General features: G+C 41.8%; 5 protein-coding genes across 6 annotated transcripts in view; 3 read left to right on the forward strand and 2 right to left on the reverse strand.

The window, feature by feature from the left end:
* The first annotated feature begins 1,976 nt into the window (after window positions 1-1,976).
* On the forward strand, window positions 1,977-4,306 carry LOC120027161 (F-box only protein 48-like). The gene is made up of 3 exons (XM_038972035.1): window positions 1,977-2,056; window positions 2,991-3,329; window positions 3,547-4,306. Exons 2-3 carry the CDS (start codon window positions 3,033-3,035, stop codon window positions 3,706-3,708), a joined length of 459 nt encoding a protein of 152 aa, XP_038827963.1. The 5' UTR covers window positions 1,977-2,056; window positions 2,991-3,032; the 3' UTR covers window positions 3,709-4,306.
* A 2,935-nt stretch (window positions 4,307-7,241) lies between these two features.
* On the forward strand, window positions 7,242-9,458 carry LOC120027172 (CB1 cannabinoid receptor-interacting protein 1-like). The gene is made up of 3 exons (XM_038972046.1): window positions 7,242-7,435; window positions 8,035-8,179; window positions 8,502-9,458. The coding sequence occupies exons 1-3, from the start codon at window positions 7,254-7,256 to the stop codon at window positions 8,664-8,666; spliced, it is 492 nt and encodes a 163-aa protein (XP_038827974.1). The 5' UTR covers window positions 7,242-7,253; the 3' UTR covers window positions 8,667-9,458.
* Window positions 9,459-10,081: 623 nt separating this feature from the next.
* LOC120065389 (calcineurin subunit B type 1) lies at window positions 10,082-29,772 on the forward strand. The gene is made up of 6 exons (XM_039016369.1): window positions 10,082-10,284; window positions 16,651-16,690; window positions 26,250-26,426; window positions 26,758-26,817; window positions 27,072-27,256; window positions 27,530-29,772. Exons 1-6 carry the CDS (start codon window positions 10,282-10,284, stop codon window positions 27,575-27,577), a joined length of 513 nt encoding a protein of 170 aa, XP_038872297.1. The 5' UTR covers window positions 10,082-10,281; the 3' UTR covers window positions 27,578-29,772.
* Window positions 29,773-35,510: 5,738 nt separating this feature from the next.
* Window positions 35,511-43,522, reverse strand: LOC120065395 (ewing's tumor-associated antigen 1 homolog). Its single transcript, XM_039016382.1, has 6 exons — window positions 43,273-43,522; window positions 42,743-42,877; window positions 42,550-42,629; window positions 42,195-42,304; window positions 36,502-38,231; window positions 35,511-35,993 (listed from the first exon to the last, which is right to left on the reverse strand). Exons 1-6 carry the CDS (start codon window positions 43,412-43,414, stop codon window positions 35,869-35,871), a joined length of 2,322 nt encoding a protein of 773 aa, XP_038872310.1. The 5' UTR covers window positions 43,415-43,522; the 3' UTR covers window positions 35,511-35,868.
* Window positions 43,523-62,167: 18,645 nt separating this feature from the next.
* The window catches only part of LOC120027182 (homeobox protein Meis1-like), a 34,271-nt gene continuing 24,863 nt past the window's right edge, over window positions 62,168-71,575 (reverse strand). The window contains exons 10-13 of one of the 2 annotated variants that reach the window (XM_038972068.1): window positions 68,116-68,174; window positions 66,575-66,664; window positions 66,086-66,181; window positions 62,168-63,426 (exon numbers count right to left, since the gene is read on the reverse strand). In XM_038972068.1, coding sequence (XP_038827996.1) covers window positions 66,129-66,181; window positions 66,575-66,664; window positions 68,116-68,174 — 202 coding nt within the window. In that variant the 3' untranslated portion in view covers window positions 62,168-63,426; window positions 66,086-66,128. Of the gene's footprint in view, window positions 63,430-66,085; window positions 66,182-66,574; window positions 66,665-68,115; window positions 68,175-71,575 lie in introns of both variants that reach the window. The other variant, XM_038972058.1, reaches the window with a different exon arrangement.

Below are 71,575 nucleotides of genomic sequence, written 5' to 3' on the forward strand. Positions count from 1 at the left end.
CTCCTCCACCTCTGACTGCGTAAACTTCAAACTGTGTTTAAATTCCATTACATCCTTAAACAGATCATCAACCCTTTTGTTGGTACAATCCATAAAGATTTTTATAAAACTGTTTTTGTTGATCGAGTAGTTCATGGAGTGTAGTGTACGTATACCTCTTCTGAATTGAGTTTTGAAAGTATTTGTTTTTAAATATACTTAGGTATCAAAAGTAAATGTAATGGCAAAAATGTACTTAATAAGTATCAAAAGTAAAAGCATAAATCATTTCACATTCCTTATACTAAGCAAACCAGAAGGCATGATTTTCTTGTGATTTTATTTTAAACTCCAACGCTCAGACATCATTTACAAACAAAGCATTTGTGTTTAGAGTGTCTGCCAGATCACAGGCAGTAGGGATGACCAGGGATGTTCTCTTGATAAGTGTGTGAATTGGAAAATGTTCCTGCCCTGCTAAGCATTCAAAATGTAACAAGTACTTTTGGGTGTCAGGTAAAATGTATGGAGTAAAAAGTACATTATTTTCTTTGGTTATGCAGTGGATTAAAAGTAGAAGTTGTCAAAAATATAAATAGTAAAATAAAGTACAGATACCCCAAAAAACTGCTTAAGTAGTACTTTAAAGTTTGTTTACTTAAGTACTATTTGCACTGATTCTCTACATTTCCACACACATTCACGCACGCACACACACCACACACATTTAGTCACACTCACACACACACACACACACACACACACACACACACACACACACACACTCACACACTCATACACCACTGCTGCCTTTATTTATTTACCAGTCTACCTTGTTCCTAACTAGTCACTATTCACTTTACTATTTGTACACTGACATAGTATATTCACAATATATTCTGTACATTTTACAATATAGTTATTGTTTTTTTGTTTTTTAAAAATATTACTTTATTCTCTACTTTTTGTAATACTTTTTTTATTACTGACATAGTATTTATATTTGTGACTGCTATAGTTTTACTGCTCATTTTATTATTTATTGCAATGTTGAGGAAGATCGCAAGTAAGCATTTCATTGCACTGTTTACACTGTATCCTGTGCATATGACAAATAAACTTTGATTTGATTTGAAATGTGTTTTGAATTGGTTCTAGCATGTGTAATGTAGTTGGAGAGGCTTTGATGGCTTTGGGGTCAAAGCAGTTTGTTAGTGCCCTCCAGACCTGGGTTCAAATACAGTGTATTTGAGAATTTGTTATTTAAATTACTTTTTTCTGTGTATTTTCAAATACACAGCCCAAAACAAGTAGTTTTATTTTAGTATATTAATGGTTATTTGTAAAAAACAAATAGTGTTCCAAATTGTATTTGAAAGTATTTTCAAATACTTTATTTTAAATACTATTTTCAAATACCTGGGTTAAATGTATGGGAATTTATTTGAGTCAGTGTATTTGTGTATTTCCAAATACATTCCAATATTCAACTAGTTGTATGTGAAAGTAATTGAGATACTTTAAATCATATTTGAACCCAGGTCTGGTGCCCTCCATTAAAAAGTTGTTTTGCCACTGTTTTTGGTTTATGTGAAAGCACTGTAGCACTGAAGTGAATTATGCAGTTAAAGTAGTAAGAGCATCTTGTGCACTACTTATTGTTAATGTTTTGTATTGTTGTTACCCAGCCCTTACAAGTAAAAGGCCTAAACATGTATCCTTTAATACATTTCCTTGGGACCTTTGTTTTGATTAGCCTTGATGTTACAAAAATGTTATATTCATCTCAAAGATATTCTATTTTATATCGTTTTGCATGGTCCTGTGCCCCAGTTGAGAGAAGTTTGCACATTTGAATTTAGACCATTCCATTGGCCCTAAAGTGAAGTCTCCACTAATCCGCGGAACCGGGGGATGCAAATCGAACTAACCCTAGCTCTCGCTGCTCCTGTTGAGCATGTACGCATGCGCCGGCCTATAAACTTTGACTACGTCATCGTCGTAGGTAAACAAGATTTAACGGAAGGGAGTGATATTTAAACCGTGAGCTGTCAAGGAGGTGTACACATTTGTTGGGGTAGGTAAATGTTTGATTCTTTCATACTCTTTTATCTGAACAGATAATACAAACCGAAATGCACGATTGTTTCCCCATTATTACGCGAGGCTTTGATCAACACAGTGTAACGTTACACTAGTCAATGAGAGAACAATTATTCGTACATTTTCTCGAACTGTAACGGAAAGGCACTACCTAGATTTGAGCCAATGTTTTATGTAGTTGAACATGTTAGTATTCAAACCTCGTGAAAGCGACAAACACGTTTTAATTTTCGTCAATGACATCTGAAAACCCGTCCACAAGGACTGAGGAGTTACCACATTTATTCAATAAACCGTTTCCCATAACGTTATCGAGCGAATTTTTTAAGGAATGTCGACGTAATATTTAACAACATAGGCTAAGATGCAAAATTCGGGTTTCCATCAAAATAAGAATTATTGCGAGTTTAAGAATGTCTCAAGAGAAAATATAAATTAAACTCCAGATAATTTTCCATCAATGGGTTTCGATTTAACTTGTTTTGACTGCTATGATTAAGCAATAAGGGCAGATCTAAGGGCTGTTCTTTGTGGTATATGCCCAATATACCACGGCTGGGGGCAAATGTCCTATGAACAGCCCTTAGCCGTGGTATATTGGCCATATAACACAAAGAAAAGCCCTTAACTGTGGTATATTGGCCATATACCACAACCCCCTAAGGTACCTTATTGCTATTATAAACTGGTTATCAACGTAATTAGAACATTTAAAACCATGGCTAGCAAGCCCCAGAGCTAGTCCATTGCACTGACCCAGACCCATATGGCCCTGTACAGTGACAACCCCGAGCACTAGGCACTTAGACCTGAATTAATTGAACAGGTAGCTAGGTATAGGTATTAAGCCTTTATAATCATTGTTTTTGTTGCACCTTGCCCTTGCTCATTATCAATATTTTTCACAGGGCCACTGTTAAATCAAAGTGTGGGACACTGAACTATGCAGCATGTATGTCTCCAAAAGGATCTCCAATGCCTATTTTGTCTGTGAAAGAAGGCCCACTTTGACCTCTGCCACAGAGACATGCCCACACAACTTTGTCGAAATACTGCCCACGGAAATGAGCTTGAAGATTTTTAGCAAACTGGACATTGACAGCTTATGTAGTGCATTGTTGACCTGCAAACTGTGGCACCACATCATTGAAGACAGCGACCACCTCTGGAGGAATCATTGCCTGACTGTGCGAGCTTTCTGTCAACAGGAGATTGATGGGGACAGACAGTATGGACTGTCATGGAAGGTGGGTCTGTTGGTTTTTAAACAGCTTCACCTCAATTATGCTAGACTACTGGAATGCCTGCCTATAACATCATTGCCAGATCGCAAATATCATAGACGTATCATAGACATCACACCCCCCCCCCCTTACAAAACGTTAATACAATAAATGGCACTCATCCAAAGAGCATTATCTCAATAACAAATGCCTTTGTCTTTCTTTAATTATTTCTTATTAGGTCACCCTGGTGCGGAACTACAGGAGAGGTTTTCTGAAGAGCGAATGGTTAAGGGGACGATACAGCAACATTCATTCTGCTGATGAACTACTGGACAGGAACATGTGCTCATTGGATGTCGAGACTTGGGGCGAGATTCTGGAAGCAGAGCTGGAGAGATAGATGCAAATCCTATAAAGAGCTATGAATGAACCCTTTAGATTTTCTTTTATAATTATGTCTTAAACACTTATTGATTCGTTTTATACCTTTTTATACAGTTTTTATATGTGATTATTGTTAATAATCACAAACATGTATATCTTTTTTTGTTATACGTTAATATATGGTAGGCTATATTCCAGGAAAATAACGATACCCTTTAATGAATTCCTAAATCAGTAATACAATTGGGCCTTCACTACACTGAATAAAGTGGGGTATTAAGATGTTAATTTGCGTTTACAGTATAGCACAAAAGTGTAGAACTTTTGCTACTTGGCAGTATTTATGAGCTATTTAAACTCCTTTGGTTGACAGTGTATATATATGAGTTATACTGTATACAATAATACTCATAATGCACTGTATCAGATATGGGTCTGGAGCTCTATATTTGCTATTTGAATTAATTTTGACACGACTGTTCATGTGTTCACTTTATGTACAACCATGCATATTCATGTTTTACTCACTGTAGGCTATAATCACCATGGATCACCATACATTCATTAAAAGACATCATGATTTTGATACATAAACACATCTGGTGTGGTGCATAATATATTCAATAGTCTAATTCAATTATTGCAGATAGTTTAAATATGGCAATTGACTTTGTCTTTATAATTATGGTACTATCTGCCGCTGTATCAAAAGCCACACCCACAAATTAAACAGCAATGAAACTTTGGGTTCTTTAACAAAGGTCCACTCTTTCAGCAGCCAGGACAGGGTCAATTCAAATCAATTGACAGACTTCCTAACGTTTCTAACAAGATCCAATGTCAGCACTTCGGACAGGGATAGCTAACAATATTAAAATGAATGGATTCAGATATTGCACATTAGGATAGTTCACCTTAGAGTGTTAATTGTTGTTATATAGTTTAATACAGTGTGTGGGCCTACATCCTGCCGGTATGTCCGTGCAAGCATATAGCAACCTAAAAACTAAATATACTGAGTGTACAAAGCTCTTTCCATGACATAGACTGACCAGGTGAATCCAGGTGAAGGCTATGATCTTTTATTGATGTCACCTGTTAAAAACACTTCAGTCAGTGTGGATGAATAATTATTTTTAAGCCTTGAGACAATTGAGACATGGATTGTGTATGTGTGCCATTTAGAGGGTGCATGGGCAAGACAAAGATTTACAGTGCTGTCAGAAAGTATTCATACCCCTTGACTTGTTCCAGCCTGAATTAAAAATGGATAAAACATTTTTTTACCCATCTACACACAATACCCCATAATGACAAAGTGAAAACATATTTTTAGAAAGGTATTAGTAATTATAAAAAAAAAAAAATACATACAGAAATATCTCATTTACGTAAGTATTCACACCCCAATAAATATTATAATCACCTTTGGCAGTGATTACAGCTGTGAGTTTTACTGGGTAAGTCATAAGAGCTTTGCACACATGGATTGTACAATCTAATATTTTTTATTTATTCTTCAAGCTCTGTCAAGTTTGTGGTTGATAATTTCTAGATAGCCAATTTCAAGTCTTGCCATAGATTTTCAAGGAGATTTAAGTCAAGACTGTAACTAGGCCACTCAGGAACATTCAATGTCATCTTTGTAACTCCAGGGTATATTTGTCTCTGAGTGTCTGTTGGAAAGCAGACTAAACCAGGTTTTCCTTTATGATTTTGCCTGTGTTAGCTCTATTCAGTTTATTTTCATCCTAAAAAACTCCTTACTCCTTGCCGATGACAAGCATACCCATAACATGATGCAGCCACCACCATGCTTGGAAATATGAAGAGTGGTACTCAGTGATGTGTTGTATTGGATTTGCCCCAAACATAACTCTTTGCATTCAGGACATAAAATGAATTTCTTTGCCACATGTTTTGCAGTTTTACTTCAGTGCCTTATTGCAAACACAATGCATGCTTTGGAATATGTTTATTGTGTACAGGCTTCCTTTTCACTCTTTAATTTACAGTGCATTTGAAAAGTATTCAGACCCATTGGCTTTTTCCATATTTTGTTACATTACAGCCTTATTCTAAAATTGATTAAATTAATTGTTTTCCTCATCAATCTACACACAATACCCCATAATGACAAAGCGAAAACTGTTTTTTTTTTAAATGTTTGCACATTTTTCAAAAATAAAAGCAGATACCTTATTTAGATTAATATTCAGACCCTTTACTCTGAAACTCGAAATTGAGCTCAAGTGCATCCTGTTTCCATTGGTCATCCTTGAGATGTTTCTACAACTTGATTGGAGTCTACCTAGGGTAAATTGGACATGATTTGGAAAAGCACACACCTGTCTATATAAGGTATTGTGTGTCGAATGAAGAAACAATTTAAACAATTTTAGAATAAGGCTGTAATGTAACAAAATGTAGACAAAGTCAAGGGGTCTGAATAGTTTCCAAATGGAATATTTGTTTCTGTTATTCTGTTCCTTTTTTTCACTCTGTCATTTAAGTTAATATTGAGGAGTAACTACAATGTTGTTGATCCATCCTCAGTTTTCTCCTATCACAGCCATTAAACTCTGTAACTGTTTTAAAGTCACCATTGGCCTCATGGTGAAATCCCTGAGCGGTTTCCTTCATCTCAGGCAACTGAGTTAGGAAGGACGCCTGTATCATTGTAGTGACTGGGTGTATTGATACACTGTCAAAAGCTAATTAAAACTTCACCATGCTCAAAGGGATATTTAATGTCTAATTTAAAAAAAATAGATCTACCAATAGGTGCCCTTCTTTGTAGGCATTGCAAAACCCCCCTGGTCTTTGTGGTTGAATCTGTGTTTGAAATTCACTGCTCGACTGATGGACCTTACAGATAATAGAATGTGTGGGTTAACTGACTTGCCTGGTAAAATAAAGGTAAAATAAAAATGAAGGCTGAAACACAACACTTTTTTTTTTTAAATTCAAGGGGTGTGAATACTTTTTGAAGGCATGGTAAGTGCCTTTGAGCGGGGTATGAACGTAGGCGCCATGCGCACGGGTTTGAGTGTGTCAATAACTTTAACGCTCAAAATGTTTCCGTGTGTATCAAGAATGGTCCACCACCCAAATGACATCCAGCAAATTTGACACAACTGTGGAACGCATTTGAGTCACAATGGGCCAACATCGCTGTAGAACGCTTTCGACGCCCTGTAGTCCATGCCCAGACGAATTGAGGCTGTTCTGAGGGCAAAAGAGGGTGCAACTCAATATTTGGAAGGTGTTCCTAATGGTTTGTACACTCAGTGTATAATTACGTGCATTCAGATCTTTATTTGTAGGACTATATATGGCAGAAGGCTATGGATAATTGTAATCCGTATGGTGAATATCCTTAGTGAGGAACTGTGTCGGGGGGATGCAGCCATCATTGTTAGTGATTTTACCCTTTTCGCCAGCTGTACACGTCACAGCATCCTCTCTGGTGCGTTTGGAAACGCACCATCGCCACATCATTCCGCTTTCTCTTTAATAATTATAGGGGGCCCCGAGACCATAATAGGCTACGTTTCAATCATGGTCGACGATGTTCCACCGATTATAAATATTGCCATCGCTCTAAAAATTCAACCGAATGATGGACCGGTGTTTTTCAAGGTGGATGGGACCAGATTCGGCCAGAGCAGGACAATAAAATTGCTTACAGGATCGAAGTATAAGGTTGAGGTGGTTATGAAGCCGGGAAATGCTGATGCCACGTAAGTACAAAACACTCTATATCAAGAAAACCACTGGAAATGTGCATTAGTAATATTGAATTCGTTTACAATACACTCACCAGTCAGTCTTATTATAGCCTATTACAGTGCGTCTGTGGATGCAGACTTATGCATGCGCTATATCCTTTCCTGAGTGTTTGATCAAATGTTGTTTTTCTGACATTCAGGCCAATGTATCTGCATGGTACTGTATCACCAAATGGGTTAATTACAAAAGCATGTCTGCATACCCTCTATTTTACAGGCTATTTTACAATGCATAGGCTACAGCCTGGATGCAATAGCATAGGCTACAGTAGCCTTCTGGGGGCCTACGGATATTCTGCGTTAATAAATAATGTGTTGTCACGGTGTGTGAATGCATTTTTAATCAAACCAAGGAGGGTGATGACAGAAAGTGTCCTTTGCGTGTTGATTCACATCTCAAAAATTCACTGCCATAGGAAATCAGAACAAACAAGCTAGAATAAAGTTAAAATGGGTCTACCATTAGCCTATAATCAGGTAGACTACAGGCCCATTGGGTGGGGTTGGGAATGATGCCCACTAACTAAAGGGTCTGTTTCATATATTCCCAGCACCATGAACATCGGAGGTATCACCATCCCTCTAGAGCAGCAGTCCAAAGATGAGGAGTCAGTGGTGTACCATGGACAGTACGACACAGAGGGAGTGCCTCACACCAAGAGTGGGGACAGGCAACCTGTCCAAGTCAGCATAGAGGTAATCCAGTAGAATACTTCATCCTAATTGTTTAACTAAGCGGTAACTAACTGAGTTATTGATAATTAAGTGGTGTCTTCTGGCAATATAAATGTAAAATTTCTCATATTTAGACCTAACTCAAAATAGTGATATTATCAGCACTAATAACTCATCAATTATCTTATCAAAACTATTTTCAGACATTTCAAAATGCATTTGTTGTAAGCAATGTGCTATAGACAGTAAATACAGTTTGATTGATTTAAAGTAATCTACAACATCATCTGATTGAGGCCCCTTCCATTAATGTCTTTCTTTTCTCTGTGTATTTTTGTGTCAGTTTGGAAAGGCTGGCCAATTCGAGACAATATGGCAGGTAAAGTACTATAACTACTACAAGCGAGACCAATGCCAGTTTGGGAACAAATTCACCAATATCGAGTATGAATGCAAGCCCAATGAGACGCGCAGCCTGATGTGGATTAACAAAGAGGTGTTCAATTGAGGAGCACCAATCAACTCCTCCTTCCAATGCCCCAGTAACGGAAGAAAAACAAGCAGAGGAGATGAGTTGCACACGATAACTATTTTACCATCAACTTAAGAGGAAAAAGACTTACCGTAGGCATGCGTTTCAAGTCACTGAGCACCATAATTGTCTGTTTTAGAGAGAGGGGGGCAGTTATCTACCAGCTGATCTCGGGGGTTGTTCTTAATTGGTTTTAATCAAGAAACATAGTCAGGTTATTATCAGCAATATCATTGGGAATCACAGCTATACAACATCCGCTGTGTTGACTCTCAGCTCTGGCCACACGAGCTGAAGCTGTGGCCCTCCTGGACCAGGATTGAAGACAGCTGCGGGTGGAAATGTATCTAACCTGACTTATTACCTGTGAAGTGTGTGTGATGTGAGTTGTATGAATAAACTGACATTATATTTGTGTTATCCTATGTGTTAGTTCTAGTGTTGTTTAAGCCTTTGAACATCTGTTTACTTCTGAACAGCACAATTGTGATTAGCCTATAAAGGGGAGAGAGGTTTTTTTTGTTATAACTTCTATATTATTTTATGGAGATATTCATATTCTATAGTCTATTAAGTGCTTCTACTCTTGTTATGTTGTGGGTCACTATCATTGTTTTGTCTCAGTTTTGTCTGTAAATGCATGGCTGAATAATCCTATGCCTAAAGGTTTTGTTCTTCAGATGCAAAATTATATCAGATTGCCTAAACTGTTAAGTTCTGTTATAAATGTAATTGAAAAGTGTGGAAGTAAATAAACCCATACCAGTTACTAGCGTACTTGATTAACATAATTGTGCAATATTTGGAATAAGTAGTTTGTTGTTGCTGTTGTTTAAATTGTCCTATTGAAGACACTAATTACACTGAAAGTGTTTATGATTCATGTCTCATTTCACAAGCCTGCTTATAGACTACAGTTGTGCCATTGCTTCCTTGTCCTCATTAGCAGTGTAAGCTCCCTTATTCACATGCCCACTTGCACATCCTATTCCAATCAGTTAGAAAAATTAGGCCTCATCTTTTAAATCTAGCACAGTATGGCTATTCATGCCTGTGAAAGAGAGAGCTGCAATAGTCAATATTACAACCAAACATCTTTATGGGCAAGTCCGTAGGTGTGGCATTCATATTCATTGGTCGATTTTTCCACATATTTAAACATTACTGCATAGGTCTACGTTTAGAAACTGGATGAGGACATAGGCCTACGTCGAAAAGCATTAAACTCATCGCTTAAAAAATTTATTGATGGATAGGCTACAATTTTATATAAATGTCACAATACATGGTTGGCATACATACATTAAAAGAAATAGACAGAGTACCCGGATGTACTGTATAGTCGCACCTCCCCCTATTCGCCTTTCAACCTCGCTCGCTCTCTACACCAACACAACCTCCTCTGCGGTTCCACCGTAGCTACTGCAGTGAATCCGTCATCCGTAAAGAGAAAAGGCGAGAGCAAGTCAAGCTGGTCTATATTTATTACAACTAGAAATATTTCCCTGAAACATAGTCTTAATTGATTGTGCAACGTCGTCCTTTCAAATTGTTTCCCTTGCTCACCAGGTGAAGACACCCAACCGACAGAATGGTAAGGAAAACTATAGCTTACTATTCTAGTGTTGAACCAAATGTGTACAAAATCTTACACCATACGCATGCATAGCTCTCAAGCCTTTCCTACATTTCGCTTGCACTACGTACTATTCTTCCGACCAAATGAGCTTGAAAGCGTTTGTTGCGTTACATTTTTGCACGCACAATTTCATGTTTACATATATGACAATTTGGCCAACGTTGTGTTTTGGTGATTTATCGCATTCTGGTGAGTTCTGAAAAGCTATATTGAGACTTCTCAAATGTGTGACAAGTAGCTAAATCAACCACCTAGCCAGTTAGCTAAGCTATAGGCACATGAATAATGGCGCGAGCTCGTGGGGGAAACGTGAAACATCGTCTCGTTTCCGAACCCGCGAGCAGGCAACACTAACAATATCGATAGGCTGTCACGCCTTCCATTTGCGCATACATTAGATGCGCTTTTCACTTTGTATCGGCAATATTCCGCTTTATAACGCAAGTCCAACTAGGCTGGACGAGCACTAGTTACAACATAGCCACAGCAAATGGGCACTTTTCCTGGTTGTCACTTACGAGTGCTGCACCGTATGTTAAGGTGGTCCCCAATCAATACAGCTAGCTAACTCCACATGGAAATGTGTTAAAGAACAGGACCGTTATAGTTAGTAAGTCACATTATAAATGTTAAACTACATTTCCAGGAAGAAGCAATTGCTTCCCAAAGATCCACCTTATCTTACATTTTCTATATATTACCTCTCGTTACATTATTTAAATTAAATTTTTACCAGTCCTGGTACAGGGATCTGAAGAAATGGCTTTAAAATGACATGCATTGCAGAAGACCAGATACAGTTTCAGTGCTACCTCAAGTCATATCAATTTGCATCAGTTCCAATAAAAAATATTGACCTATTACCATTTCCTGTTCCTCCCAATTTCCAACAGTCATAGGCCTACATTAATTTGCACTTGCATAGCCCATGTATGGGGGGTTTGTAGGCCACTTGATTATTAAGCATGCATACCGGCCTTTCTGAAACACCTGCGTTTAGCTCAGACCAAGTGTGCATAGTGGTTTCAGGAAAAACACAAATGCATCAACCACAAATACCCTATAGGATCTGAATAATTGCTTCTAACAAATATAAACGCAACATGTAAAGTGTTGGTCCCGTGTTTCATGAGCTGAAATAAAATAACCCCCAAATTTACCAAAAAGCTTATTTCTTTCAAATGTTGTGCGCAAATGTGTTTACATCCCTGTTAGTGAGCATTTCTTCTTTGCGAAGATTAATCCATCCACCTGACAGGTGTGGCATATCATGAAGCTGATTAAACAGCACACTCTTTACACAGGTGCACCTTGTGCTGGGGACAATAAAAGGCCACTCTAAAATGTTCAGTTTTGTCACACAGCACGATGCGGCAGATGTCTTAAGTTTTGAGGGAACGTGCAATTGGCATGCTGACTGCGGGAATGGCCACCAGAGCTGTTGCCAGATAATTTAATGTTAATTTCTCTACTATAAGCCACCTCCAACGTCGTTTTAGAGAAATTGACAGTACGTCCAATCGACCTCACAACCATCAACCATCTGTAACCACGCCAGCCTAGGACCTCCACGTCCGGATTCTTCACCTGCGGGATCGTCTGAGACTGGCCACCGGAGAGTTGATGAAACTGTGGGTTTGCACAACCGAAGAATCTCTGCACAAGCTGTCAGAAACCGTCTCAGGGAAACTCATCTGCGTGCTCGTTGTCCTCACCAGGGTCTTGACATGACTGCAGTTCGGCGTCGTAACCGACTTCAGTGGGCAAATGCTCAACTTCAAATGGCACTGGCACGCTGGAGAACTGTACTCTTCACGGATGAATCCCGGTTTCAACTGTACCAGGCAAATGGCAGACAGCGTGTATAGTGTTGTGTGGGTGAGCAGTTTGCTGATGTCAATGTTGTGAACAGAGTGCCCTATGTCGGCGGTGGGGTTATAGTATGGGCAGGCATAAGCAACGGACTACAAACACAATTGCATTTTATCGATTGCAATTTGAATGCACAGATAACGTTACGAGATCTTGAGGCCCATTGTCGTGCCATTCATCCGCTGCCATCACCTCATGTTTCATCATGATAATGCATGGCCCCATGTCGCAAGGATCAATTCCTGGAAACTGAAAAATGTCAGTTTTTCTATGACCTGCATCTCACCAGATATGTCACCCATTCAGCATGTTTGGAATGCTCTGGATTGACATGTACGACAGTGTTCTAGTTCTCGCCAAGCAGCTTGGCACAGCCATTGAAGAGGAGTGGGACAACATTCCACAGGCCACAATCAACAGCCTGATAAACTCTATGCGAAGTAGATGTGTCACGTACCATGAGGCAAATGACGGTCAAACCAGATACTGACTGGTTTTCAGTATCTGGAAACCACACCCTTACTTTTATTTTTTAAGGTATCTGACCAACAGATGCATATGTGTATTCCCAGTTATGTGAAATCCATAGATTAGTAACTCATGCATTTATTTCAATTGACTGATTTCGTTATTATGAACTGTCACTCAGTAAAATCTTTGAAATTGTTGCATGTTGCGTTTTATATTTTTGTTCAGTGTACTGTATACTCCTATAGGCTGTCGCTGTAGGCAGCCAGGACTCGGGATGACGCTGATTTGGTTTAAATGGATTCTATTGGTAGATGGATTGTACACTCAAGCTGTCTCTTTGAAACCACATTCCTATTGTAGGCCGGATCTCAGTGAAAAGTGCTGAAGTCAAGTGTATTAGGCTATCGCTGCAATATATCACATTTTCATAAAATGTATGAAATTCTTAGCGCTTGACAGATAATGCTGTCATGTTGCTCACAAGCTAAATGTGTAGCCTACTACCAGCCTTGGCATATACTGTAACAGTTTTTCAATACAATGCGTATCAGGAGACTGGCTTGCCTTTTCTTAACCCTTAATACAGATGTTTTAGATAAAACAAAGGGGATGGTTTTGGAAGAAAATACTCCTCACTTTCCAAACCCAGTTGTAGTAATGTGAGTTCTAACTGGTAACAATGTTGAATAGGCCTAGACAACAAAAAAAAATGATTCTTGACATATGAGTTGCCTGAAGGGAAGGATGTTGAAAATAAAGTAACAAGATCATTGTTCTTTTTTTATGTTTGTGGTACAAATTACACAGTTGAGTTAGACCAAAATCCCACCCATCTGCCGTCCCACCATTTTGCAATGTTATAACTACAAAACTAGCTTTACTTCTACAACTCCCACCACACAGACATGACCTTACACCAAGTAAATGGTGTAATCCTAAACCCCTCGATCCACTTTAATTTAATGCTCTGTGTGACCTGAAGTCAGAGGCACAGTACTATTGCAGCATCAACACTACTGTGCCAGTGATTTGAAAACACTGAGTATGGGCTTCTTGGAGTTGCGGTTTGACGATTATAAAATTAAGAAAATGTGAAATTACATTTTGCTATTCGCCAAACCAAAAGTAACGTACACCAGTCGTAGTGACTAGTCACATGCACTGCACGTTTGAGCCTAATTCTAAAATCCTGGTCTTGAAACAAATTGAATGATGCTTTTCTTGACATTTCCTTTTATGACTTCAAATGATGGGATATGGAGCCTATATGCATGCCATATTTTGTTGGTATTGTATCCCAAGCTTAGCTAGATGGAAAGACTCATGGCCATGTCTTTCTGGCTGTCAATGATCAGTCTTGGGTTATGACGGGCTTTGTGGTCGGCAGCAAGTCGAAACAGGTATCCTACTTTTTGCTGTTTTTTATTCATCACAGAGAAAATTAATTTCAGCTTGAAATCCTGATTCAGATCTGCCAAAGAGTCCTCATCAGCACATTCTGGTTGATGTGTGGCTTTACACAATGTAGCCTCGCTAGCCAGTATAACATTTGGCAGACACTTCTATCCAAAGCAACTTAATGTACATAGATTTTTAGTATATAGTGCATTCGGAAAGTATTCAGACTCCTTGGCTTTTTTCACATTTTGTTACATTAGAGCCTTATTCTAAAATTGATTAAATTGTTTGTTTTTTCCTCATCAATCTACACACAATACACCATAATGACAAAGCAAAAACAGGTTTGTAGAAATGTTTGCAAATGTGTTAAAAATAAACTGATATCACATTTACATAAGTATTCACACCCTTTACTCAGTACTTTGTTGAAGCACCTTTAGCAGCGATTACAGCCTCGTCTTCTTAGGTATGATGCTACAAGCTTGGTACACCTGTATTTGGAGTTTCTCCCATTCTTCTCTGCACATCCTCTCAAGCTCTGTCAGGTTCGATGGGAAGCGTCGTTGCACAGCTATTTTCAGGTCTTTCCAGAGATGTTCGATCGGGTTCAAGTCCGGGATCTAGCCGGGCCACTCATGGACATTCAGAGACTTGTCCTGAAGCCACTTCTGCATTTTCTTGGCTGTGTGCTTAGGGTCGTTGGAAGGTGAACCTTCGCCCAAGTCTGAGAACCTGCTTCAGAGCGCTCAGGACTTCATCAAGGATCTCTCTGTACATTACACCATTTATCTTTCCCTTGGTCCTGACTAGTCTCCCAGGCCCTGCTGCTGATAAACATCCCTACAGCATGATGCTGCCATCACCACGCTTCACCGTAGGGATCGTGGCAGGTTTCCTCCAGACGTGACGCTTGGTATTCAGGCCAAATAGTTCAATCATCAGACCAGAGAATCATGTTTCTCATGGTCCGCGAGTCCTTTAGGTGCTTTTGGCAAACTCCAAGCGGGCTGTCATGTGCCTTTTACTGGGGAGTCTGGCCACTCTACCATAAAGGCCTGATTGGTGGAGTGCTGCAGAGATGGTTGTCCTTCTGGAAGGTTTTCCAATCTTCACAGAGGAACTAGAGCTCTGTCAGATTGACCATCAGGTTCTTGGTCACCTCCCTGACCAAGTCCCTTCTCTCCCGATTGCTCAGTTTGGCCGAGCGGCCAGCTCTGGGAAGAGTCTTGGTTGTTCCAAACTTCTTCCATTTAAGAATGATGGAGGTCAGAGTGTTTTTTTGGACCTTCAATGCTGCAGACATGTTTTGGTGCCCTTCCCCAGATCAGTGCCTCGACACAATCCTGTCTCTGAGCTCTATGGACAATTCCTTCAACCTCATGGCTTGGTTTTCACTTTGACACGCACTGTCAATTGTGGGACCTTATATACGTAGACAGGTGTGTGTGGACATGATTTGGATAGAAACAATCAATTGAATTTACCATAAGTGGACTCCAAGTTGTAGAAACATCTAAAGGATGATCAATGGAAAGAGGATGCACCTGAGCTCAATTTCGAGTCTCATAGCAAAGGGTCTGAATACTTATGTAAATAAGGTACATTTGCAAATATGTCTAAACCTGTTTTTGCTTTGTCATTATGGGGTATTGCGTGTAGATTGAATTTTAGAATAAAGCTGTAACGTAACAAAATGTGGAAAAGGTCAAGGGGTCTGAATACGTCCCCAATGCACTGTATATGTGACCCGAGCAGGAACTGAACCCATGACCCTTGCATTGCTAATGCTTCTTACCAACTGAGCCACAGAAGTGCTCTAAGATATTCAGGAGATGATGCGCTAAAATGTTTTAACTTTGATTTAAATGGATAGTTATTTTGAGGCATTTAGGATAGTCTATGCCCCCTTTTGGCTAGATGTTCAGTCAAGGCCCAAGTCTTTATCTAATGAGGAAGTCAAAGCCTTCCTCTCAGCCTTTTTCAATTTGTTTATGACCCACAGAGATGCGGTAAGGCAAAGGCAATAGATTGCCCTAATTTCCAGCTCTGGCGGAATCCAGTTCATTCTGTTGTTCTCATGCATAATGGAGAATGCCACTTCTTAGGGATAAACAGAATGCCTAGAGTGGGATGGACCGAGAACGAGTTTCAAATCTACCTGCCGTTTTAGGGGCAGGTGGCAGGATATTGTACCAGTCTGTTCATTTTGTTTCCCTATTAACGTACAAAGCTCACATCAACATATTAGCATGTCATCACTTTCATGTGTCAATGTTGATATAGTAGTATACAATCGGGTCTTTACATGAGATTGTCACCACTCAACAACCAGTGCCCCGCCCACAACTACCTAGATAGTCACTAAGACAATGGGGAACGCTAAGTTGGTCTGTCCAGGGAGACTTGTTGCAATGGTAAATGGCAATATTTCAGACCCTTGGTGCAAATGCCATCTTATTATAGCAACATAATTCCTATATTTGAAGAAAATACAGATTTTAATGGTAAATGTTATGTTATGGTTTCCTGTCATTAAATTGGAACATCATTCTCACAATTTTTCCTCTTTCTTTCTAGGGAAACGAAGCAAGTTATCCCTTGGAGATGTGTACACACTGTAAGTATTTGAGATTATCGCTGGCAACAATATCAGCTGTGGGCTGCCCTGTATGTAATATTCAGAAATGACTGGCGATTCATCTTAATTTCTGCATGTAAATACATAAAAATGAATGCATGTAAATACATTGACTGAGAACAATTTTGATGTAAAAAAGTTTAGGCTATGGGATTGCATTGTCTCTGGTTTTAAAGAGTGACCGCCCAGTCAACTCAAAGGCCAGAATCTACCATAGACGTTGCAGTTCACATAAGTCTGGGACACTGGTCCGGCCGGGGGAATCAATATGACAGCCAATGTTGAGCAGACCAATATATACATCACCACACGCTATACTGCATTCTTCAGGCCTCAGCCCTTCACAGTGTGACCCAGTCTCAGACGCTGCTGGGAGGCGTGAGCACTTTGCTGCCACATCTAAAAATGCCTCCCCCCTCATAAAGGTCAGTTTCAGGGCTGGTGGGAGAGCCTTATTTATTTTTAGTCTGAGTTATATTCCATTTTTAATTGGTTTGTCGCTCTGCTGCACCATCCCTCCACCCTCATCAATCCCCCCCACCCCTCAAGAGAAAAGGGGGCTAATTAGAGTTTCAGGACTGAACTTTCAGGGTCTTTTTCAGGAACTCCCTCCTGTGGAGGATTGTGGCGTGCAGAGCCGGAGCTCGGACGTCAATGTTGGCCGGTGTCGAGTGTGTTCTGGGGGGGTGGGAAAACGGCGCAGGGGGCCCACCTCTGCACCTCCCTAACGAGCTGTTATGCTAGGTGTCACAGGGGTGGTCGTCGGACCGTGATTTACGACGGCACTTTTTACTTTACTTGCCTTGAAACCCAGAACAATCTCCCTCTCTCTGTTTCTCCCTGCCCAGTCTTTTACAGAATGTGTTTGACTGGAAAAGCAAATGCCAAATGCTCAGTTTTCAGTCATTTTGAGAGAGACCTGACTATAACGTAGAGTACAAGTAGACAGTTAAACTTTCTGGAGTTGATTTAGGGGTCCCATGGACCAGCTGACACAACCTCCATCATTAAAACACACCTGTGTTTACAGAGTCACGTCTGGGTTGCGCACCTGCAGGACAATCAAAAACAAGAGACTTCGACAGGTGTCTCAAACCTCAGCCAGCCGATGGACTTCCCCACAGTGGGGTATTTTGGGGAGTCTCTTCCCCCCTCCCTCCTGGGAGCAGGGCGTGGGGCAGCTGTTCACCGTGTCAAGAAGGCGCACAGCCTTAAATCAGCTGTGCGCTCCGAACTGGCAGGGTCTGAACACTGGTAGGTCACCCAGATCCCTAGTCAGGGCATTCGTTAGTGGACCCCTAGAATGCTGGTCAGTTCAGTCTTTTATCCCGAATGGTGAAGGTTGGATATGGGGAAGCTGATTCTATCAGAGGGGCAACTTCTACTTGGAGGGTTAAGGCTGAACCTGTGGCTTAGCAGACAAAACTCTACTGGCCCTGCATAGACTGTTTTTTGCATCAAGAAAACAACATGGTGACTCCCTGCTTAACACCTTCAATTGAGTTGCAGACTTCTGTTTTTCTGTAGTAGTACCCACTGTTCAACAACGGACCTGCTCAGGTCATTCAGCACCTCAATTAGCCCTTTGAAGTAAATTGTATTGTATCAAAACGATTTGAGATGCATCGAGAGTAAAAAGACTCGTCAGTGTTTATTCACCTCCCATCCCTGAGAGCTATGGTGGTGCAGCATGGGTACACACACACACACAAATATGCATGTATATACACAGACGGCCACCGTGTTCTTTTGAGAAATTCATGATCTGTTCTTCATCAAACTATAAGTGTCTGCATCTATATAGTAGACAGGTTGTGTTTACTTGTTTTTTGTACACATATTCACACAGGCACATTCCAATCACAAAAACATTATGTATATAAAACGAGATAATAAACATCTAAATTGAGCTACAAACCGGCACATCAAGACAAACTAACTTCCCATATATTGTAGAGCAGTGGTTCTCAAACTTTTTATTGTCCCGTACCCCTTCAAACATTCAACCTCCAGCAGCTAGCACCAGGGTCAGCACACTCTCAAATGTTGTTTTTTGCCATCATTGTAAGCCTGCCACACATATACAATACATTTATTAAACATAAGAATGAGTGTGAGTTTTTGTCACAACCCGTCTCGTGGGAAGTGACAAAGAGCTCTTATAGGACCAGGGCACAAACAATAATCAATTTGGCTCTTTATTTAGCCATCTTACATATAAAACCTTATTCACAATTTTGGATTAACAAATAACTCACCACAGGTTAATGAGAAGGGTGTGCTTGAAAGGATGCACATAACTCTGCAATGTTGGGTTGTATTGGAGAGTCTGTCTTAAATCATTTTCCACACACAGTCTGTGCCTGTATTTAGTGTTTGCTAGTGAGGGCCGAGAATCCACTCTCACATAGGTACATGGTTGCAAATGGCATCAGTGTCTTAACAGCGTGATTTGCCAATGCAGGATACTCTGTGCGCAACCCTATCCAGAAATCTGGCAGTGGCTTCTGATTTAAATTACATTTTCACAGAACCGCTTGTTGCAATTTTGATTAGGCTCTCTTGTTCAGATAGGCAGGGCATAAAAGGGATAATGAATCCAGTTGTTTGTGTCGTCCGTTTTGGGAAAGTACCTGCGTAATTGCGCACCCAGCTCACTCATGTGCTTCGCTATATCACATTTGACATTGTCCATAAGCTTGTTCATTTGCACACAAAAAATCATACAATGATGGAAAGACCTGTGTGTTGTCCTTGTTAATGCAGACAGAGAAGAGCTCCAACTTCTTAATCATAGCCTCAATTTTGTCCCGCCCATTGAATATAGTTGCGGAGAGTCCCTGTAATCCTAGATTCAGATCTTTCAGGTGAGAAAAAACTGAGATAGGCCAGTCATCATGCAAGCGGTCAGACAAGTGAAAATGATGGTCAGTAAAAACTTTAAGCTCGTCTCTCAATTTAAAAAAGTGTCAATACTTTGCACCTTGATAACCAGTGCACTTCTGTATGCTGTATAAGCGTTACTTGGTCTCTGCCCATATTATTGCATAGTGCAGAGAATACGAGAGTTCAGGGGCCTTGCTTTAACAAAGTTAACCATTTTCACTGTAGTGTACAAAACGTCTTTCAAGCTGTCAGGCATTCCCTTGGAAGCAAGAGCCTCTCGGTGGATGCTGCAATGTACCCAAGTGGCGTCGGGAGCAACTGCTTGCACGCGCGTTACCACTCCACTATGTCTCCCTGTCATGGCTTTTGCGCCACCAGTACAGATACCAACACATCTTGGCCACAAAAGTCCATTTGATGAAACAAAGCTGTCCAGTACTTTAAAAATATTGTGTCATGTTGTCCTGGTTTCCAATGGTTTGCAGAAGAGGATGTCTTCCTTAATTGACCCCCCCATAAACGTAAGGGACATATACCAGGAGCTGCGCCAGGACCGCCACGTCTGAGTCATCCAGCAGTAACGCATAGAATTCACTGGCTTGTATTCGAAGCAGTAATTGTTTCTAAACATCTCCTGCCATGTCACTGATGCGTCGTGAAACAGTGTTGTTTGATGAAGGCATTGTCTATTGTTTTTTTGGCCTTTTCCCCCAACATTGTCCCAGCCATATCCGCGGCAGCAGGAAGAATTAAGTCCTCCACAATAGTATGGGGCTTGCCTGTCCTAGCCACTCAGTAGCTCACCATATAAGACGCGTTTAGCCCTTTCTTATTAATGGTATCTTTTATACATGTCTTACTACTCGAAAGTCGTCTTAATTCTCGCTCCAAAAAACTCCTGTGGCTTATTTTTCAAACTGGCATGTTTAGTTTCTAAATATCTACGCAAGAGTGAAGGTTTCATCGAGTTGAGATAGCCACGGTTTGTGATATGTGCAAAAGTACTAAGGAAAGGCACTACTTCCAATATAAGTGAACCCCAAATCAATGTAGTTCTCATTATATTTGCGCCTCTTTGATGGTCCAATGTCCCTGTCTGTTGTTGGGTGCTTTCCCGGGTAAGGGGGCAGTAGCTCTTCGGCTGCATCAGATTCACGACTGTCAGTGTCCATGCTAGCTGGGCTAGCTATGTAGGATTACTGATGCCAACATTGGATGTGCTCGTGGAAGCAGAACAACTTGTGTCGTCGACAGGTGCAGGTGTAGCAGTACTACCAGTAGAGCTGGTATGTGTCTCTATGGACGCGGGCCTTATTTAACCACAAATAACCATCCATTTTCGAGCAAACGGAATGAGCAGCAGCTATGTTTGGCTACATACTGACCGTTAGTGGAATTCCCGCGAGAGAGTAACGGTTAATGTGATTGGATGTTAATTATTTTACTAGGCTACCTGTATTTGACACTGTGTTGTTATTTCGCTGAACACTAGATGGTTTAAATTTTTGGCAGTGAAACGAGGCTACTCTGGCGAGAGAGAGAATTTGCACCCAAATATTTAGCCCCGTTGGAAAATCTAAATGGACTGTTTGAAAATGTGAATCACATTTTTATTTGGCCTACCCCCGACGGCATTGCACGTAGTTTGGGAATAGCCGTTGTAGAGAGAGAGAGAGCTGAGAGTATTTATTCGGCTGTTTGGGAGAGCTGCAGTGCTTTGATGCGCCCCAGTGGGTGCTGCTTTTTCAGTAAGATCAGTGGCGTGACTTGCCCACATGTAGGAGGGGTTGTGTTTTCTGCGGCAGTGAATTAAGAGAGATGGCAGCCCATTGAGATGGCACTCATCGTAGGCCCTTCACGTAAATGGCAACGTAGTCACCGCTACTGGCTCATTATCTGCCTCTTTTCAGATGCGTGTTTGGTTCATAGGTGTGATGTTGACTAGCTCGTTGGCTAGCTTGCGTAGCTGTTATATCTCTCTAAGGGGGGACATTATTTGTTTACAGGTCTCTAGAGCAAGCCAGTGTCTAGAATTACTATAAAAGTACTATTTAGACTCTTATGGGGCCAAATCTTGACACCTGCCTGAATGCTAGTAACACTAACATAACAAATTATTGATAAACCCATTTGTGGAGGTAACCCTGTTCCTAAAATATCATAACCGGGGCTTGATTCATGAGGACTCGAAGACAGTCTTCGAACTCTCAAGCGCACACTTGACTGCACTGGCTTCCGCATTAGCTTACTAGCTGTTGTGTATGTGTGGTCATTGGTTGTGAGGGAGATGAGGCCCAGTGAGCCGAATGATGACACCTATGTGAATGCAGCACACCGTCTCCTTCTGCAGCTCAGTTTGTGTTGAAAGCCTCTCCAGCTGGCTGTCTGACTGCAGCCCTCAAAATACCCTCCCCCCTTCTGTATGTTAGCTAGCTGGGTTTCCTTGTTGCTAGGGGTTTCCCGGGGGGAGGGCAGCACCAGCCGTTTAGCTGTGTGTGTGGAGTGAGGGGTGTTTCTCTCTCTCTCTGCTATAAATACTTTTTTCCCTCTATCTATTTGAGCTACACTCGTGGATTGTATACACGGACAGAATGGTACCCAGCGCTGTCTGGTATATGCTGTTGTGCCTGTGTAATTGAATTAATGCAGTGCTGTTGGGGCCTGTATCTCTGCAGCTGCATTTTTTGTGTACCCACTAAAGAGGTTGTGTCAGGGGAGGAGCTATTGAGGTATTTTGAATCTTTTCTCAGTTCGTCTAGCAACTTGTATACAAGAGTTAGTCCATCATCAACGCTGAAATGTATTAAGTTGTACGTTAAATCAGTTTAACTAAAATGGGCTGGCTATATCCAAATGATTTTCAATGGCATCCTTCTTTGTCTCCATGTTGGACTACTACAGAAGGGATTTTGGTGGCTGGAAAAGAGTGCATAAGGATCACTTTCTGGCTTATATTGATTTGTCTTCAATTACTTTTCCATATAGTGAATAAGGTTCTTGGTGTAGATATATGAAATTACCAATGCTTAAGCACCTGTTGCCTGGTAGTCTCACGTAGCCATCCAAAATGTTCTATTAGCCAAAACGCCTAGAATGGGCCGCTTAATTAAGCGGCTACATTTTGATTGGATGTTAGATTTCAAGAACCCTGCCCCCGTATGCCTGTAGAAAGGCGGTGCTTGTTTGTTTTCCAATTTGGTAGGACACATTTTGCAGAGAGTTGTTCCGTATGCTAGTTTGCAACATTGCATAAAATCGAAGAAACCCTAGAGTAAAAACTGAACGATGTTTTGCCAGAAGTGTGCTCTATACACACAATCGAGTCGATGAAGGCATTACTACTTCTCTGCTTGAACGCTGTACAAAAAAAAGGAGAATTTATAAGTGGGCACCTTTTTTGGAGCTCCGCCCAAGCAAGGCATTTGATTGGTTTGACACGACGTCACTGTGTTTCCAACAATTCTTTAGCTACTTTCTACCATTTGACTTCACCAGGTTTTCCGTCTAGGGAAGCCTAGTTCTCCAAGAGGCTATTTGCCGAAAACAAGTGTGGTATAAATTGGACAGGTTCTAGCGTTTTGTAAAAGATAAATGCTTTTGTATCCATCTAGCTGGAAGCAAGCATGAATATTAACCAAGAACCAAGCAAAATTGACAATACTTTTAAAATAAATGTTCTACTTCTCTTTAGCCGGAGTTGAATTGAAGCATTTTGTTTGATTTAGTTTCTATATGTATCATTTTAGAATTAATGCTGACCTTGTAATCAGCGTTTGTAACTGAAGGACCCCCTGGCACTGAGGAATCTGGGGGATTTCCTGTCTTTATTGAGCAATGCCCTGCCCACGTCGTAAGGTGCTGCTAACAGTGTTGTCTACACCCTACAACAGGAATTCAGGGTGACTGGGAAATATCTAATGGCCGCAAACTAAGCTGTCCGTGTCATAAAAGCCAGTTCATTCATATAGGCCAGCCACTTAGCCATGCTTAGCCCAAGAGAATGCTCACATATAGATGTAAAATGGCATCAGTTTTCAGTGTAGTGCTCTATTGGCAGCGCACACACAGCCACCATAGTATTATTGGAGTTCTTGTGACATACCACTCACTTGTTGTGGTACATCTAGTGGTGGGTCTCGGTTATGGCAGCAGTTGGTTCCTACTTGTTAAGCCTGTCATCGTGGTACAACGCTGCTGACTAAGACACAACTGGCATGTTGAGGTGCCCAGAGGAGCGGCTCAGCAAACCCAACCCATATCGGGTCAGAGAGAAACTTGGGATTGTCTGTAACTGTCAAATAAAGCTGACGCAAAAGACTGAGTCTGTAGATATGAATTGTGCCACTAGGACTGATAGAAATAGCTTGTTATTTACAATGAGACTCAGCAGGTGATTTAATACTAGTGCGAGGTTGATCATGTTAACAAACTACTGGAATATTTATCATATACACTACCGTTCAAAAGTTTGGGGTCACTTAGAAATGTCCTTGTTTTCCATGAAAACATACATGAAATGAGTTGCAAAATGTCAAGATGTTGACAAGGTTATAAATAATCATTTTTAATTGAAATAATAAATGTGTCCTTCAAACTTTGCTTTCATCAAAGAATCCTCCATTTGCAGCAATTACAGCCTTGCAGACCTTTGGCATTCTAGTTGTCAATTTGTTGAGGTAATATGAAGAGATTTCACCCCATGCTTCCTGAAGCACCTCCCACAAGTTGGATTGGCTTGATAGGCACTTCTTACGTACCATACGGTCAAGCTGCTCCCACAACAGCTCAATAGGGTTGAGATCCAGTGACTGGCCACTCCATTATAGACACAATACCAGCTGACTGCTTCTTCCCTAAATAGTTTGTGCATAGTTTGGAGCTGTGCTTTTGGTCATTGTCCTGTTGTAGGAGGAAATTGGCTCCAATTTAAGCGCTGTCCAGAGTGTATGGCATAGCGTTGAAAAATGGAGTGATAGTTTTCCTACTTCAAGATCCCTTTTACCCTGTGCAAATCTCCCACTTTACCACCATCAAAGCACACCCAGACCATCACATTGCCTCCACCATGCTTGACAGATGGCGTCAAGCACTCCTCCAGCATTTTTTCATTTCTTTCTGCGTCTTACAAAGGTTCTTTGTGATCAGAACTCCTCAAATTTAGATTAGTCTGTCCATAACACTTTTTTCCAATCTTCCTCTGTCCAATGTCTGTGTTCTTTTGCCCATCTTAATATTTTATTTTTATTGGCCAGTCTGAGATATGGCTCTTTCTTTGCAACTCTGCCTAGAAGGCCAGCATCCCGGAGTCGCCTCTTCACTGTTGACTTTGAGACTGGTGTTTTGCGGGTAATATTTAATGAAGCTACCAGTTGAGGACTTGTGAGGCGTCTGTTTCTCAAACTAGACACTCTAATGTACTTGTCCTCTTGCTCAGTTGTGCACCGGGGCCTCCCACTCCTCTTTCTATTCTGGTTAGAGCCCGTTTGCGCTGTTCTGTGAAGGGAGTAGTACACAGCGTTATACCAGATCTTCAGTTTCTTGGCAATTTTTCACATGGACTAGCCTTCATTTCTCAGAACAAGAATAGACCTGATGAGTTTCAGAAGAAAGTTCTTTTGTTTCTGGCCATTTTGAGCCTGTAATCGAACCCACAAATGCTGACGCTCCAGATACTCAACTAGTCTAAAGAAGGCCAGTTTTATTGCTTCTTTAATTAGCACACAGTTTTCAGCTGTGCTAACATAATTGCAAAGGGGTTTTCTAATGATCAATTAGCCTTTTTAAAATGATAAACTTAGATTAGCTAACACAGCGTGCCATTGGAACATAGGAGTGATGGCTGCTGATAATGGGCCTCTGTACACCTATGTAGATATTCCATTAAAAATCATCTGTTTCCAGCTACAATAGTGATTTACAACATTAACAATGTCTACACTGTATTTCTGATCAATTTTATGTTATTTTAATGGACAAAAAATGTGCTTTTCTTTCAAAAACAAGGACATTTCTAAGTGACCCCGAACTTTTGATCGGTAGTGTATGTCGAATTAAACGTTTTTTAAAAAATGATATGGTGTTTAAACGCTAAACGGAGAACTGGATCAAGCATTGTACACAGAGCAGCACCGGGGAAAGGTTAATTCTGTGAAGTCCCGCCCTCATTACAGCTCACACTTAAGTCCACCTCATGCTGTTGTGTCCACGTTACGATTAATGGATATCAGTCCAGTGATTAGTGTGTAAAGGAGGCGTCACATGACACAGTGAAAGAGCTTAGAGTGGGGAACCGAGAGGTATGCTGCTACTGTAGCTCAAGGTTGGCCACCAGTATCAAACTACACTAGGTGGGCGGTAGCTTGGGACGGCTATGCTATGGCCAGCGCTCGCAAGAAATCGGGTAAGAATCAATCGGGGACAGGTGAATCGATTCTAAAGGCAGCAAAGGACCATAACAGCAGATGTAAGTGGCCGGGCCTGCCCGACCCGTTGTTTTCTTTTCCCCATGTGCTGAAAGTTTGCTTCCGAAACCCAGTGGTGGTGGTAGCTACCCTAGAAAATGGAGTCTGCTGTGTAAGTTTTGTTCCCCCTATATGTGAATAGGACAGTTTTTTAAATTCTGCCCTTCTTGCTCTCTCCTTTTCTATTTCAGTTGATGCTGATGAGATTAAGAGGCTAGGAAAGAGATTTAAGAAACTCGACCTAGATAACTCTGGCTCCTTGAGCGTGGAAGAGTTTATGTCCTTACCGGAACTCCAACAGAATCCCCTTGTACAGCGAGTAATCGATATATTTGACACAGATGGCAATGGGGAAGTCGACTTCAAAGGTAAGACTGATATGGGGTTGTTCACCTTGGATAACGATAGGTGCTGTTTCACCTTGAAATTAAATCATCAACCAAATGCTTAAATGTATAATGTTTTTTTTCTAGTAAGTGTTAGCCTGCAATATGACTTTATGCTGACCTACTTAAATCAGAAAATGCCTTTTAAAAGTTGTGAAAGAGTTTGTCGTGCTGTTGGGCATTTTCCTCGAAAGCACCCTCTAGCTCTTATACAACTGAGGGAATGGAATTACGACCCGATGTGTATTCATGTCCTTGTTACGGTCCTTTTAATTGTTGGTTGACTCAAAATGGCTTCACATTGTTTTGACAGAATTCATTGAGGGTGTCTCCCAGTTCAGTGTCAAAGGTGATAAAGAGATGAAATTGCGCTGTAAGTATAATGCCAACAAATCTCAACTGCTTTCACTGTGAAGTTTCCTCCATTTTAAAATGATTACCCACCTTTTTGTTGATACACCAATGCTGAGCTCATAAAGCAAATGTTTGTGATTTGATTGCCTGTATGAACATGTATCCACCTTCTCAGATGTTCAGAGATTCTTCAAAAACCCTCAATGTGCATATTTTGAAAACCTTTTCAAATAGAGGTCTGACCCAATCTTCCGTCTTTCCCTTGTCGTATAGTTGCCTTCAGGATCTATGACATGGACAAGGATGGCTACATATCCAATGGAGAACTCTTCCAGGTCCTCAAGATGATGGTGGGAAACAACTTAAAGGACACCCAGCTTCAGCAGATTGTTGACAAAACCATCATCAACGCAGACAAAGATGGCGATGGGAGAATATCCTTCGAGGAGTTTTGTGCGGTGAGTCGAAGAAACAACGTTTTACTCTGTGGTAGGGTTGCAAATTTCCTGAAACTTTCCATAAAATGTTCACAAGTTTTTGAGATCTCATTTAGAGGATTTCTGGAACCAGTAGGGAAGGAATCCTCCAACAAGGATTTCTGCAACAAAAAAAACTCCAGACCTTTCTGAAATGTTGCAATCATATTGCCATGATCACAGTACATCACTTCTGTTCAAATTCAAAGGTGTCTGTTGCGTCTGACAGTTTCTTGCCCCTCTGTCTTCCATTAGGTCGTGGGAGGATTAGACATACACAAAAAGATGGTTGTGGACGTGTGACTGACCTCACGGGCCCCCTCAAAACACCTTTTCGCTTTCTTCTCCATTTCTGAGGATCTGCTCAAGGCGTCATCCAGCAACGCTCTCTGTGTATTTTTCAATGGAAGTATTTTTCTCTGTGAAGCCACCTTTTTTTCCAACCCGAGCCCTCTGAAGCCAACCATTTGTAAGTGTTATTGAACATGAATTCTCTCAATAACCCGGTGTAGCACTTTAAGAACCTGAAGGACAGCTTTTTATCTTTGAGTGAGTATTTCAGTTTGGTGGAGGAAGGTTAGTGTGTTTCTCTTTCATTTTGAGGCAGTTGGGATTTTTTTCATATTTATTTTGGTCTTGGATTTTGGGGGGGGGGTGGTGTAGTTAACTGTGATGTACTTGATTTAAACACAACACAAAAATAGAGAATGAAGTGCCAATCAGAACATATTATAAACCGGTTGAATATAATGGTATATATCGTCTATCAAAATTCGGTAGAATTGCTTATTTCAACGTGCACACTGCACGATTCAAACAATCCGATTGACATTTAAGGCTAATGCTTTTCCTTCTACTTTCACTCAATATTTTCAACAGCTAAGTTTAAGATCATGTAAGACAGCTTTTTTAATAAGGGGGATTGTGCACTATACATGTTTATATTGTCAGGGACATCTATCATCTTGCTTTTGAAGATGCAGTGGAGTAGAGAAAATAATATTTACATTTATGCACATACAAGCTTACGGTTTACTTCAAGGACAAGTCTTTTGAGTCACTGGTTGGTTATGTGAATCATTTTCACCTTAGTCTCTTATTCCAACAAAAAGCAAGTCTTCATTCTGGATGGTATGACATCACAGGCCGTTAGAATATTATGTGTTTTGTATTTATTGCTTTAACGTCAGCCATGTTAAGTTAGATATGGATTGGTTACAGACTATCATATAGAAGTAGAGATGCGTGCTTTTGGTTTAAATGTTTGTGATATGGTAAATGTTGCATTTACCAACTTTAACTATAGGCAGAGCTGAGGTAACTTACAGTAAATAGGCTATAGTTGGGACATTGAGGGATGTTAAGTTGGTTAGGCTTATGAGAGGCGTTGATTTCAACGTACACATTTTGCCTTCTCGACAATGTAATTTGCTTATTTCATGAACGTCTTTAATTCGGTTTCTCAAACATTGTATGGACTCTTGCCGTGAGTTGACGTAATAGTGCAAGGTCACAGGTGTGCTGTCCCTCTTCCTCCCTACCTCTGACCATTCTTTTTTTTTCTTGAGAAGATGCAACCAACAAGGGCATTTTATTACAAAGCTACCAATGTTTGTTTGTTTTTTTACACAGAGATAAGGGACAAGACAGAACAGGTTTTATTTGTATCTATACATTTTATGTAATTAAACGTGTTTCAGTTTGAGGCTCTTCTTTTTTTTGCTCAACTGAATGCACCAACGGGCGGGTGATCAAGTGCGTGATCCTGTGCCGCACGCGCCCGCCAACCTCGCGCCGCTGTTTTCTTCGCCGGCGTGCCGCACGACGATGGTTCTTATCAGATCCTAAAAGGCCCCAAAGTCTTGTGATGTGCTTGCATGACAGAGGGCCCTCTCTCCCCCCCCCCCCCCCTTTTTTCCCCCCTTTGTGCATGTAGATCCATTTTTTGAAAAGCTCTGTTTACATATGAATCTTAATGTTAATATATTATAACATGAATGAAAATGACATATATATGGATGTTGCCAAAAAAATGATTGGTAAATGTTGAATTAATATGGAAATGACTAAAAGTAACTCCACTACATGTAACTGTTATTCTAAACAACTATAATCTTTTGGATATCTCTGTCACTTCTATTCTAGCAAAGCTTCACTTATGCCCCAGAGTAGACTACCAACTCTGTTTCAGGTGGAAACCATTCAAGATGTTTTTTCCCTGAAATTTTTTGTATTTTTTTTTTTTTACAGATATTTGTTATACACATGGTATTAGTACTCCCTCCTTAGTTTATTTTTTTTAGGTTTGTGCTAAATATGTCCACTATTGGATGAAAGGGATCTGTGTGTGTGTGTGTGTTTTATTATGGGGTGGTATAGGCTGGAGGCAAAAACGGTTTCAGTCTTAGGTTTGACTTTTCTTCTTATCCATCTCTGCATGCTGCATCTGCTGTGGGAACCATTGAAACTTCATCTATGAAATAAAAGATTTGAAAGTTGTTAGAGGCTGTGAATTGTGTGACAATACATGTACTGTGTGCATTATGGCCGTTGCAAGATGAGGCTTCAGTTAGAATGTATGCAGTTGTGATAGCACGCTGCAGAATAAGTGTGAATGCGCTTTAATAGAATGCCAGCCGATTTGTTAAAAGACCAGCAGCAAAGGGATATTTGTCCTATGAAAGTAGGAGGGGAAATGTGTTTATTGATGATTAGTATCCCCACATGTACAGCACTGTTTTCATAATAGGACAACCTAATTCTATTGTACTGAAAAATGCACTCAACCAAGCAGGAGCAGAATGCACAGATGGTCATGGGTGTGTTATTGTTATACTCTAAACTGACCACTAGATGGCAGCATAAGAACAAAAAAGTTGCTATTGAGTGTGGGCGAATCTCAAAAATAGTTTCCTTGTGTCCTCTCCTTGTCTCCTCACAATGGTTCCTTCTCTCGGGCCTTGATTTTAGGTGGCGAAAAGACGTGTCTTCAGAGTAGTGTTTATTATTAGTTACCGAATGGCTATCACGAGCTTGCCCCGCACTTAATATCTTGACACGAGCCAAATTCCTTAGACTTACTAATGAAAGATTAAACCAGCGTCATCATGAGTGCTGCATCTTCCATTCACATTGCCTTATGTTGCATGCAAGTACTGCACCCTACTGTTTGGTATAAAAATAAACTGGGAAAAGAGGCAGAAAATGTCTCGGAAGCTGGGTTTGATTTCAAGCTAAAGGCCACTGGAAAACCATCGATGTAATAAGATACCCTTTATTTTACACAACAAAAAATACCCATGGATGCGTGCATTCACACACACATTTCACCAGTGAACTAGATTCCCCTTCCCTCATAACATGTCACTGTTTCCTGGACAGTCCAAATTGAGCTCATGCAGAATGTGGCCAGTTGTGCCCGTCACTGCCAATTAAAAGTCCCATTTGTATTCCTCAGCCGAGCCACACATGGACCTCCGAAAGACTGCCATTCTCATGGAACCTGCTCATCTGTTTGTGATTTGAACTTTCAGCAAGTCCAGATTTATTTTTAAACAGCCCAACATGAAAGACCCAACTTCAAAAATGCCATTTTGGCCCCTCCAAATAATCTTGCCAAATGGCTGAACGCTACACAAATACAATTACGACCAATGTGTCGGGGGGAAATTATGGGGGGGCAAATTTCCCTTGATTTCAACAGGTCTTGAGTTTTTTTTGGGACAAGTGTGAAGTCGATTCCATTGCATGGTTCTTTTAGATGACGGATACAAGAAAAATGTACCTGAGACTATGAATAATGCATAGAAAGGTACCATAAATGCAGTTAACAGTTTGTTGGAACGTTTAAACATTTTGCATCTAAAAGCTTTCATTGAACATTCGACAAAGATATGGAGTAGTTAGTAAATCCCAGCAGTACTGACGGCCGTGGATAGATAACCTGTGGAAGAAGCGCCAACTGTTGCACCTTTATTCTCATGAAAGGAACCCGTACTCGATTTGAACCTCTGGTCGATCTTGAGTACCTTTTATACTGTAAGGAAAACCTCTGGGAGGCTTAGTAGCTCAGGTTACTGAAAATGCCCCCGTGTGAAAAGGGACAGCACAAGTTGGAATGAACTCCAGACATCCTACAGTTCCACTAACATAGGGGGAAAATCTGCCTCATTTGTACAGATGTCATAATCAATTTCTCTGAGGTGTGAACGACTAGACCAGAACCTATAGCTCAACCTGAAGCAAACTGTCGAGCAATAGAGAAAGTTAGTGTAGGTTGGCTTTGGAGAATATAGAAAGAGTTGTGAGTTGCTTGACAGGGTTGGGGTGGTCAATTATCATTTAAATGTGAAGTACAAATTGTTGATTGTAATGGAACTACACGTCTTAGCCTTTGAGAAAAGTAGCTTGTCATTCTTGAATCGTGTGATGGAATTCCCTCCCAAAAGAGAATGTATAGCTTTCCAAAAACCCAACTCCCTGTTAATGAAAACCACTCTCTGACCGATCTCCCAGCGGAGCTTCATGTGGTTCTGATTACTCTGGGCTACTTAGTTCCACAAAATTTCATGCAGGCCACTAGTGTTTTCATGATTGTCGGTTTTCCAGCTCTTTTAATGAGGTTCGCTCGTAAGTAGCCTGTGCCCTATGGGTGTTTAAAAGCCATTTTCATCAAATTACCTGTATATTTGTTTGCTGTACAATAAAATAAGTTGGGTAATAAGAATTACTGATTGAGCCTTCAAGATTTTTCACGTCGCATGGGAACCATGGTCGTTAATATCCAAAATGCTCATTTTGGATTAGCTGACTAAATTCAACTCCACGGTGAAGAAAGTTTCTGATGAACTCCAGCACCGTTGTTGAGCAGAGACCAGGTTTTGTGGAATTCAGCTCAGACTATATCGATTTGCCCAAGATCAATTATTTAACGCTTCCCTTGTACCTATGTTTGTCCTTAGGTAGTTGCGTGCCTTTTTGTTTGCTTAAATCCATACTTTTTAAATGAACGTTAATCAAATACAACCACCGACTGTTTGCTAGTTTCTATTTCTCGAAGATGGCAACAGTGCGAATGTGCATGTGCCAGTTGAATCTCCGATTACGCAGGTCTGTCTCCAAATACTCATAAAATCACAATCTACAGATGGTGTAAAATTGCCATCTTCGAGAAACAGCAACGAGCAAAGTCTGTGCTGATTACCTTTTAATAAAAAAGTATGGATTTCAAAACATAGGTAGAAGGGAAGAGTTTCATAATTACATTTTTAAAGTATTGACCTTGGGCGAATCAATATATTCTGAGCTGAATTCCACAAAGTTTGGTCTCTGCTCAACTCCGGTGGTAGAGTTGAGTTTAGTCAGCAAATGTTGTACCAAAAGTCTGTAGTTCCTTAACTATGCAGCGTTAAAGAAACCAAATACATGAATTACCATCTATCAAGAACAAACTTGGTCTCGGCATCCATCCTAATATTAATCCAGTGAGATAATAACGCCGTGTATCAACATCCCATGTCAATAAGATTCGATTTTGCTCAAATGACTTGCAAGCTTTCAGGTTTCCCTGAGATGGGTGAACTGACTGATCAGTTGTTTCAGGCAAAGCAACAAAGAGTTATGTTACGAGGATGTGACTTGACAGAGATTACAGGATATCAAGACAGAGGACCCTAAAGTGAATATTCCCTCTCCTTCCTCGTGCCCGACCGTTGTCTGAGAGGGATATGGCCCCTGGCGGGATGCCCGGTACAATGTGTGTAGGTCTGTCCCAAATGGTAGCCTACTACCTATATACTGCACTACTGTTGACCAGAGCCCTCTGGGCCTTGGTCAAAAGCAGTGCACTATATAGGGTGCCATTTGGGATGAAGGAAGCCTAGAAGTCTCAGTGTCCTGACTGATTGGGATGAGACTAATTAATGGAACACCGTGAGTTGGGGCAAAGAAGGGGTCATTGGGAGTTCAATGCAATTCTCAGCTAACGTAATTTCACCTGAAGCGAGTGTCAGGTGGCTGCAACAGGGAAACATTATCGGCAGTAAACACTTTCGGTCATCTTGTTCTAAGTGTCAGGTGGGCCATAAAACCACAAACTGTTCCCCTTTGGTGTGTCGTATAGATGATATTACAAAACTCCTACCAGTTTTATTTAAAACATTTGCAATAGTGAACTGTGAAATATTATTTACATTTGGCAAGAGTGTCTAGTCAAATCCCTTTACAAACAGATACTTAAAAAAAAATGAAACAATAGCATTGTGAGTAAGTCCAGTAGGTAGGAGATTGGCATCTTGGTGCCACTGATTTGCAGCAACAATGCTGTGTACCCAGACTACCGGTACAGTTACACACCGGTCTGATGATAATGCGACTCTCCTTACATGTGCCCCAGCCGGGGTGGGTAGCAAGCCTCTCTATCAGACAGCTGCCAGCCTACTAATGAAGGGACCTGACGAGTCCGTCCGGATGGGTTGACTGCATAGGCTGGGCTGCTGAGCAAGGTGCCTCGAATGAAACTGAAATGCACTGAGTGGTGTGTGTGCTGGGTTGAATGGTTTGCCAATCTTCATAGACTTAAAGATGCCGTCCCGGATCTTAAGCACTTACAAATTCATAAAATATCATACGAATTGCAAAAAAAATTAAAATGTTTAGCTCGTGAGCGAGCACTACCTTCAAAACTACTATGTGGAATTATACAAAAGCACTGGAGCATCACTTTAACAGTAAGATTCCCTCAAGGTTTTGAGGTGTGTGTGTGTGTGTCTGCGCTGGATTGAAGGGTTTACCATAGACATTACATTAATATTCCTTTGTCTCTAATGTCTATGGTTTGTCCCATCAACATGGTGAGCAGAGCTTGCAGGCAGACCAATACAGCTCCTCGAATAACCGAGTGTAAAGGATCTATGTAATAAAGTGATACATGGTGTGGATGTGATTGAAGTGGGGCCAAATCCAAACGAGCGGACTGTTCAGTCAGGGCCAGATCCTGAGGCTCCCACGGTGCAAACTGATATTCGACTATGGCTGAAGGATTCATAAGATCCCAAGTTACAGGACGCTGAAAGGGTTCAGGTCTCTACTCACACGCTCTACCAGACTGCATGTATGGTGTAGTCGAAGGCTAACCGCTTTCAAACCTTCATAAAGCCCTGTTTATACCTGGTTCTAACAGGTATAATTAGTTATTTTCTTGTCCACATTCTGATTGTGCCCACATTTGTAGACAGGTGTAGACAATTAAGACACATTGTTATCAGATCATCCTGACCAACTCCGGAGGTAGTCGGGGACCCATTGTAGCTGGATATCAATCAAGTGTAAACAGATCTGAATGATGAAGCCATTGAAATCATCATTATACAGGTCTATAAATTAATTGTCTTAAAATTAATAGATTAACATTATTTTGAAAGAATATCTGTCAAAAAAATGTACATACAGGGTACATGTACATACCAGGGTATCTGGTCACCGTGTGGACAGACAAGAGACATTTTACTTGCATGTGTAGATGCAACAGCTATGTGGGCACAATCAAAATGTGGATAAGATCAAGAAAGGATAGATGTTAGCACAAGGTATAAACGAGGCTTAAACCATGTGTGCATCTTAAACGGCACACCACTCACTATTTAGTTCCCTATGGGCCCTGGTCAAAAGTAGTGCACTATACAGGGAATAGGGTGCCATTTGGAACACAGCCCCATCTCTGTTGAAAGCACTACTCATTACTATGTGTGCCGGTCCTAAAGGAACTCATTGTACTGTGTTGACTGTTGCATCATACTGGTTATTTTGTGCGTAGTGACAGTAGTTCTCTTACACTCAATTGTTGTATTCCACAAGAAGAAATTATGGTATGCTAAAGGAAGCAGGACCTTCCATGACACAGAAACAAAAAGGACACTAGATGTCACTGCTGTACACAACATAGTATTGTCTGGAAAAGGGGGGGAATCCTTTTGCAACTTTAATATCTGTGTGCCATCTTTTGAGGCAGTTTCATTATTGTGCAAATGACAAACATATAAACAATGTAAAAACACACAAAAAAAACTATAAAATATATAAAACATATGATAGTTTTTCTGACTGAGCACAAGGCGACTCGTGTTTTATGTCAGAAAACTGCTCATGTTGTAATGCTATGTAATTTACACAACTGATATACAATATAATGAAAAGGCTTATTAGCCTATTCTGCAAACACAACTGATAACATACTCCCTGAAAAGAGGTTAGTTTATTTAAAATAAAGTTGATTTAAAAACAGTTGTGTTAATACATTAATGTAAATAACATTTATATTACTACTATTAAAATCTTATTCAGGAATGGATTGAGTGATGTAAATTGTGAGACAAAGGCACAGCAGCTCTAGCCTCGTACAACCATCCTGGACTAGCGAGCGTACATTCTGTTTTGCTAAGAGATCATGATGGTAGTACGAGGCTACAACAACTCTATAGTAGGTTTACTTTCAAGAGATCTGTATGGTCAGTCTAGCACAAGTCAGCGTTTAGAGTAAGCCAACACTGTCCAACTATAACTCGGAATCTTCTTGTATATGTGCACTGTACCAGAAATCAGGTTGGAGCCCTTAGGTTGTGGGCCGTCTGCATCCGTTGCCGTCTCTTCTCCATGGCCTGCTGTTTCTTCAGTTCAATCTCCAACGCAGAACATTTCCCAGCTGCTTGGGTTGAAGCGAAAGCTGGGGAAAAAAGTGATAAGCAGATGAGTCAGAGGAGGGTTACGCCATCATTGACTCTCAGTGAAGTACAAGTCTAATGAATATTACTATTTTATCACAGCAATAGAAAGGTTCAGTATTCTGGGGCCAAATGAAAGTGAGTAAATGCTTTAATCCAACGTCCACATTTTTTTAATTTTTTTAACCTTTATTTAACTACGCAAGTCAGTTAAGAACAAATTCTTACTTATAATGACGGCCTAGGAACAGTGGGTTACCTGCCTTGTTCAGGGGCAGAACGACAGATTTTACCTTGTCAGCTCTGGGATTCGATCTAGCAACCTTTCGGTTACTGGCCCAATGCTCTAACCACTTGCTGCCCCAAATATCAAATAGCCCCAAATAGCATTAACCTCATAAAATATGCATTGCCGTCAATACGCTTACACGTTTCAAGTTGAGATTCGTGCCTTTTTCATAGCTGCATAACACATTTCTTTGCCGTCTCAGACAACTCAAGGTAGCTTACCTTTGTGGGTCACAGGGATGACAGGGTTGGACGTGCAGCCAGACGGTCTCTTAAAGGTGAACCGAGTGGGGGTTTCAGTCACATTGACAGGTGACAGGAATGACGACAGCCGCGCTCCACTCCCAGTGCCTTGTTGATTAGATGTGCTCCCAGCTACACAAGTGCTTTTGACCCGAGTACTTTTGTATGGCCCTTCTCCTGCTGCAGGGTTCTGTGGCCTATACGTGGAGTTAGCGCTAGCATTTCCAGCTGAGGCATTGTAACTCGGTCTTTTACAACCAGAGACCACAGTAACAGGTACTTTGTTGTTATTGAGAGAGTGGGTGAAAGTGCTACCGTTCCCGGGGGCCGATTGCGAATAAACTGAAATGTTTGGATATTTGGATTGTGTGGTCTCGGTTGTTTGATTTACATTGTACCTGCTGCTATTCAAAGGTGCAGAGACAGGGACAAACGTCTGTCTTTCTGTCTGATTACTGGGCCGGGATTGGGTGCGTGTGATAACAGGGTCCTCCATGCTCTGTACCTGGCTTTCCAGGTTATCACATGCTTGGCACAATAGGTCATCGTCTTTGTCATCCCAGATGGAGTCAGAAGCAAAGAGAGAGTCCAAGTCGTCCTCTGTGATGACGCTGTGGCTAGCTGGGGCCTTGATGATACCTGTTCCCTTCATATTGTTGTTCTCTGTGGGCTTGTGGTAAGATCTATTATCAACCTGAAGGGGCCACGTTGAATAAGAGTTGGAGGTTTTTGTGCTTGAGCTGGTTGAGATTGATGTACTTTGAAAAAGAGGCACCTGCGGCCAAGCCTTTATTCCATTAGACTGGTGCTGCGTTTGCTGGCTAAGTTGGTAACTGGACTCCATAGACGGAGCTTTGTTGATTGGAAAGAGACTTGGTTGGTTTTGCTGTACGTTCCTATGTGGTGCTGGTTTGACAGTGTCGTTGACATTTCCTGCTTTTGGTAATGCCTCTGAGAGGATACTTTTCGCTTGTACATTAGGATTTGCTTCAAGCGTGAAGGTTTTTCTGTTTTTCACAGTTTCATTCTGTCCTTTAGACACAGCTGGTTTTATGTCTCTACTTCCTTGAAGAGCATTTTTGGAAATGGCTGAGGGGTTGATGTTTTCATGTTTTGTTTCATTCGGCCCTCTTTGGGTCGAACAATGATTAGGAGCGGCAAAGAGGTCTGGGTTTTGGGTCATCTCAAAAACCAGCGAGTCATCCAGCAAATCGTCATTTTCCCAGTCGTCGTCAAAGTTATTATTTGCTGAGCTTCTTTTGACAGGATGCAATGAGGAGACGGTCGAAGTGTGGCCATGTATGGAATCTGGATATTTTCCAGGAATGACTTTGGAGGACACAGTGGGAGCAGTCTTCACCTCCAAGGACCGAGGCAATGAATTCTGACTTAAGTTACCACTTATGTGTTGAGTTGGTCCATCAAATAAAAAATCCATATCATCTTCCATCTCATGGTCAGGAGGTATCTGGTCTTTGGAGTTTCTCGTGCTGTTTGTTTTAAGGGCGGACTGTGTGCTTTCAGGTGTGACATTACTCAGTAAGGGCGGAGGCTGGTTCTCGTTGCCATCTAAATCCAATATGTCCTCCGAGTCTGACAGAAGCTCCAAACTCTGCTCGTGTATATCATTCACTCGTTCTTCGTCTTGCCTTAACAAGTTGAAATCAAACTGTTTCGCCAACTTTAAAAGGTCGTCCACTCCATTTGGCCTGTAGAGGGGGAAAAAATGTAGATATTTGCAAGTGACAAGCTCTGTTCTAATAACTGTACAATGTAGGAGAGTATGTTATTGTTGTTATTGACTTCCGGGTTGGAGCGAGTGGTCGCATTTCGCATTGCTCCACAGGTAGTATTACATTTAATTTAATTACATTACAACGGTTTGATTTGTTTGATCTTAGCACTTTTTTCTTAGCTAGCTACATAGCCGTCTTTGTATCAAAGATAATTGTGTAGTTTAGATTATTATCGAATTATCGAATCTTCTAACGTTGTCAACACTGCTAGCTAGCCAGCTAGCCAACTTCTACCGAATCATTACAACGGAACGATTTGATTAGTGTAGTGTTAGCTAGCTACATAGTTGTCTTTGCATCTAGGATAATTGTGTAGTTTCGAGTAATCATCTAGCCAGTTATCGAGGTTACCTAGCCAGTTCCACTTTTAAACAAAGTCAGCTAGCCAGCTATTTTCGCCGTCAACACTGCTAGCTAGCCAGCTAGCCAACTTCTACCGAAACAGTACAACGGAACGATTTGATTAGTGTAGTGTTAGCTAGCTACATAGTTATCTTTGCTGTCCTTGTATCTAAGATAATTGTGTAGTTATCGAGGCTACCTAGCCAGCAACACTTCCAAACATAGTCAACAACGCAGCCACTGCTAGCTAGCCTACTTCACCAGTCAGCAGTACTGCATCATTTTAATCATTTTAGTCAATAAGATTTTTGCTACGTAAGCTTAACTTTCTGAACATTCGAGACGTGTAGTCCACTTGTCATTCCAATCTCCTTTGCATTAGCGTAGCCTCTTCTGTAGCCTGTCAACTATGTGTCTGTCTATCCCTGTTCTCTCCTCTCTGCACAGACGATACAAACGCTTCACACCGCGTGGCCGCTGCCACCCTAACCTGGTGGTCCCAGCGCGCACGACCCACGTGGAGTTCCAGGTCTCCGGCAGCCTCTGGAACTGCCGATCTGCGGCCAACAAGGCAGAGTTCATCTCAGCCTATGCTGCCCTCCAGTCCCTCGACTTCTTGGCACTGACGGAAACATGGATTACCACAGATAACACTGCTACTCCTACTGCTCTCTCCTCGTCTGCCCACGTGTTCTCGCACACCCCGAGAGCTTCTGGTCAGCGGGGTGGTGGCACTGGGATCCTCATCTCTCCCAAGTGGACATTCTCTCTTTCTCCCCTGACCCATCTGTCTATCGCCTCCTTTGAATTCCATGCTGTCACAGTTACCAGCCCTTTCAAGCTTAACATCCTTATCATTTATCGCCCTCCAGGTTCCCTTGGAGAGTTCATCAATGAGCTTGACGCCTTGATAAGTTCCTTCCCTGAGGATGGCTCACCTCTCACAGTTCTGGGTGACTTTAACCTCCCCACGTCTACCTTTGACTCATTCCTCTCTGCCTCCCTCTTTCCACTCCTCTCCTCTTTTGACCTCACCCTCTCACCTTCCCCCCCTACTCACAAGGCAGGCAATACGCTTGACCTCATCTTTACTAGATGCTGTTCTTCCACTAATCTCATTGCAACTCCCCTCCAAGTCTCCGACCACTACCTTGTATCCTTTTCCCTCTCACTCTCATCCAACACTTCCCACTCTGCCCCTACTCGGATGGTATCGCGCCGTCCAAACCTTCGCTCTCTCTCCCCCGCTACTCTCTCCTCTTCCATCCTATCATCTCTTCCCTCTGCTCAAACCTTCTCCAACCTATCTCCTGATTCTGCCTCCTCAACCCTCCTCTCCTCCTTTTCTGCATCCTTTGACTCTCTATGTCCCCTATCCTCCAGGCCGGCTCGGTCCTCCCCTCCTGCCCCGTGGCTCGACGACTCATTGCGAGCTCACAGAACAGGGCTCCGGGCAGCCGAGCGGAAATGGAGGAGAACTCGCCTCCCTGCGGACCTGGCATCCTTTCACTCCCTCCTCTCTACATTTTCCTCTTCTGTCTCTGCTGCTAAAGCCACTTTCTACCACTCTAAATTCCAAGCATCTGCCTCTAACCCTAGGAAGCTCTTTGCCACCTTCTCCTCCCTCCTGAATCCTCCTCCCCCTCCCCCCCCCCCCCCTCCTCCCTCTCTGCGGATGACTTCGTCAACCATTTTGAAAAGAAGGTTGACGACATCCGATCCTCGTTTGCTAAGTCAAACGACACCGCTGGTTCTGCTCACACTGCCCTACCCTGTGTTTTGACCTCTTTCTCCCCTCTCTCCCCAGATGAAATCTCGCGTCTTGTGACGGCCGGCCGCCCAACAACCTGCCCGCTTGACCCTATCCCCTCCTCTCTTCTCCAGACCATTTCCGGAGACCTTCTCCCTTACCTCACCTCGCTCATCAACTCATCCTTGACCACTGGCTACGTCCCTTCCGTCTTCAAGAGAGCGAGAGTTGCACCCCTTCTGAAAAAAACTACACTCGATCCCTCCGATGTCAACAACTACAGACCAGTATCCCTTCTTTCTTTTCTCTCCAAAACTCTTGAACGTGCCGTCCTTGGCCAGCTCTCCTGCTATCTCTCTCAGAATGACCTTCTCGATCCAAATCAGTCAGGTTTCAAGACTAGTCATTCAACTGAGACTGCTCTTCTCTGTGTCACGGAGGCGCTCCGCACTGCTAAAGCTAACTCTCTCTCCTCTGCTCTCATCCTTCTAGACCTATCGGCTGCCTTTGATACTGTGAACCATCAGATCCTCCTCTCCACCCTCTCCGAGTTGGGCATCTCCGGCGCGGTCCACGCTTGGATTGCGTCCTACCTGACAGGTCGCTCCTACCAGGTGGCGTGGCGAGAATCTGTCTCCTCACCACGTGCTCTCACCACTGGTGTCCCCCAGGGCTCTGTTCTAGGCCCTCTCCTATTCTCGCTATACACCAAGTCACTTGGCTCTGTCATAACCTCACATGGTCTCTCCTATCATTGCTATGCAGACGACACACAATTAATCTTCTCCTTTCCCCCTTCTGATAACCAGGTGGCGAATCGCATCTCTGCATGTCTGGCAGACATATCAGTGTGGATGACGGATCACCACCTCAAGCTGAACCTCGGCAAGACGGAGCTGCTCTTCCTCCCGGGGAAGGACTGCCCGTTCCATGATCTCGCCATCACGGTTGACAACTCCATTGTGTCCTCCTCCCAGAGCGCTAAGAACCTTGGCGTGATCCTGGACAACACCCTGTCGTTCTCAACTAACATCAAGGCGGTGGCCCGTTCCTGTAGGTTCATGCTCTACAACATCCGCAGAGTACGACCCTGCCTCACACAGGAAGCGGCGCAGGTCCTAATCCAGGCACTTGTCATCTCCCGTCTGGATTACTGCAACTCGCTGTTGGCTGGGCTCCCTGCCTGTGCCATTAAACCCCTACAACTCATCCAGAACGCCGCAGCCCGTCTGGTGTTCAACCTTCCCAAGTTCTCTCACGTCACCCCGCTCCTCCGCTCTCTCCACTGGCTTCCAGTTGAAGCTCGCATCCGCTACAAGACCATGGTGCTTGCTTACGGAGCTGTGAGGGGAACGGCACCTCCGTACCTTCAGGCTCTGATCAGGCCCTACACCCAAACAAGGGCACTGCGTTCATCCACCTCTGGCCTGCTCGCCTCCCTACCTCTGAGGAAGTACAGTTCCCGCTCAGCCCAGTCAAAACTGTTCGCTGCTCTGGCACCCCAATGGTGGAACAAACTCCCTCACGACGCCAGGACAGCGGAGTCAATCACCACCTTCCGGAGACACCTTAAACCCCACCTCTTTAAGGAATACCTAGGATAGGATAAAGTAATCCTTCTAACCCCCCCCCCCCTTAAAAGATTTAGATGCACTATTGTAAAGTGGCTGTTCCACTGGATATCATAAGGTGAATGCACCAATTTGTAAGTCGCTCTGGATAAGAGCGTCTGCTAAATGACTTAAATGTAATGTAAATGTATGTTATGTTGTCTTGGGGATTACCTTAGGGATTTCTTCTTGGCCCTGGGCTGCTGCATCTCTGGGGTGCAGGGAATAGCACTGTCTCCAATCCACTGGAGCAAGGATGACTCTGGAACTACAGGTCTCCCATGCTTAAATAAGATCAATTATACAAAATATTACTACAGAAAATATTTCAGAGCAACATAACATAGTATATGTGAGTATTGAACAGCACTATACTAAGAAAGGGCCCAAAGAAGAAGATTGGCTATATGATGAAGTATGAGGAAAAACCACATCACTGGGTCTAGTAATGAACATTGTTCTAGTTTGAACATTTTAAAACATTTATTTGATGGCACACTTGTGGCTAGCTAGCCAGAGTGTTACCAACCTTGGGAGCGATCCTGTTGACGATTTCGGAAATGTCCACAATTCCAACATTTGCAGAGTACTTCTTGCCTCTTTTGTGAACTAAGAAGGAACATGAAAAAAGTTAAGACAGATAAGCTGAGGTAAACTTTAAAAATGTAACACTGCTTAGCCCGGCTACATGTATAGTTATATTGACATGTAAATATAATTACCTGTCCTAAGGGGTGAAGGGGAAGTGGCATCCCAAATTATATCCTGTTGAAGTTCTGATTCATTCATTGGTGACTCTCCTTTGTTGAATACATTGTTGTATCTTGATCTTGTCACACGAGTTGGCGTCTTGAAATCTGATGTTAGATATGTGAATGATTATGTAATTGTAATTGGCACACGTGGTAACAGTTAGCTAACTAACTAGCTAAACAAAAAAGTAGCTAGCTACATGCCATTAACTCCTAGCTAGTTAGCAAACTAAACTTCCTTCAACATGGAGTGGAGTTTACTCAGCTACTAGCTAGCTAACTTTGGGCACCATCTAGCTAGAACATAGCTAATGTTATATACGTTAACTAGCTAGCTAGCACAAGTAACGTTAGATCAACACTGTACATTAGCTAGGTACGGTACATTGCTAATACGCTGTTTTCATAGCGGGCTACATGAATAGCTATTTAGATAGCTACTTAGCTGAATCAGTGGCTGATCTTTTCAACACATCATTCGTTACTTGCAAGCTACTGACCTTGACAGGTTTTTGGAGAATCAATGAGAGATGGAGTTGCTTGCGTTTGTTTGGGGCTTCTTCTCAGTCTGTTTGTTTTCGGTTTCCCTCCACCTTGCTTGCTCTCGTCTGTCATATTGTTCGCAGGGATAGTAACTGGCATTTATAGTGAATCTTTATATAAAGATATGTAGGTACCAGAATGTATTTAAATACATCGTGTAATAGCGAAATGTAGACAAGTTGTTTTGGAACGTCATAGATTCAAACATTCCGCCATGTTGTTCCCATGATTCAGTTCGACTTCAGTTTCAGAACGTTTTTTTTCCCGAGGGCATCCAATTTGCGTTGTTGCTGCGCATCACATACAAGCGTGCATAGAGATACAACGATAACATACAACTAAAATAGCTACTGTTCCGAATTGGAAATGTTAGCTTTGTTATGAATTATTTTGTTACATTTGGTTAAATAAAGGATACATTAAATTAGTATTATTATTATTTATCTATATATTCAATAGCATAGTCCATGTGTATTATGTCGTCTAGATCTTTATATGGCACAGCTTTCTGTGAAGCCATGGTGTCCGTTTATCATCAAGCCCATCTTCCCACCCGCCCCCTTTACTTACTACAGTTGGCCTACTGTTATTATGATATTTTTTTTTTATATAACTTGTATTTTTATTTACATTTCACCCAAGCAATGAATATCAGAATGGACATTTAACTTTTTTCCCTTTTTGTTCTTGAAAACAAAATTGCTTATGAGAAATTGTATGAATTGTATTTCCATTTTTGTCAGTGGCTCCTATAATATATTTCATATGGGCCTCATCAGGCTCTTTCTCAGAAAAGACTGGAGGCAATGTCTGCTGCTGCTACAGCATGGTGAAAAGTCACAGTAACACCCTCTGTCACACCAAATGTGAACACTCCGCCCAAATGATAGTGAGATGAAAGAGCAGGGGCCATAGGCCCGTCACTTCCAATTTAGGTATGAAGCGTCAAACACACAGCCAGGAGATGCCTTGGTGGCCTCTTTTGTTGGAAAATTCAAAACCAAAATGTCATTTGCCTTGGAGGGAATACCATAACGGTACAGAGCCCCACACCTCAACACATTGGCCATACTTCATTTGTTTATCTAGCCATAGGTGATTATATGGCACCTAATGGCGAAGCACTAATTGGTGAGTTCATTAGGGGAATGTCATTGGTGTGAATGGAGCATATTGCAGATCACAGTAACAGCTGTGGTAGTTTGGTGGAATTTCTGAGCGAACTCCAGCACTGTCTGCTCCTCTTGTGCCTGAGTGCTTTCCACTGGCAGTGTGGGGGTTCATCAGAAACCAGTGGGCATACATTTGAACGGCAAGATATAAGCATACAGATAAATGTAATTCCTTGCAGGCTACAATGGGTGATAATCTGGACATATAGAATATGCCAAATATTTGCTGGCTCCTCTAGGCTACTTTTGTGTGTTTACACACTGTTGAACTTCCAATGAGGGTGGAGTTAGTTATGTATCCCTTGGTGATACCGGACTGTGACGAAACCCCTAGCATTCATCAACATCCCTTCACTTTGAAATGCCATACCACTGCAACTGGCTCCTGTCCAAGGACAGATATGCACGATATTTCATGGAGGGTGCCTCGGAATAGAATACCCTGCTGTGCTAAAGAAAACTTTGTGTTTCTATGCACTGAAAAATAATCCATCGCCGTGCTGTCAGAGGGAAAAAGGTACCTACCTGTTTTTTGCATTAGAGTGGGGTAGGCTTCTATGGGGCTAAATTACTTTTTCCCAAAAATATTTTAAATGTGAGCCGTGACGATGGCCCAGGCTCTAATAAAAAAGCAGAGAGTATTCAGGTTAGTAGATCTCTTTAGAGCCGTCTCAGATGATGTTTTGTAATCTCTACTCAATCATTGTCTACTTAGGCCTACACTCTTAGGAAAAATGGGTTCCAAAAGGGTTCTTTGCAGAGGGATAGGGTTCTACCAAGAACAGTTTTGATCAGAATAACCTTTTTTTGGAAGACAATGGTTCTTTGTAAGGCAAAGGGTTCTACCAATAACCTTTATCATGCTAAGAACTGTTTTTGCAAGGAAGGGTTCTTTGGTGATTCTTTGGAAGGCAAGAATGGTTCTAGATAGAACCATATATAATATTTCCCAGCATGCTCTATTGCAGGGAGATTTTCCTAATTGTTTGTTTTACTGTAGTATCTGTGTTTTTGCATGTACATTGATTGGTTGATACATTTTATGCTACACAAAGATAAATAACATCGTTTTCTAAACAAATCCAATCAGTTGGATTTATTGCACACGTTACTGACATGGTTGTTCCAGTTTAGATGATTGAAGTAGTCTGTATTTAATCTTCCCTAACCTGGCAGTCATTCTGAATGCAGGTTGCGGGTGATTAACAATTCCACTTGTTGGATATCCTAACTCTGGCTGGATTCCAATAGGAATTAAACATAACTTTGCAAGCCAGCATAATGTGACTTGCAGGCCTAGTGTGGCCTGTAAACCAGGAGATTCCTAACACCACTGTGTTAGGGTTTAACTAGGCCCCTCAAAGAAAGTCCTTATGATATATGTAATGTATTGTCATAAATAATCACATTTTAAAGGATAATAAAGCTTGTGGGAAACCGTTCATAGAGGGTTCTAGGAAGAACCCTCCAAAGATTAAAGGGTTCTTGGTAGAACCCTTCATAGACGGTTCTAGGAATAACCTTTAGATGATAAAACGGTTCTTTGTAGAACCCTTCATAGAGGGTTCTAGGTAGTACCATATGAATTCTTCGATGAACCCTGCATAGAGGGAAAAGCCCCCCTTTGAGCAAGGCTCCAACCACCCTATTGTTTAAAAAAAATTAAAAAAAATACAGACCATGAATGGTCTTGTTGCACTACATGTAATGAGGACATGAATAAGGGGTCCTTGTGGTATAGCTGACCCTGCTCATTCCTTATTATATACTGAAGAAAAATATAAATGTAACATGCAACCATTTCAATGATTTTACTGAGTTACAGTTTATAAAGGAAATCAGTCAATTGAAATAAATTCATTAGGCCCTAATCTATGGATTTCACATGACTGGGCAGGGGCGCAGCCATGGGTGGGCCTTGGAGGTCATAGGCTCACCCACTTGGGAGTCAGGCCCAGTCAATTAGAATGAGTTTTTCCCTACAAAAGGGCTTTATTACAGACAGAAATATTCCTCAGTTTCATCAGCTGTCCAGGGGCTGGTCTCGGACGATCCCGCAGGTGAAGAAGCCGGATGTGGAGGTCCTGGGCTGGCGTGGTTACACATGGACTGCAGTTGTGAGGCTGGTTGAACATTCTGCCAAATTCTCTAAAACAGCGTTGGAGGAGGCTTATGGTAGAGAAATTAATATTACGTTCTCTGGCAACAGCTCAGGTGAACATTCCTGCAGTCAGCATACCAATTGCACGCTCCATAAAAACTCCAGTCATCTGTTTTGTGTTGCATTGTGTTGTATGACAAACCTGTACATTTTAGAGTGGTATTTTATTGTCCCCAGCACAAGGTGCACCTGTGTAATGATCATGCTGTTTAATCAACTTCTTGATATGCCACACCTGTCAGGTGTCAGGTGGATGGATTAATCTTGGCAAAGGAGAAATGCTCATTAACAGTGATGTAAACAAATTTGTGCACAGAATTTGAGAGAAATAAGCTTTTAGTGTGAGACATTTCTGGGATATTTTATTGCAGCTCATAAAACATGGGACCAACACTTTACATGTTGCGTTTATATTTTTGTTCAGTGCAATTTAGGGTTTTAGACAAATCTGACGGAGTTCACCAAATATCCGGATACATCTTTTAGGAATCCAAGTTTTGATAGAAATATTCTTTAAAGTCACTGAGGGCTATTGCTAGAAACTATATAAGATAATTTGTCAGTTAATATCCATTATCATATCAAATCAAATTGTATTGGTCACATACACATGGTTAGCAGATTTTAATGCGAGTGTAGCGAAATGCTTGTGCTTCTAGTTCCGGCCGTGCAGTAATATCTAACAAATAATCTAACAATTTCACAACAACTACCTTATACACACAAGTATAAAGGAATGAAAATATGTACATATAAATATATGGATAAGCGATGGCTGAACGGCATAGGCAAGATGCAGTAGATGGTATAGAGTACAGTATATACAGTGGGGCAAAAAAGTATTTAGTCAGCCACCAATTGTGCAAGTTCTCCCACTTAAAAAGATGAGAGAGGCCTGTAATTTTCATCATAGGTACACTTCAACTATGACAGACAAAATGAGAAAAAAAATCCAGAAAATCACATTGTAGGATTTTTAATGAATTTATTTGCAAATTATGGTGGAAAATAAGTATATTTCCTAATTCAAAACAGTGGAGTCATTGCTTTACTACTGAAAAACAAGGATATTTCTGGAAAGAATGTCACTTGAGAAAAGTATGAAGCACTTTTTAATAGAAAAACATTTAACTTAATGAAACATGGGGGTTGGCACTTGACTCAGAGAAGAAGCCAGATGAAGCTAAAAAGAAAAAACACAGAGCAGACACTATGTCACAACCGCATTGAATGTCTTCCTTTGACTCACTTTTAATAACTTTTAATAGTGGGAGATGTGCAGCTAAACCCTTGGCCACGCTTGAAACGGAACTTCATCGGTAAACACATTTGTTAAGTCTCCCCGAGCGTCGGCGTACCGTTTACCCACGCTGCACTTGAAATATAATGTTTCGAGAGCCCCCTTAGATTTCCACTTCAACACACACTTTAATGTTTGCAAATGACTCTCGACTACAGTTTCATTACCGGACCATAAATTATATAATAAGTGGTTCAGTCAGATCCAACTGAAAGCCCTCCAAAAAGTTACCCCTGAAAGTGCCCACTTATTCGCTTCATTGTCAAATATGCGTGTGTTTAGGTTGAGTTTAATACAGCATTTATTGCCACTGACTGGTCTGAGCTATTGTAATGTAATGCAATGCATGTCATATGGCTTTGAGTTCCTAGTATTGTGAGAAGTATGAATGGGAGACACAGAGCACAGCTCAATAAAGCTGTGTGTCCTGAGGGAAAAGGGCAGCATTTGTCAGTCATGTCAAGAGGTGCCAGTGAGATCTCCAGCCATCCTTAAACGATGCTTAAAGCAACGAACACTGCATGCACAGTGATTGCCTTATTGTGTTTGAGTTTGGCTAAAGCACTACTCCTCCACTGCAACCAGGAAGTGTCCAAACTTGACTCTTAACGGAGCACATAGGTCCTACGTGGGATGGATGATTGAGAACGTGGTTCGTTTAGGCTTTGTTTCATTTCCTAACATGGAAATCCTAGGATACGTTAAAGTACAGCAGCAGAACCCATTTCCATCAAATTAGCTTGTTAGGGCATACTTAAAAACAACACTGCAATAGCAAGGGTCTGCACTAAAGCATGTTCATGAAGCACCGTTATTATTCTACCTCCAGGCCACCTGTCATGTGATGATCTTACACCTACCTGTATCCATAAAGCGTTTCAGAAAAGGAGTGCCTATCTAGCACCAGTTTTGCCTTTTAGATCATAATGTATGACATTACAGGGGAGACCTGAGTGTAGAACAGCACTCCTACTCTGCGTTGCTTTATTAATACAGACTCAGGTCTACTCTGAGAGGTTCCACTGAGCACTGTGTCTGTACAACAGCATAACTTGTTTCCCAGACTCATTTCATATCTGGTTCCCGGGACAGTTCCTTCGGAGGCAAAGTGAAGCCTGCTTGGCTGTTCCAGGACAAGGGCTGTTTCAATTTATGGAGAATCTTTACTGGACTATCGGGAACCGGCCTGCAATCACCGCACCACAATGAAAAGCTGAGATGATCCCGTCTTTGGCAATAGTTCCTTTTATTTTGACTGTACAGCTTCGAGATATTACATTTCCCACAACTGTCATATTGGTCTTCATAAGACTGTTTCATCCATCTGTGCAACTTTTATGGACACTATTTCTCCACTTGCTTGCGCCCCTGAGAGATGAACGTAAAGTGCTCTACCATCAGAGAGATGTAAAAAGTTAATGGAGTTGAAGAGGACTTTTAGAACAGGGGTGTTGTCCTGCTATAGCCTACAAACATTTTGCAGCATAATGCTGTCGCAACAGGTTTAGGTTTCTAACGGTACATGTTGCGCCGACTCATCCAGCAGCCGGATCTTTATCTGGAATAGCAATTAGCTTGGGGACAAGGTTACATGTGATCCCATATCCATACATTAGTAAAAAAAAAAAAAAAACAGGCAAAAAAATAAATGACAAGAAATACGATAAACTTAACATAGATAGTGCATCAAAAGCTGCTAAGATCTACCTTGAGATGCATAGAACTTTTGCTCAAACCATACATACTACATGCCTTTCCCCCGTTTGATACAGTCAAAGGCTCCACAAGCTTTCCTTCTTTCAATATCACCTCTATATCGCAATCAGAGATTGCAGAACCCGCCACGGTACTTCTATTTCCTGCAGGGGGTGCGGCGGCGGCTGGCAGTGACCAACTCTGACAGGGGTCATTATGACTGTTTATGTCTCTTCCATCCCGGGGCCGGCCCGGCTCCTGTGTCGCCATGCTTCGCCTGCGCCCACTCCCATGATGGATGACAAAGCGAGGCAGTCTTATTGGAAAAAGGCTTGATTTACAGCAAGGCTGGCTGCCACCGGGCTAATGGCTTAATTTCTCTCTCTACTCCGCTCGGCGGCACGTGATGTCATCAGCCCCAAGGTCGTTTGTTCGTTGAGCCCCGATATGACTCTTTGTTGTGGTGTCCAGAGGAGTAAGGGGGGAGGGGGTGATGTGCCTTTGATCAGTGGTACTTGCGAGACCATGTGTGTGTGTGTGCACTCTATGAGCTTTTAGCTTAATTACCTTGATTCTGGTGATTATTTATATATGCAGCGTTTTATTATATACACTCTGTATTGCACTTGTGTTACAGTCACCCCCCACCATTTCCCCCTTCTATTTGCCTCCACTCATTCACCCTTGTTGAGTGGCTATTTGAACTCACTGGCGGCATGTCGGCCTTCTACTCCCAGTCCCACCTACTTTAAATTAGTACCATCAAACAAGTGTAGTATATTCTCCGCATGTATGATAGCAAACCTCTCTTAACTCACATTACACTGGAGACGACAAAAGATTAATACTCTTCTGGGATATTTGGTTTCTATTGACAAAGCGACTTGCTTTTGAGCTAACTACCTTACCTAATTGAGCCATCTCTAAAGGTAAATGGACTAGCGTTGGGCCACGGCACTCAGTGTCATTAGTAAGATTAATTTGAGTTTCTCCGCATGCCAGTTTTCCTCTTAGCTATTGATTATTTGTCATTTGGTGTCATTAGGTGTATTGGTAAACAGGAAAAATGAATGGAGTCTAGACAGACTGGGAGTGCAAACAAAGGAGGAATCATTAACTGGAAGGGATGGTGATTTAGAAGTGCCAATGAATGGCGGCCATTTTGAACTGCACATTTCTTGTGAGCTCTTTAAACTTGTAATGCATTTTTCCATAGGCATTACAAAATTGTAATGATGTATTTGAGAGACAACAAGTGCTGATTGTGCAAATGTATTTGTGTTTTCAATAAACATCTGGAGACTAAATCTAGTTTACATGTTGTCAACAATCTAATCCAACCCTGTCTGTTTTGCCCCGTAGTTGCACAGGTGTCGGTTTTGTTGCTAAACAACCAACCTGTCTATAAGCTTTATAACGTCTTCTTAATTTCAAACCACACTCTGCCACTGCAAGGACCCTCTACCGCTGTCCTCTGTATGCCCTACAGCAGGTATTCAATGTCGTCTGGTGTACGCCAAATAAAAACGTGATTCACATTTTTGTATTTTTTATTCTTTACATTTTCAAACAGTACATTTATATTTTCCAAAGGGGCTAAACATTTGGGTGAGTTTTTTTCTCTCGCTAATAGAGGTAGCCTAGTCAAATAATTAACATCCAATCACATTAAGCATTACTCTCTCACGGGAAACCTTCACTCTTTCGCAGACTTTTAGAAACGAAACATGACAATTTGAAAAAATAAGCCATGGGAGTTTTATGAGCGAGAATAAAGAGGACTTTCGAGTAGTAAGACATGTATAAAAGCAACAGATACCATTAACAAGAAGGAGCTAGAAGCGTCTTATATTGTGAGTTACCGAGTGGCTAGGACAGGCAAGCTGTGCTATTGTGGAGGACTTAATTCTTCCCGCTGCCGTGGATATGGCTGGGACAATGCTGGGGGAAAAGGCCCAAAAAACTATACAGACAATTCCTTCATCGAACAACATTGTTTCACGATGCATCAGTGACATGGCAGGAGATGTTTTGAAACAATTACTGCTTCGCATACAAGCCAGTGAATTATATTCGTTACAGCTGGATGAGTCAACAGACGTGGTGGGCCTGGCACAGCTCCTGGTATATGTCCGTTACATTTATGGGGGGTCAATTAAGGAAGACATCCTTTTCTGCAAACCACTGGAAACCAGGACAACATGACACAATATTTTTAAATTAAGGGACAGCTTTATGACATCAAATGGACTTTGCTGGCCAAGATGTGTTGGTATCTGTACTGATGGCGCAAAAGCCATGACAGGGAGACATAGTGGAGTGGAGCGTGCAAGCAGTTGCTCCCGATGCCACTTGGGTAGACTGCAGCATCCACCGAGAGGCTCTTGCTGCCAAGTGAATGCCTGACAGCTTGAAAGACATTTTGGACACTACAGTGAAAATTGTTAACTTTGTTAAAGCAAGGCCCCTGAACTTTTCTGCATTATGCAATGATATGGGCAGCGAACATTTAACGCTTTTACAACATACAGAAGTGCGCTGGTTATCAATTGGAAAAGTATTGACACGTTTTTTAAAATTGAGAGACGAGCTTAAAGTTTTCTTTACTGACCATAATTTTCACTTGTCTGACCGCTTGCATGACGATGAGTTTCTCACATGACTGGCCTATCTGAGCGATATTTTTTCTCACCTGAATGATCTGAATCTAGGATTACAGGGACTCTCCACAACTATATTCAATGTGCGGGACAAAACTGAAGCTATGATTAAGAAGTTGGAGCTCTTTTCTGTCCGCATTAACAAGGACAACACACAGGTCTTTCCATCATTGTATGATTTTTTTGTGTGCAAATGAACTCAAGCTTACGGACAATGTCAAATGTGATATAGTGAAGCATCTGAGTGAGCTGGGTGCGCAATTACGCAGGTACTTTCCCGAAACGGACGACACAAACAACTGGATTTGTTATCCCTTTCATGCCCTGCCTCCAGTCCACTTACCGATATCTGAACAAGAGAGCCTCATCAAATTTGCAACAAGTGGTTCTGTGAAAATATAATTTAATCAGAAGCCACTGCCAGATTTCTGGATAGGGCTGTGCTCAGAGTTTCTTGCCTTGGCAAATCGCTCTGTTAAGACACTGATGCCCTTTGCAACCACGTACCTATGTGAGAGTGGATTCTCGGCCCTCACACACAGGCATAGACTGTGTGTGGAAAATTATTTAAGACTGAGACTCCAATACAACCCAACATTGCAGAGTTATGTGCATCCTTTCAAGCATACCCTTTTCATTAACCTGTGGTGAGTTATTCACCATTTTTGATGAACAAATAAGGTTTTATATGTAAGATGGCTAAATAAAGAGCAAAATTATTGATTATTATTATATCATTATTTGTGCCCTGGTCCTATAAGAGCTATTTGTCACTTCCCACGAGCTGGGTTGTGACAAAAACTCACACTCATTCTTATGTTTAATAAATGTATCGTATAGTGTGTGTGTGGCAGGCTTACAATGATGGCAAAAAACAACATTTGAGTGTATGCTGACTTTGGTGCTAGAGGGGGTATGCAGCTGGAGGTTGAATGTTTGAAGGGGTACGGGACTATAAAAAGTTCCACTTCCCTACAGGAAAAAATTGAATCAAATCAAATTGCATTAGTCACATGTGCCGTATACAACAGGTGTAGTAGACCTTACAGTGAAATGCTTACTGACTAGCCCCTAACCAACAATGCAGTTAAAAAAAGTATGGATAAGAATAAGAAATAAAAGTAACAAGTAAGTAAAGAGCAGCAGTAAAATAACAATAGAGAGACTATATACAGGGGGTACTGGTACAGAGTCAATGTTCGGGGGCACCGGTTAGTTGAGGTTATATGTATATGTATATGTATATGAAGGTAGGAATGGCAGCCATTTTTGATATGTTTGCCTTTGGTGGGTAAAATCATGGTCATTGTTCCTTTAAATGCAGCGACTTCCTGCTCACTGGGTCAATGTCTCCCATTGGGGTAACCCGACCTCCCGCCTTCCTCTCCCGGGGGTAACCATGATCCATGCATCCCTGGATTCCTTGATCCTCTGTCCGTCACCCTATACCTTCCCCCCTCCACTGGCGCAAGGAGGTACAACATTTAATCCAATCTTAAATTAAGAATTGCTGGAATTTGGGTATGTTCAGACTAATGTTGGTTATGGGAGTCCAAATTAGGAGCTGCTTTGTTTATATAAACCCCTTACCTCTCTCTGGGCTCTTCGCCTATAGCCTTGGAGGGGTCATCCCATGAGCACTCACTACTCCCATCATTTCGAAGGCATATATATCTCCGTCTGTATCTCTCGCATTCTTTCCTATTGAGCGAACGCACAATGCGGGGAGAAGGGCCTCAAAGCGTTGCTTCAAATCAAAAGTTCACCACACACACGCACACACACACTGACATGTGCACATATGAACACACGTGCACATACACACCTCTCTCCCTCCCGCCACCCCAAAGCCTATTGAGTACGACGTACCTGTCAGACAAGAGGCCGCTGGGGGACTTGTGGAAGGAAAGTGCCTTATGGAGAGAAGTCTGGAATGCACTTGCCTTTAGCATAACCGGAAAAGCCGCCAAAAAGGAAAACACTGCACACCTATTAATTATCCGCCCCGTGACACTTTTTTCCAACACCGAGACTAGTAAAATATCTCCATACCTCCTGGGCCAGTGGTTACGTGTGCATTACCGATTGCGCTCTTGCGAAAGGGTGACAAAATCTCATCATACACCCCATCAACTCTCAGTGACTAATTATCTGTAAGAGAGGACTATAGGTTTACAATGTACACACTGTGGTCTGTGTGCCAAATGGCACCCTATTCCCTATACAGTGCACCACATTTGACCAGAGCCCATGGGGAAAAGGGTGCCATTTGGGAGGCACACTGCATGATGTTTTGACTGCATGATGTTTTGACTGCCTGTATCGACACGCCTCCATACCACGGCATTAGCAGAGGATTAGAAAACCAACTGGAAAAGTATGCTGAAGTAAGTGTAGCATGAGTATGGTTCATCCAAGTCAGTGGAAGACATGACGTTACACTGAAGCTATTCCATGGACACTATTCTAGAGTCACTAAGGTGTGTCTGAAATGGCACACCATTGTCTAGTGCGCTACTTTTCACCCGAGCCCTATGGGCCCTAGTCAAATGTAGTGCACTACATAGGGCTCTGATCAAAAGAAGTAGAACAAAGGGGCTGAATAGCACCATATTTGTATTAGTGTTTGTATTTGTTATGGATCCCCATTAGCTGCTTCCTGGGGTCGAGCAAAATGAAGGCAGTTTATACATAAAAACATTACAATACATTCACAGATTTCACAACACACTGTGTGCCCTCAGGCCCCTACTCCACCACTACCACATATCTACAGTACTAAATCCATGTGTACGTGTGTGTATTGTGCGTATGTTATTGCGCGCGCGCGCGCGTGTGTGTGTGTGTATGCATGTGTATGCATATGTCTGTGTCTATGTTTGTGTTGCTTCAAAGTATTTTTATCTGTTTTTTTAATTTAATTTTACTGCTTGCATCAGTTATCTGATGTGGAATAGAGTTCCATGTAGTCATGGCTCTATGTAGTACTGTGCTCCTCCCATAGTCTGTTCTGGACTTGGGGACGGTGAAGAGACCTCTTGTGGCATGTCTTATGGGGTATGCATGGGTGTCCAAGCTGTGTACCAGTAGTTCAAACAGACAGCTCGGCGCATTCAACATGTCAATACCTATCATAAATACAAGTAGTGATGAAGTCAATCTTTCCTCCACTTTGAGCCAGGAGAGATTGATATGCATATTGGCTTGTCATTGTTGATAGACAACAATCATTTTTTCACCTCTTCCACACTCACTTTACGGAATTCAAAATTACAATGCTTGTCTTTCATTATTTGGTCAGATATACTTGGATGTGTAGTGTCAGCGTTTGTTGCTGGCATGTCATGCCTAAGTTTGCTGATCTTGCCTATGAAAAAATCATTCAAGTAGTTGGCAATATCAGTTGGCTTTGTGATGAAGGAGCCATCTGATTCAATGAATGATGGAGCTGAGTTTGCCTTTTTTCCCAAAATGTCATTTAAGATGCTCCAAAGCCTTTACTATCATTCTTTATGTCATTCATCTTTGTTTCATAGTGTAGTTTCTTATTTTTATTCAGTTTCTTATTTTTATTCTCAATTTACGACACGTTTTCCAATCGGTTGTGCAGCCACACTTATTTGCCATTCCTTTTGCCTCATCCCTCTCAGCCATACAATCCAAGGGGATTCAACAGTTTTTACAGTCATTTTCTTAATAGGTGCATACTTATTAGTAATTGGATTAAGCAATTTCATAAATGTGTCAAGTGCAGTGTCTGTTTGCTCCTCATTACACACCACGGACCAACAGATATTATTTACATCAACAACATAGGAATCACTACAAAAATTATTGTATGACCTCTTATACACTATATTAGGCCCAGCCTTTGGAACTTTGGTTTTCCTATATATGGGTACTATATTGTGAGCACTACATCCGATGTATCTAGATACTGCTTTCAATCTCATTTCTGCAGCATTACTAAAGATGTGATCAATACTTGTTGATGATTTAATTCCTGTGCTGTTTGTAACTACCTTGGTAGGTTGACTGATAACCTGAATCAGGTTCCAGGCACTGGTTACAGTTTGAAGCTTTTTCTTGAGTGGGCAGCTTGATGTAAGCCAGTCAATATTTAAATCACCCAGAAAATATACCTCTCTGTTGATATCACATACATTATCAAGCATTTCTCACATATTATCCAGATACTGACTGTTAGCACTTGGTGGTCTATAGCAGCTTCCCACAAGAATGGGCTTTAGGATGAAGCAGATGAACCTGTAGCCATATTACGTCAACAGTATTTAACATGAGATCCTCTGTAATCTTTACAGGAATGTGGTTCTGAATATTAACAGCAACACCTCCACCATTGGCATTTCTACCTTTTCAGTAGATGTGATAATCATGTATTGCTACCACTGTCTCATCAAAGGTATTATCTAAGTGAGATTTAGAGTCAGAATATGAATGTCATCTGTTACTAGCAAATTATTGATTTCATGAACCTATATATGTTAACGTGGGCTATTTTGAGCACTTTTCTTCTGTGATGCTTACTTGTTGTTATTGCTTTACTGGGAAGCTTAGCAGAAGTAGATATGCTCATGTTATTTATGTTAGTGCAGGGTGAGCTGCACACAGTGGACTTCCTCCTACGGCACACCAGCTCAGTGCTAACAGTATAAATCCATATAGGAAGTAGCAGACAAGAGAGACAGAAAATGCTATGTGTTCACTTATTGGTCATTATCAATTAGGTAGGTTGAGGGGCCCGGGCACATAGCACCCACTGTGTAAATACACTGGCAAAGTTCAGCCAGCAGAACCCTTGACAAATAAATGGCCCTGTCACCGACAGCCTTTCATTAATCTCAACTTGTCATCCTTGTTTATTCAGGTTGGGGGGTTGGAAATCCAAGTGTACTCAATCTTGAATCTGTAAGCATATACATGTTAGTCCGGAATCTTAAGCACAACAAATTCGTAACATATTGCACAAATTGGATTCGTAACATACTGTATCACATGAATTTCAAAATGAATATGATATCATACGAATTGCAACGTTTCTAAAAGGTGCACTATGCAGAAATCTCTCTGCTATTTCCTGGTTGCAAACATAGTTTGCCTAATTTCAGTTTATGTGACAAAACAAGCAGTCATTGTATAGAGAATCATTGTACCGTCTAAATCGCTGTGACATATCTTTTCCATAACCAAAAATATTGTATTTTCAGCTGTTTGAAACTGGTGTACAAAACTGAAAGTAAAATATGCAAAAACGAAACTTAAGAACGGGAAGCATAGAAATAGCACACATAGAACAGATCTACCGCTTCTTAGAATTGCTTTTAATGAGAATGACAGATCTAGATCTCACATTTTTTCTGTGAATTTTGTCGGGTCGCCCAAAAAGTGACATATTGTAGCTTTAACACATCACACAAAATGAATGATGTAGTAAACAATTGGATGGCGTAGTACACAACAAAAAAAAACTGGGTCCGTTTTGGCTCGTGAGCACCACATTCAAAACTACTGTCTGAAATTATACAAACATTTGAGAGTCCATCATTAAGGAAAATGGTTTATTTAATACCTCTTATTTTTTGTATAAATATATAACAGTATATTCGCAGTAGCACCACATTCAACATAAATACCTCTTCTGACATTTTGCATTTTTCTTTTAGCCATCCTTACATTTAATTTGAAACATAGGCCCTGTACACGAAACACAGACAAGAGTGATTGATTGCTTTTGTGCATGTTTGAAATAGCGACCTAATTATTTTCTTGAGGGCATCAAGGTAGTAGTTGCCTTGGGTGGCCAACCAGCACAGATATTAACCACTCTATCTGTCCTCACAGAGATAACATTGTCAGTCTAACTCACTCTATCACTCGGAACCCGATAACAACTTTAACCTAACCATCTCTCATTGTTTTGGAAGTTTCTGCTGCTTGTACCAGCATGCCATAGTTGCATGTCAGTCTGCAAGGAATTTTTATGTCAAAATCTTCTATACTTTTAACCCAATGTTCACTTCTGAACTTCACAACATTGGTAATGAGATATTGACCCTACTAGTCAAGACTTGTGAAACACTATATGGAGAATTCAGAAGGAAAAACTAGTCATGTAGCTTTCAGTGGTTTGCAGTTGCTCTGAACTTGTGATATGTATTTGAATGGAATCTAATGGTATTTTATTGAATTGAAATTGAAATGAACAGAAATTAATTTAATACAATTTATCTGATCTGAGGTGAACTACATGAAATATTTCCCAGATAAAGTATTTCCATGGTCAGTGGAAATCTTCCTCTTCCTCCTCTTCCTCTCTCCTCTGGTAGGTCCAGGCTGAGGCGAGGTGGTGGCCATGCCTTGGCCCCTGCAGCACCCTGACACATAGAGACCCAGAGCAGTGACCCACCTCAGGAGACCAAGTCATCTGTCACTGCATGTCGGGCCCCCAGGGCCCCAGGGGTCGTGGCCTGCTGATTCCATCCATTGTTTCAGGGTGATTGCTTCTCCTAGTTGCGTCAAATACAAAGGCTATTTACACACTGGCTCTGAGATGTCTCCAGTCCTCATCTTGATTGCCATTAACATTACTTGTGTGCATCTGATTTATTCTGTTTAATTCTGGGTTTCTTTGTTTTACATTTTGTGACAAATGACTTTGTTAAAAGCTCTAAATTAAAATGAAACTTGATATAATTAATTGTGATAGATTAGATGGACTAGATACAGTGCTTTCAAAAACAATTTATACCCCTCGACTTATTCCACATTTTGTTGCGTTACAGCCTGAATTCAGAATTGATTAAATAGATTTTAATAATAACAAAGTGAAAACACGTTTTTCGAAATGTTTGCAAATGTATTGAAAATGAAATACAGAAATGTCAAATTTACATAAGTATTCAATACATGTTAGAATTACCTTTGACAACGATTACAGGTAAGTCTCTAAGAGCTTTGCACACCTGGATTGTACAATATTTGCACATTATTCTTTTTCAAATTCTTCAAGCTCTGTCAAGTTGGTTGTTGATCATTTCTAGACAGTCATTTTCAAGTCTTGCCATAGATTTTCAAGACAATTTAAGTCAAAACTGTAACTAGGCCACTCAAGAACATTCAATGTCATCTTGGTAAGCAACTCCAGTGTATATTTGACCTTGTGTTTTAGGTTATTGTCCTGCTGAAAGGTGAATTTGTCTCCCAGTGTCTGTTGGAAATCAGACTGAACCAGGTCTTCCTCTAGGATTTTGCTTGTGCTCAGCTCTATTCCGTTTCTTTTTATTTAAAAAACTCCCTAGTTCTTGCCAATGACAAGCATACCCATAACATGATGCAGCCACCTCCATGCTTGAAAATATGAAGTGATATGTTGTGTTGGATTTGCTTTGTATTTAGGACATGAAGTTAATTTCTTTGCCACATTTTTCAGTTTTACTTTGGTGCCTTATTACAAACAGAATAGTTTAATTCTCTACAGGCTTCCTTCTTTTCACTCTGTCAATTAGGTTAGTATTGTACAATGTTGTTGATCCATCCTCAGTTTTTTCCTGTCACAGCCATTAAACTCTATAATTGTTTTAAAGTGACAATTGGCCTCATGGTTAAATCCCTGAGTGGTTTCCTTCATCTCCGGCAACTGAGTTAGGAAGGACGCCTGTATCTTTGTAGTGACTGAGTGTCAGTGGTGTCTGTGAAACAGAATGGGTCAGCCGCACTACTTATTGACAAATGTTTAATTAATTTGAAAAAACTTCTAAAAACATAATTCTACTTTGACATTATGGGGTATTGTGTGTAGGCCAGTGACACAAAATCTAAATGTAATCAATTTAAAATGCAGGCTGTAAAATGTCAAGGGGTATGAATACTTTCGGAAGGCACTGTATATCACTACTTTGTTGATTGATTTTAGCTTAGTTCTGCATTTATTACAGAGTAATAAATCAACACTGAAATTGCCACACACCATAATCCCTAAAGTGGCCCCACACAAACTTTATGTATTTTATATTTGTTGTTTACACAGCACTTTTAGCATATTTAATGAAGTTGGTACGAAGTGGCATGATGAATCCTCAGCTGGAGGAAATCTACTACTGATGTCTAATCACACATTTAGGGTGCGTCCTAAATGGCACCCTATTCTTTATACTGTGCCCTAGTTTTTACCAGAGCCCTATGGTCCCTGGTCAAAAATAGTGTACTATGTAGTGAATAGGGTGCCATCTGGAACGCCACCCTTAGCTGGGAAAAACAGTCAGATGAAGGCAGTTTCCAAAATCCCCTAAAGATGGCAGTCAAACATGGGACTTAGTTCACATTGGCTTTATCGGAATAGACAGCCATGTCACTCAGGAATGTGAGACTTGCAGTGGAATCATGAGGAGCAGAGAGATGAGGGGGAAATCTTGACAATAAAGAGTTACATTTTCTTAAACATTATGGTATAATTTTATTTTTTTAAATTACATTTGTGGCAAAAAATAAGATTTGAGGCAGTCTCATTCGCCAATAATCTCAATTTCTGATAAAAGTCGATTACCAACCAAAATTCCACAATATCCTTCTGTCCTCACACCAAATTGGTAATTGATTTTAAGAGGAAGATAAATGATTCCTTTTGTGTCTGTCGGCTTTGAAATTAGGTGTATCTAGGGAACTCCCAGAGGATTGGGAGAGCACATCTATTGAGAGGGAGAAGTAGAGCGTGAGCAGGAACTAATCCATTTAAGTGTTTGGGGGCAGATTTACGCAAATCCCTTTCCCCCCCCTCAAATTCCAGGGAAGACTCTCATTTGATCTAGCTAGGCCTTTCTCACTATTGAATATCTTGGTAGTGGATAGTGTATATCATTTGTCTCTGGAGAGTCTCACAAAAGGATACCATAGAAATAGTAGGCCTATGTCTATAGTAAAAGATCATGTTTAAGTAAGTGTCAACATATTTTCAGTCCCTCAAATTCCAAGGAAGACTCATTTGTATCGAGTCCTTCTCACTATTAAGCATATTTGGTTGTGGATAGTGTAGTGCATGCCATTTTTCTCATGCTGGAGGATGCCGCAATAACAATATGTCATATAAATAGTAGGCCTCTGTCTAAGACCATGTTTTAGTAAGTGTCAGCATATTTTTTATCCCAGTTGCTGCAAGATTAAAAGTAGCCACAGTTTAGGGGGGCTGGATTTCAGTGAAGTGCATTTCAGCAGATATTTTATTAGAAGTGAGCGGGAGTTCTATACCACATTATGCTTCCCTAAATAACCTCGAATCATATTCTATTCTTCCAAAATAAAGAAAAATCCTCAAGTATCCTCAAACATTCTATTCCCCACAACAAAGCTTTCAGTTAAGTTGATTTTGGTTAAACATTTTTTTCTCACATTGTCATTCAAACCTGAGAGACTATAGGTCTTAGGCAAGTTTATAATGTATTATTCCAAGATACTAATATTGACTCATTAAAGACAAGAACAAGAAGATAGAGCAATGTGCTTGTTCATTTAGTGGACCTTCAAAGCCCACCTGGTCTGTTCTCGTCGGGGTTCGGACGTGACAACAACGTCCGTCATTCAGAATAACCTTTTGGCCTCAACAGCCTGCTTCCTTCAGCCACACCGCATACAGCAGCTGAGAAGCCAAAGAGCGAGAGATAGCGACCCTTCTCTTTTCTTACCCCCACCACCAAAACTGAGGACGCATCACAAATGGCACCACATTCCATGTAATATATGGCACCAGAGCCCTAGTCAAAAACAAGTGCACCATATAGGGGGTAGGGTGCCATTTGGGACACAATCTGTGTCTGCATAAGCCCTTTCCACCACAGTCGGCGAGTCAAACAAAGTAATTAGTCAGTAAATGCAGAGCTACCCAGGCGAAGCAGGGAAGGGGGCAGCCGGTAGGCAGGAAATCGACTGTGTAATTTTTCCCATCACTGTACTGTACCAAGCTGTACCCTCCTACTAACTGTCCGGGTTACTAACTGGGGTTTTTCTAGCACTTTACATTGAGTTGCACTTATACCTGTGTAGTAAATCTGTAATTACACTCCAGTTACTTAAGTGTTACAAAGCTCACACATAATATAAATTGTGTGACAGGACCTCAAAGTATTGAAATGGTTCCTTTCTGTGTTCATACAGCAAACTGAGAGAAACTGGTCCTGTAAGTTCTTTTTATTTTCAAACGCAAAGAGATTCGTGGGGTTAGGAGATAAAAGTCTATGAAAAAAAGACTCACACACATAGTGTGAATTAGACAAGTCAAGTCCTTTTTTTTGAAAAACAGCAGAGTACGGCAAAGCAATACCAGAGCACTTGTAATAGCAATCGTTACTAGTCCGCAGAGAGTTTGTGGTAAAACAGTAAACAGCACACTATTGCCTTACCTTATTGTCATTTTCCAGAATTACAACAATTTCATTATTTAAAAAAAATGGTTTCCAGGGTGTCTGTTGTTTTAAAAAGACCGTCCAGGAAATACAGACATCGGCTTCTTTTCTTGGTACAAGTCCACTGCCAAGACAAGAGTATCTTCACCCTCTATAACTGTCCATGCCATGCAGCAGGGGGGGGGGGGGGAGTGAAGGACTAATTGTTTGTTTGTATTGGTTGAATTAACACAGTAACGAAGTATCCACTGGAGACCTCCAGTAATTGTAGACCCCAGAAGGGAAGTCCTCACAACGTAAGAAGTCCTCACAACGTAAGAAGTCCTCACAATGTAAGAAGTCCTCACAAGGCATGATGGGGTTTCCAAGGCCTCGCATAGTCAGGGTGGTGGTTCAGCAACAGTGGCTACTCAGATTGAACCACTTTAAGGAAATGGGGGGGAGTTGGAGAAGGGGGGGGTCACCAGCCCCACTGACAAACAGTCAGGCGATGGTGGTGAGTTTGGGCTGGGCACCAGCGCAATCAATATCGCTGGGTCACGGAAGTCACGGAGGGAGGGGCAGCACCGAGAGATCATGCCCCAGTGGCGGGGCTGGTTGGTGGGAGGGTAGAGGTGATGGTAGGGGCACCAGTGGAGGTCAGAGCGATGCCCATATCCGTGCTGATCGGACCACCATGAGACACGCCATCCTCGGGAATACCTGGCAGTTCTGCTGGGAAAACAAAAGAAAAACAAACAATGAGTAAAACTGAAAACAACACCAGTGTGTACAAGTTACTTTAGCAATAAAACTGTGTAGTGTGACTTTAAAACGACAGCACTCTGCACTGTTACTTTAGGTCATGTGAAGCAGTTGTGTTGTGTGCAGTGAAGCGGCACTACAATGGGGTGACATGTCGGGACAAATGGATTTCCCCTATCCCACTAACTCTTACATCAGTGTTCATGATTTAAGGAGAGTAGGAGGGAGGAAAAAGAAGCCATTGGTCGAGCATTTAGAGCCGTCTAGAGTGCAGCACTCTGCGGCTGAGCAAGAGAGCAGCGTGGCTGACCCATTCTGTTTCACTGACACCAGGGGACCCAATCAACAGGCGCTACTTCCCGATGGAGAGCAGAGGCTAAACACCCCCGAAGCCTTATTTTTTAGTTTTCTTTCTTTCTCCTGAGTCCCTTTACCGGTCCTCCCCTCAAAAGATGGCAACCCTGACCCCTCGAAACGATGTTAGCAAACCTCGGCTGAATAATTGGCGGAGAGGCTCATTTAAACAATGGCCTCCAGCAGTGTTAGGGCGACGCACAGGGGTCAGTGAGGAAGTTCACCAAAGGATGCCTGAGGGGGTTTCTGGGTAGAGAGAAACATTTTGTACGGGGGGGGGGGGGGGGGAATAATCCTGTACTCTCGTTAATTTGTGGGCCCGTAAATAGCCTATTGTCTGGGAAAGGAAAAAGACGATTTTGCCCAGCCTTGGCTAATTTTGCGGAATAAGAAGAAAGGAAAGAAGGGGGCCAAACGACCAGGGAACAGTCGTTTGGTCCGGGGCCTTCTGCATGGCTTGCTTTGGATATGAACTGACAGGTGCATTGTTTCCCAAGGACCCATAAGCTCGATAATCGCGAAGGGGAAGAAAGCGTAATGCTCCTCCTGAGGAGTCTTTAATTGACTTTGGTTCGAAGTAATGTTGAGTCCCGAGTCTCTCTCCAGTCTCTCTGCAGTCTCTCTCTCCAGTCTCTCTGCAGTCTCTCTCTCCAGTCTCTCTGCAGTCTCTCTGCAATCTCTCTCTCCAGTCTCTCTCTCCAGTCTCTCTCTCCAGTCTCTCTCTCCAGTCTCTCTGCGGTCTCTCTGCAGTCTCTCTGCAGTCTCTCTCTCCAGTCTCTCTCTGCAGTCTCTCTCTCCAGTCTCTCTCTCCAGTCTCTCTCTCCAGTCTCTCTCTCCAGTCTCTCTCTCCAGTCTCTCTCTCCAGTCTCTCTCTCCAGTCTCTCTCTCCAGTCACTCTCTCCAGTCACTCTCCAGTCTCTCTCTCCAGTCTCTCTCTCCAGTCTCTCTCCAGTCTCTCTGCAGTCTCTCTGCAGTATCTCTCTCCAGTCTCTCTCTCCAGTCTCTCTCCAGTCTCTCTCTCCAGTCTCTCTCCAGTCTCTCTCCAGTCTCGGCCGTAAACGGCTCGCTTAATCTTCCCCATTCGCCGAGCTTAATGAAAATATCTTATGACAGAACTGGAGTCCTTAATCAAATAAGAGGGGGGAAACAATTTATGTACCTCGTTAATGATTAATTCATTCAACGGGACGTAAAAGAACATCTCTTATGAGTAATTGACCCGGCAATCGTTGAGAACTTTACCTTAATTAGCCACTCTATATTTAGCCACTCTATCACTCAATAGACGGCAGAGGAAGGTTGACTCTTGGTCTATGTCTGCCTTCTGTTCCCATAGGATTTCAGATGCCACCTCCTACCCCATGAACAATTTTCACATGACAAATTCGTTAGCACTGTGGTTTTCCATCGAGCGTCCACTTTCGCTGTTTCTAAACAAACATCAAATATGCACATCTGGGAAGCAGAACTATGCTTTTTTTTTTTCGATGGTTGACCCTTTGAATGTGGACAGCCATAACGAGTTCTTTCCAACAGTGCATGTGAGAAGCGGGAGCAATGAAAGGTCGTTATTTCTGTCCACATGACCAGTCAAATAAATCAATTGGTCACGCCACTGGCGTATACATATTTAATTTAGACAAAGTCAATTAGCTTTTGCCAGACTTTTCACCCTGCTGCAATGTGGCAGTAATCTTTATGCTGCATTTATATACAGTACACGTTTTATTTGTGTGTCCGTGCTAGCATATCACTTAGTATGCATGCCTTATACATACTTCATGATACAGTGAGCTCCAAAAGTATTGGGACACATCATTTGTGTTGTTGTTTTGGCTCTCTACTGCAGCACTTTGGATTTGAAATGATACAATAACTATGAGGTTAAAGTGCAGACTGTCAGATTTCATTTGAGGGTATTTTCATCCATATCAGGTGAACCGTTTAGAAATGACAGCCCTTTTTGTACATAGTCCTCTCATTTTAGGGACCCAAAAGTATTGGGACGAAGTCACTTATATGTATGTGTATTAAAGTAGTCAAAAGTTTAATATTCGGCCCCATATTCATAGTAGGCGATGATTACATCAAGCTTGTGACTCTACAAACTGGATGCATTTGCTGTTTGTTTTGACTGTGTTCAAGATTATTTTGTGCCCAATAGAAATGAATGGTAAATCACGTATTGCCATTTAGGAGTCACTTTTATTGTAAGTACGAATATAATATGTTTCTAAACACATCTACATCAATGTGGATGCTTGATACTTACAGTGCGTCCCCTTGGGCTCTGTGCTAAGTCCGTTAGCAAGGGGTCACATGTAATGCCACTGTCCCTCCACACCCATACCCATCCCACCCATGGGCCCTACGGGGAGAGAAGAGGGACAAATTAGAGAGGGGTGAGTGAGGATGAGGGAAGAGAAGGGGGACAGAGATAAAGAGGACAAAGACATTATTTGGGTCAGTGAGGTGAGCTAATGCAAATATTGCAATGTGACCAGTCACACCTGGTCAACACTGTGTCTCTGCAAGGGGGGGGGGGGGGGGGGGGCATGGGAGATAGGGTAAGTAAATTATACTGTGACAGGGGAGGGGGAATGGGAACCAGGCAGGTCCATGGTGTGTGTTTGAGGGACTCAAAGGTTTGTGTGTCTGTGTGTGTGTGTGTGTGTGTGAGTGTGTGTGTGTGGTGCGTGCACACGTGCATACGTGGATGTGTGTGTCTGGGACGTAGGAGTTAAGAGATAGGAGTCTTTACCAGGTGGTCTGATTCCCATGTGTGTCTGGCCGTCCATGACGAACCCTCCCATTGGTTGACCATCTGGGGTGTAGGGCCCTCCTCCAGTCACTGGCAAAAAAAACACAGGCCGAAACAGAAGGAAATGCTAATTAGAATCTTGCATAAGTTTTAATTACCGGTGCGCCCCCACCAAACGTCCCCCCTCCCTCTCCTGGTTTGGTCTGTTCTCGTTATTCTCTCACTATTATCCTCTAATTACAAGATTACTTCGTAGGTAATTTTCTTCATCAATAGGCTTAATTACTAACAAACGACTTCGTATGTATTGGTAAGAGTTGTCCTTATGGCCTATGCTGTGAAAGAGCAACTTGATATCAGAAAATAGATTACTGTTCTGGCAACTAGAACGTAATTACCTCAAATTACACAGTAGCACTGTAAATGGGAAATAAGTCACTTATAACAACTCTTTGACTCATTAAACACGCGTTTAAGCAAACCGGCTAACTATAATTACAGTACGTAATTAAGGAACTACTTTTCCACCAGGTTACTGGTGGAACAACAAGGCAGTTAACCCACTGTTCCTAGGCCATCATTGAAAATAAGAATTTGTTCTTAACTGACTTGCCTAGTTAAATAAAGGTTAAATAAAAATTTCATTAAATAAATGGAACAATTAGTGGCGGAGGAAGGATAGGACAGAACGGACTGTGATTCGGCTTTCTGTCTCCCTCATATCATAAAGTGTAGGCAGCCTCAGGTAGAGAAGCTGGTTCTGGTTACATGAGCCAGAGCAACAGTTCAAGCTCCTCGGTCCGTCTTTGAACTTTACAGAGTCCCCCTAATGCAACCCTAACCCCTAACCCTCATCACAGGTCATAAATTTTACAGCAGCTCCAAAACAAGGCATGTGCCAGGGGACTGCTCTGTCTTTAGCAGAGAGGGAGAGAGAGGAAGAGAGAGAGAGAGAGAGAGAGAGAGAGAGAGAGAGAGAGAGAGAGAGACTAACAAAGTAAACCAAAGTCCTACTCCACAACTTTTTACAGTAGCCAATATGTGTTTTTTTTAATCAAAAAGTTAAAATTCTGAAATTAAATTTCAATTTAAAAGCAAGCAAGGGAAATATTTCAAATTTCAATTTAAAAGCAAGCAAGGGTCATATTTTAGCTTCAGTTTCACTTGCTCCTTGTTTGTTTTTCAATCCAAGGTTAAACTTTCAGTGGACTAGCCAGTCAAAGTGATTAGCGTCTTTGTCTGGGCTAATCCTCTGGGTTTTAGTGGCCCTTCACTCCCATAGTTAAATCCGTCCGTTCAGTTAAACACATTGAAGACCAGAAGGGGCAAGACTGGAGATGGTAGCAGGAGAAGTACACAGTTTTTGTTTAGTCAAAAACAGATTCATTTATGTTTTAATTTATGTTTTTATTTTATTAAATTCAAGATTTTTTTAATGTATGTTGAACCTGTTTTCTTGAAATAAATGTCTTGATGTTGACTTGAATTGAAACAACTTTACCACATGAATTGAAACCACTCAAATTTGACAGGAGACTTGCCTGCTCTATTGGACTGGTCGATCATGGGCTGTACTATTCTTCGTCTCGCGTTGATGAACCTGAAAGAGAGAGAATGAGGGAAGGCGGGAATGGGGGGAGGGCAGTGGAGGAGAGAGAAGACAGCAACACGTTATAAATGAGGCCTGGTGAGCAGCATATGATTTCAATGTACTGTTTTGGGACCACAGAGGAAAAGCATTCATTCACTTTGGCGTTATGAGAAGAAAAAAATGCTTGCTGTCAGCGATGGTTGCCTGACGTTGTCCAGGCGTCTGGTCTACACTTCGCTAAAAGAACATGGAAACCTCAACCTCCTCTTAAACTGTGGCTTTCAAAGAAAAAAATGACTTCTTGGACAGTAACTGTGATTCTTACCAAACCAAACACCTGGAATATCTATGAGTTCATAGCAAACGGACGCTGCTGGTGGAAGCATACCTTTCTTTGATATCTACCAATACAGTAGACACTTGATATACTGTCTCTAAAAAGTCCAAAATATTTCATGTCACAGCAAAATTCTATTTAGCTTTTCATTACATAAAATACACCAAGCACTGATAAAGTAAAGTCCTCAAGTACTAGTATAGTTTTTTAGTGTACCATCCCTTAGCACACATCCAAACAAAGCTCATACAACTAAATCTCTCTGCAGTGGGATAGCTTAGGTGCATTACGGAATAGCTATGTTTGCAGAGTGTTGTCCTACATTCATACACGTCCCCTCTAAGTATAATTGTGCTCTTGAAAGCCATCATTCTGGTATGCATGATCCCTGACCTTCGACCCTGGCGGCCCCGTGACCCGGCGCCCTCGGCAGAGGAGCACTCTGGTCTTGCTCAGCCTAAAGCTTTGTGAACCCGCCCCGTGACCCCTGCCGACCCGGGGAGTGAAAGCTCAGTGGTTCCAACTTGATTTATGTCCCTCTGCCTTTTTACCCCTGGTGGGATGGTTCCATTTCATCTTTTTCTTCAAAAAAAAAAGAGAGAAGCGAAAAGGGGAGGAACAGGTTTCCTTTTCAGGAAAACAAAAGCCACAACACTCCTTTCAGCAGGGCCCAAAAAAAGGCAGAAACAGGGGGCGGGAGGGGGGAGGAGGAGTGGGGGGGGGCGAAGATGAGGGGGAGAGGAAGATACTAAGAGAGAAGTGCGGAGAAGAGGCCCAAACTGAACTAGAAAACCGGGTCATATGATGAAGCCTATCTAGAAGCCTATCTAGAGCCGCATGCTTTTTCAGTGTAATAACATACTGTGCATCTATCAGGCAATAAAAGGTGGCTATCAGGTGATGTTTTGGATGATAGAACCATAAAAATGAAGGGGAACCAATTACTTTCATTTCAACAAAGCTTTGACAAATGAGGCGCAAGTGCTTCCACAAAAACCACAAGAAGGACATATCCTTGATGATACTGTGACGAATCATGGTGGGGAGCACAGGCGGTGTATGTAGTGTTAGGGGTCTCAAAAGGAGAGAGAGACAGAGGGAGAGAGAGGGGTGGAGAGGCTGTGGGGCGCTCTGTTGTGTGGGAGACCGGCCGCCACCACACACCCCCTAGCTCCGCCTTTTAAGCAGCCAATGAAAGGGGGAACAGAACGCCATGCGGCGCGGCCAAGGCTGCGTCCTCTGTTAGGGAGTTAAAAGTTTCACCCCTGCGCGAACCCTTCACACCATGGGACTGCATTTATGTCCTTGCTTTAGCCCTCCGCTTCCCACCGCACAATAAGTGTGACTATCCACCCCTCTCTGGCTCCCACTCCCACAATGGAGGCCTATTCTTCTGGCTAGACGTGTCGTAAAAACCCTCCACTTTTGAAAAACGTTGTTTTTCCGAAGAAAAACATTGTTTTACGACGGCTTTGTGTGATATGAACTTGTATGCTTAGCGTGTAGTGAAGTAAGCACCTATAGTAGGCACTTCTAGATACAGCCAGGGTTTCCACAATAGGGTCGGGGTCAATTCCATTTCAATTCAATCATCTCAGGAACTATTGCATTGAAAAGCCTTCACTTTACTTTCACTTCCTGAATTGAATGAATTGAAATGGAATTGACCCCAATCCTGATCCACAACTTTACAAAAACTACCTCACCACCAAGCACCATCAAATGTACACATAAAAACACAGCCCGAAAAGCATTTTTTGTTTAAAAGAATGCGCTCAAGAAAGAACAACCCCAACAACTGAAGTATCCTCCTTTAGCTAATTTGTTGCGGTGGCATCTGTTCTCGTCCACTGCAGGCTGCAGAGCTGGAGCCTCAGCACGGTGAAACGCCTCTCCTGTGAGGATTAAAATAAACGAGCGCTCCCCTCCAGTCTGGGCTCCCCTGGTCGTAAAATGGCCCCTAAACCCGCCTCCCGGGGTGTCATTCTCAGGTCAGCTTCCCCCTAACCCCCCCCTCCCCTCGCCCTCGGTCCCCCCAACTACCCCCTTGCACACCCGCCCTTGGGTGTTTGAATAAACCAGTCCAGCTGTTTGCCATGAAAACGCCATTGACATCAATCCCCCCCTTCTCACCTGTTCCAATCAGCACATGGCCCTGTTATGAGGTGGGGGGGGACTTAAACGCCTCGGCAACTTCTCCACAACCTCTCCGCAACCTATCCTACTGCACTTAGAATGTGACTGACAAACGAGCCCATGCATGTACAGTATCTTCAAAGCACTAACAGCAATGTCAATTGAACGATGACTATGCAATGCACGTGTATGTCGAGGAAATGGACTGTGCTGCTGCTACATTTAGATCAGTGGTGTAAAGTACTTCAGTAAAAGTACTTGAAAGTACTACTTCGTTTTTTGTGTTATCTGTACTTTACTTTTATATTTATATTTTTGACAACTTTTACTTTTACTTCACCACATTCCTAAAGAAAATAATGTACTTTTTACTCCATACATTCTTTTCCCTGACACCCAAAAGTACATGTTACAGTTTGAATGCTTAACAGCACAGGAAAATGGTCCAATTCACACAGTTATCAAGAGGCCATCCATGGTCATCCCTACTGCCACTGACCTGCGGACTCACTAAACACACATGCTTTGTTTGTAAATGATGTTGGAGTGTTGGAGTGTTGGATTGTGCCCCTGGCTATCCATAATAATAAAAAACAAGAAAATGGTGCCGCCTGGTTTGGTTAATACAGTATATGGAATTTGAAATGATTTATACTTAACTATATTTTTTACTCAAATACTATTTCCCTGGGTGACTTCCACTTTTACTTCAGTCATTTTCTATTAAGGTATCTTGACTTTAACTTTTTCCACCACCGATTTAGATTCATAAGTTGCAGAGAGGACCGAAAAAAATGGGAGAAAAAACGTCAGTGCCAGCCGCTGAGTTGAGAGGCCAAACGGCTCTGAATTCCTTCACACACTCTGCTGGAATATCTGTAACATTCCACCGCAGCCGGCGATTCCAAGAACAGTACTTGTGTGTATGTATGTGTGT

The sequence above is a fragment of the Salvelinus namaycush genome, chromosome 2, assembly GCF_016432855.1.
Source record: "Salvelinus namaycush isolate Seneca chromosome 2, SaNama_1.0, whole genome shotgun sequence".
Lineage (NCBI taxonomy): Eukaryota > Metazoa > Chordata > Actinopteri > Salmoniformes > Salmonidae > Salvelinus > Salvelinus namaycush.

Coding starts and splice junctions, on each gene's coding strand:
- LOC120027161 (XM_038972035.1), top strand. CDS start 3,033: ATGTATGTCTCCAAAAGGATCTCCAATGCCTATTTTGTCTGTGAAAGA. Junction 3,330..3,546: donor AGTATGGACTGTCATGGAAG/GTGGGTCTGTTG, acceptor ATTTCTTATTAG/GTCACCCTGGTGCGGAACTA.
- LOC120027172 (XM_038972046.1), top strand. CDS start 7,254: ATGGTCGACGATGTTCCACCGATTATAAATATTGCCATCGCTCTAAAA. Junction 7,436..8,034: donor CCGGGAAATGCTGATGCCAC/GTAAGTACAAAA, acceptor ATATATTCCCAG/CACCATGAACATCGGAGGTA. Junction 8,180..8,501: donor CTGTCCAAGTCAGCATAGAG/GTAATCCAGTAG, acceptor TTTTTGTGTCAG/TTTGGAAAGGCTGGCCAATT.
- LOC120065389 (XM_039016369.1), top strand. Junction 16,691..26,249: donor CTTGGAGATGTGTACACACT/GTAAGTATTTGA, acceptor TTTCTATTTCAG/TTGATGCTGATGAGATTAAG. Junction 26,427..26,757: donor TGGGGAAGTCGACTTCAAAG/GTAAGACTGATA, acceptor TTGTTTTGACAG/AATTCATTGAGGGTGTCTCC.
- LOC120065395 (XM_039016382.1), bottom strand. CDS start 43,414: ATGCCAGTTACTATCCCTGCGAACAATATGACAGACGAGAGCAAGCAA. Junction 42,878..43,272: donor TTCTCCAAAAACCTGTCAAG/GTCAGTAGCTTG, acceptor ATCTAACATCAG/ATTTCAAGACGCCAACTCGT. Junction 38,232..42,194: donor GCCAAGAAGAAATCCCTAAG/GTAATCCCCAAG, acceptor CCCCCTCTACAG/GCCAAATGGAGTGGACGACC.